Consider the following 71719-nt stretch of genomic DNA (forward strand, 5'->3'; position numbering starts at 1 on the left):
AAGCAAAAGTAGTGGAGAGAATTGGAGGAGAGAATATGAAAATAATAAAATATGATCATGGTGGGTCTACTAGGTGAGAGACATTAATTTAATATTGTAAAAACTTTCCAAATAAGGAAATGAAACGGTGTTTAAAACGGTAGTAAAAGAAAGTAGAGCAAGTATTTAAAAACGGAGGGAGTATAAACCAATTTGAAGTTGGCTCGACTCAAATTCAACTTTGTCTCGACAAATATAACTCAAAATTAACCGAACCGAAATTAATTTGACAATCGAGGCGGGTTAAACGGGAAATCTTAGTCTAAACATATCATAATCAAACAAACTCGATCCATCATAACACGACCAATTGACTAAATTGGTAAATAAAAAAGACCCATAACGACAATTTGGTAAAAAAAAAAGCTAACCATATGCGATAATTTGGTAAAAATAACAAACTCCGTCGATAATTAGACAAAAAAAAAAAAAAACTAATTTTTTTCCAAAAAAACTCTTTTAAAATCCTATTTTTATTTGTTTTTGTATTTTAAAATTTATTTTTCTTATTTACAATTTTAAATTAATATGTCATCCCCTTTATATTTTGCTAGATTCCGATTTCAAATTTGTTTCCAATCCCTTCTTAAAAAAAATTTCATTAATAATGGTATGAAACTTAAATGAAAATTTATAATTATCATTTTTTTTTTCTTGAAATTGTTATTTCCTTCAATTGGTAAAAAAAAAGTGGAAAGCTAAACGTCGCCCTCGAATATCTAACTAACGCCCGCAAAATAAATTAAAATTACAATCTTACCCTTTTTATAAAAAAAAAAAATAACCCTCAAACAAAATTACCCCCCTCCCCCAACAAAACCCTCATTCCTTACTCACTCTCATTCTCTCTCTAAACAAACCACCACCACCACATCCACCTCCACCACCACAACATCCACCTCCGCCACCACTATCACCGCAGATAAAAGCGCCGGAGCAGTGGTTGAGCGCCGATCTACACAGTGATAATGCCGCGGAAGGACAAAGGCAAGTCAATCGCCGGCGGAGAAGAGGTTTGTTTTTTTTTTTTTTTTTTTCTGAAATCCAGGCAAACGCCTGATTTTTTCGCACAACCATGGCTAAAACGCCTAGTTCGTGCGTACAACCGTGTGGTTGTACGAAAAATCTGGGCGGTTGAGGTGAAACGCCCAGTTTTTTCGTACAACCACACGGTTGTACGCACGAACCAGGTGTTTCAGCCATGGTTGTTCGAAAAAACTGGGCGTTTGCCTGGTTTTTTATTTTTTATTTTTTAAATTCATTTTATATTTTTTTTTGGTATTGGGTTTTAATTGCTTGGCTTTCAATTTGTAAATTCGTTGTTGTTATTATTATTAAGAACTGTTTGGAAATTGGAAATTAAATAATCAACTAAAGTTCAAGATTTTTGGGTTTTAATCAACTAAAGTGAAGGACTTCAATTGCTTGGTTTTTAGTTGTTGATTTTGGGATTTGTTAGTGTAGATTTAATTTTTGTAATGCTTTAATTGGGAATTTTGAGAATTTTCGTGATGTTTAGTTTGAAGTTTTGTTGATATTTTGGGTGGTTTGTGTTGATATATAGTTGATGAGGATTAAATATGATTTCGAATTCATCTATATGAAAATACTTGTTGATTATTAGAAATATTTAGTTGTTAATTATTAGAAATATTAGTTGGTTGATTTTGTTAGTATTAATGCCATTTTATTCTTAATTTAGAATGTAGTCGAGGGTTCTGGTCCACGGCATGCTAGATCACGCGGCATTAACGCGTCGATTAGGAGAGATAGGGGGCCGGGGATTAGTATACGGGAAGGTAGTTCTTTACCGGAGCGCGACAGAGAAGTGGGTAGTTCTAGGACTTATTTGGATGAGCGGGAGGGAGCCGGTCCTAATCCTTTGTTGAGGACTACTAGCTCGGTTTCGGGTTCAGGTTCGAGATACGATGATGATGGACCTGAGGACGATGATGTTGATGTTGATGCTGATGCTGATGCTGAGGAGCAGCCGACTGTTGTGACGAGAGGTCCTAATGGGAGATTTACGAGTTCACGACCACCTCGATCTGTAGCGCCTTGGCTTGTTCAGGGGCCGATGGACGGTGGACCCGATGTTGGGACCGTTATTCCTAGTTTTGGGGCCCATGTTGCTCGATATATTTGGGACGGGCATGATCGACGGTTTTTGCGGTGTCATACTAGAGCTAGTGTGTGTAGATTGTTGAGTGAATGGATGGAGGGATTTACGGCAGACACTGCTACGCGGATACGACAGACTGGGTTGTCGCACCTGCCGAGCATTATGCACGACCACCTTGATTTTCCGCTGATTTATGCTTTTGTGGAGAGATGGTAGCCAGATACAAACACCTTCCACCTACCTTTTGGTGAGATGACCATCATGTTGCACGACGTTTACCACATACTTGGTATTCGGGTTGAAGGTGATATGGTTGTCGAGGATCTATCTAGTGACCGGTATAGGACATTTGCAGCTGAGTTGTTACAGTTGACTACAGAGGAGCTACAGGTCAAGACTCAAACTGCCATATATAGGAATGGTGGCGTCCATACTGACCAGATTTTTGATAGGTGTCGTACTGTAGAGACTACAGAGGAGGTTCAGGTCATTGGTTACATGTGGGTCCTTTTGGGTAACACGCTCTTTACTGACAAGAGCGGTTGTCGTACCCACCCTTCTTTTCTCACTGATTTGTTTGTGGACCATAACCTGGAGAGGTTGACGAGATACTCCTGGGGTTCAGCCACACTAGCGTACTTGTATCGTCAGCTCGGGCATGCCACCCGAAATGGATGTGATTCTATCGCGGGTTGTCTAACTCTTCTCCAGTCTTAGATATATGAGTACTTTCCATGTTTTCGGCCTCACCAGGGTGTGTTGACGCGAGACGTTCCATATGCACGTGCAGGGTTATGGGATGTTGGTATGGCGTGGAAGCATCAACAGCGTCTCGTGTCCTTTCGTACTCGACTTGACCAGCTGGGTGACCATGAGGTATAAGTAGATACGTAATACTATTTGTTTTACAATGCTTTAATTTACAGTTGATTTACTCTTGTATTAATTTGTAGGTATGCTGGTTGCCGTACGGAGCTTTTCCTGCATTACAGGTGCCTAGGACTGCGTTTACTGGATGTATTCGATATCGAGGCATCATAGAGCCATATATGCCCGGTCGAGTTGTTCGACAGTTGGGGTTTATACAGGAGGTTCCCGGTGACATGATTAGGCCTGATGATGCTCATAGATCAGTTAGTGTTAAGTCTTATAGGGTCAGTTTTTCAGCTCAGATGACTACTCGCATGTGGAATGGTTTTGTTCCCGGTGCTGCGTTCAGTCTTCTGCTTGGTGGATATACAAGAGTTCCGCCTGGCGGACATACTTGTGCACCTGACTACCTATCATGGTTTAGAAGAGTTAGTCATCCTATCGTCACTCCTAATGTTGAGGATGATCACGGTCTTCCTGAGAGGACCAACGTTGATTACGTAAGTTTTTTATTACTTGTTTTTTTTTTATTTAATTTTTTTTCCTATTATTATTAATACAATTATAATTGTTTATGCAATGGGTAGGACGATTCATGGTTACAGCACAGTGATCACTTAGTGAGTACCCTACACTATCGAGAGACACCAGAGCAATGTTGGAGCAAGTGATTTCTGATTGGAATGCAATAAATGGACTTGCTGATTAGTTGTAATATTTATTTGTAGCTTGGACTTTATTTTTTTATTAGACTATGTTTTGGATGTTGACTATGTTTTGGATGTTGTTAGTGGCCATTTAAGTTTTACACATTTGTTGGAAATAATCAAGTTGACATTTATGTTTGAGTTATTTTTTTTTATTTTTTTTATTTTCTAATAGACTGTGTACTTGCTTCACAAAAGAAATGCTTAAAATAAATTAAAAAAATAACCATGTTTATTAATAAAGTTAAAATAAAGTTGAATCAAAATCCACAACAATACTCAACGGTACTCAAGAGTTGATTAATGTCTGCCACAATTGAAGCCTTCTATCGTACCTTCTCTCCCACCCGTTTACACTTGCCTGTCGAGCGTTAAACCACATTGGTGAAATTGGAGGTAGTGGGTGGTCATGTTCCATATGCAACCGAATGAAATGCGATCCACCAACAGTTCTAATCACAAACTCCCCAGAAGTCCTATCTAAAGGTCCACGATTGTTCAACGGCAAAACAGTAGTAGATGGATAGTAGCTCGACGGTCTATTTCCTACTCCATAACAAATCGCCACCACATTCCATAATGTGGCAATAGCAAAAAAATCCTGTTGTGCTACCATCCAGTGCTCCTCTCCACACGCATCACCATCCCATCTAATCCGGTCTATCTCCCTTTGCAGTCCTGAACCAACCCCTTGGCCCCATATGTCGTAGTAAATCATGCTGTACAGCCAAGGGTGAGAACCAACCTCATTTGCCATTTGATGCCGAACTAATCGCCACTCCTCCTGAGTTCCGCACAATAAATCTGCTACGCAACGAAATCCGCAGTTCCCATCACCAATTACATCCTTAACACCTACGACGTAAGGCCAAATGATGTTGGGAATAGCGTAGCTGTATCTGCATTGGCGCATGTCGAACCCAATACCTACAAAATTAAAAACATAATATGACATATAGTTAAATTAAAATTTAGGATGAATAAACATATTATTTAAATCGATGATCACCTGTATTAGATGGGGGTGGTCTACTTCTAGATCGATTCTCTCGCCCACTACGTTCAACATGCTAAAAAAAATGAAGGATCCCGCCTATTACGATTCTCGGGTGGTCGTCCCCTTACACGGGGGTTGACTCTAGGCTCCTGAAGGTCATCGTAGTTAGGATCCATCTCACCCTCAATAACTCGTGACACGTGCCTAAGCATCACAGGATCACTGGCAATAACCTGATCAACAAGGGTGCGAAAATGAGCTCGATCCTCATCATTTTCATCAACTATATTAGGAATGTCGACACCATCTCCAATGACAAGGGTCTTCCAAAATGGATGAATATTCTTAGAATACAACCCTTTCCCTGCAGCAATCGAGTCATATATTTGGCACGCACAAGGTAAGCCGTGGATAGTACGTAGAGCACACCCACAGCGTCGATGAATATCCGTACTCAAGCCTCGCATTCTGTTTGTCTCACCGAGAAGAATAGACAGACAATAGTGGGATACCTTTCCGTTCAGCTGATGTAAAGGCTTATGCTTGTACTTCTGACCATGACTTGTTCTACATGCCTCCAATCCATTACGAATGGCTATGATCTTGTTCTCAATCGAGCAGTGCACTTGAGCCCAAACCGTGTCCAAAGAGCCTGTTGAACTGTCAATCCAACACTTCAATGCTGAATGTTGGCTCTCAACCCTGCAGTTGTTAACATTGCCAAAGTGTAGTACCTGGTTTGTCCAAAACAATACAAACTTCTCCTTGTGTACGAGCCAAGTGTCCATAACATATTCAATCACTTTCGGCCATCGACTCCACTTGGTTTTCAGCACTGCAAGTTCTCTGTTATATGCCTCTTCAGATGTAGCATTAATCACAAGCCTCCACCTCCCATTTTTGAACTTGGCACCAATCTCCTTTTTTTTTCAAACATGGAAGTAACCTTCGCCTCAACATCTTTGTTAATATGCCACACACACAACATGTGTCTTGTGTTTGGAAACACGCTCTTCAACGCTGCACAAAGGCCAAGCTCCCTATCTGTCAGTAGTACCGATGGCTCTCTATGATGACCGATCAACAACCTCAAGCACTCAAGCACCCACCGATAACTTTCCTGAGACTCTGACCTCATGAATGCGTATGCAATAAGAAAGTTTTGATTAGTCGGTGTAACCCCAACAATCTCAAAGAATGGCATGCCGTATCGATTCGTCTTGTAAGTGGAATCCATACCTATCACGTACGGGTATGTGCGAAGCAAATTTGTCATGATCGGGTGTGCCATGAAAGCATGTTGCAACACATTGTTGGAATCAGTAAAAACCCAAGTGAGGTATTTGCTCTGTCTGGCCAAATGAAGCACCTGGTGAACTACTTCTCTTCCTTCAAATTGCTCCATTCTTATTTTACTTCTGCAGTTGTAGACATGCCTGATGTTAGGATGGTCTCCGGAAAACTTTTCTACAAGAGTTCTCATGATATGTCGAGGTGGCACCTGTGCCTGAGTCATGTCACGCACTACCTGCTTAGCAGCAATACTAAGACCACTAATTTGTCGATGTCCCTCGGGATAAACAACCAAAGAATGATTGTGAGTTCCGTTCAAGCAACTAAGCTTCCAACCATTTACTACTCTGACATACTCAACCTTGAGTTTGAAGGGACAATTGTTTGCCTTGCTTTTGGTGTCTTTGCATATCGCGTTCATCATGTCTCTTATCATGCCCTTTTTTCCACGATCACAACTCACATATCGATACGGTCGACCACTCCGATCGGTCTTGTAAGAAGCCTTCACTAACATAAATCCGACCGGTCGACAAACATTTTGTGCCCATAGAACAGCATCCTCAAAACTCGGAAACACTTCGTTTGTCAAAAAATGTCCACTATAGTCCACACCGTCACCATCCTCGGACTCACAATCCTATATAAATATTAATAAAAGTTAGAACCAAAGAACACGACTAATAATAATAACAACAATAACAATACAACTAATTATAAAAAAAACTTTCAACCATAATAATGACAATAACAATAATAATAACAATAACAATAATAATAATAATAATAATAATAATAATAATATTTACTAATTTTAATAACAATAATAATTTCGAAAGTATAAAATCCAATGACAATCAACCAATACGTGAAATAAAAAAAAAAAGAAAAAAAAAAGAAAAATCGAAACCCAGGAAACGCCTAGGATTTTCGAATGACCTAGGCTGAAACGCCTAGTTTTTTCGAAACATCCTAGGATATTCGAAAAAACTAGGCGTTTCAGCCTAGGTCATTCGAAAATCCTAGGCGTTTCCTGGGTTTCGATTTTTTTAAAAAAATTAACGCAACGTACCGATTCTGATCGGTTCGACGAGCCTTCGGCAAGCGTCAAAGGTTGTGTTTCTGGTATTTCGTTGTTGTCCATAAGATCTAATGAAATTGATTTTGCAAAATTTATAAAATTTGTTTGATTTCACGGTGGTTGGGGTGGTTGTCCAATGAAGGTCGGTGGCCGTTCACCACTAGAGAGAGCGGTAAAAAATTTTGTATCCAGTAAAAGTATGAAATTAAGGTAAAATTAATTATTTTTATAATCGTTATAATAATGTTAAATACGTAATTTAATTTCATTTTGCGGGCGTTAGTTAGAAAATCGAGGGCGATATTTAAAAACCAACAATGAAAAACGAACTATATTAAGCATTGACAACTAATTTTTCGGAAATTTATGTATTTGGTCTTTTTTTGTTTACCTATCTGGTTAATATTATAACACAAAGTCCATCCCATAACCTCAATTGACAAATGCGGTATTAGAGCACCTCTTTCTACCACAAAATAAATCAATAAAATCAGATACATTGAAAGACAGATATAACCCACCACCCCACGGCCAACGGGCCCACACCAATAAAATCTCTTTCAAATCCGCCAGATTTCTCATTTGCAATTCTTATACAGTCAACTCCAACAAAATTGTCATCTGAAAATTCAATTCATAAAATCATCACCAAAAAAATCTCTCTTTTGTTCAATTTGTTTTCAGTTTTCACCCTGAAAATTAGAGAAAATGAGTTGGATGTCAATGATAATGGGGGCAGCCCCATTTATGGTGATGATAATAGTGGAATGTGTTGAAGTTGGATTATCAACTCTTAGTAAAGCAGCAATGGTCAAAGGAATGAGCAACTTTGTTTTCATTGTTTATTACAATGCTCTTGGTACCCTTATTCTTCTACCTGTGTTTCTGTACAACATTTTCAGGTTGGTAATTTTCCTTTGGTTAATTAGTTTCCTGATTTTCTAATTGTATTTTTGTTGTTAATTTCCTATGATAATTGGGTGTGATTGATTTTGTTAATTTATTAATTCATTGGTTTTATGCAGAGGGAAGGGAGTTCGGATCACATTTTCACTCCTTTATAAATTCTTTCTTCTTGGATTAATTGGGTGAGTTCTATAAATTTTTGGGTCTTTATTTGTATGAGTTGTATCTCTTAAGGGGCTGTTTGGTTGCCAAAGAAAAACACGGGAATTTAGAAATCCTAGGAATTGAAATTTTTTGAAGTTGTTTGGTTAACAAATTCATGGGAAGTAGAAATTTCCATGAATTTCCATGTTCCACAAAATGAGGGAAGTTAATTGGTAAGTGGAACTTCCCATGGGAATTCCACTTTCCTTAGTTAACCAAATAATTTTTAGAATTTCTTCCACTTCCATTAGTTAACCAAACAATTTTTAGAATTTCCTTGGAATTCAATTTGGGAAATCAATTTTCCAAGGAATTTGCAATTCCTACCTTCAACCAAACGAGCCTTAATATTAATAAAGTATGCAAATAGTGCAAAATTCAGTAAATAATAAAAAAGGGTAAAAAATTTTCACTGTTAGAATTATTTTAGATGTTTGAAAATTTAATTAGATGTGTTAGAATTATTAACTTTTTTTTTTTGGTTGATAATGGAGTTTTTGATTTTTCTAATATATGGCAGGATTTGTTTGTTGCAGATATGTGCCTACACTGGCATCAGCTATAGTTCTCCAACTCTAGCAGCAGCTATTGGCAATCTTATTCCAGTTTTCACATTCATCTTAGCTGTCATTTTGAGGTAAGGATTGATATAAAATTTTGGATTATTATTGTTGTTACTTTCATATAGATCAACTTGAAGAAAATGATAGGGTACTTGTTGTTAGAGTTAGATTTCATTTGATGAAGAAGTGAGTTCGAATTTTGCTTCTGTTGGTGTTGAATAAGATGTTTCACAAATTAACACTGATATGTGATTCATAAACAAATTTGGGGTCTTGTATCTTTTTGTAAATGATTCTGTTATATTTTCAAAGAGGGCACAATTTTAGCTATCCTTGATTTGTTTTATAAATATAATAAAAATCATGTATTACAGTATTAGGAATACTTGCAAACATGAGGACAACAAATATGGCTAAGTATTAGGAATACTTATTCATGTCATATGTTGAAGGCTGAAGCTTCACAGAAGGAGAATTGACAATGGAAAACCACGTGGGAAGGAAATATTATTGAATGGTGTCTACCCTCAAAACTACCAAATCATCGGTGGTCCTAACCTATAAGTGCTCAAAAACCGCACTACTAAATTTCACAAACTACTATCACTGGATCTTCACAAATTTAATAGTTGTGCTAAATTTGGATGTGGGAGTTCCACGCGATCAAGTAGCCATGAATCATGTTTGGTATAAAAATTTTCAGCTTCAAAGCCAAAATGATAAATTTGCTTGGGGTAGCTTATTCTGATTGGCTTTCGGCTGTTTTGCCAAAATTATCTATTATGCATACATACAAACATCTTTGAGAGCAATTAATGAGTGAACAAACCAATTGAAGCTGCTAATGCTAATAGGAAGTTAAACAAATGTTAAGCAGGCCAAAAAAACATGGAACAACTGCACTGTCTGCATGGTGCTGCTTGATGTAGTGCATGATGACTACAAATCAAAGTATTGTGCAGCCACATTGCTTTGTCTTTGATCTGATATTGTGTCCTAACCATCCCTGAACACTTTGGAGTCCATCTCCCACGCTGAGTTTATTGCTCACGGACGTATTCTCAAGCTCGTTTTTTGGGGACCTTAATTAAGCAGCAAAAACAGCAGCAGCAGCAGTTGTAGTAGTAGAAGGAAAACAGATTGTTATTGTGAAAGAGTGTAGTAAAATTATAGAGAAGACTGGGAATTATAATTTCATCACTTAAATCTGTACTCTTACTTTCTGTTCACCTGTTTAAGCATGCTTCTTGAAGCTAACTTCCATTTTTGGGTTTGATTTTGATAGTTTATCTGCATGAAATTATGCATGTGTTTCTCTTGATGGAGGAGAAAGCTTATAAGTTTAATTACACAACAATTGTGAAGGATGGAGAAGCTTGACTTGAGGAATCTCAGCAGCCAAGCAAAATGCTTAGGCACGATTGTTGCAATATCTGGAGCAATGGTGGTAACTCTCTACAAAGGGCCTCCATTGATAACTCAAACTCCCGATGCATCTAATAAGCTTCTTGCAATGCCAGTAAATTGGACTCTTGGTGGCCTTCTTTTGGCAATTACTTCTTTATTGTCATCAACAGGCAACATTCTTCAGGTCAATATTGTCTTTTCACTATATATATATGTGGCATACTGCTACATGGAACGGGACTTTTACACTGATTTAACTTTATTTATTTATTTTTTTTTTTTCCCAGACAGCTACCGCTAAGGAATGCCCAGATGAGCTGACTCTAGTCTTCTTCTACAGTTTATTTGGGACACTGCAATCTGCTGCTGTTTCTGTCTTTGTGGAGAGTGACCCAAAAAAATGGATATTGCATCATAGGATTGAGATCATTGCTATAATCTATGCAGTAAGAAATTTTTGTAACATAATTTTTATCATTATATTCATAATTTGATTGATTCTTTCCAATCATCAATCTTATAATCATTTGTTGATTGTAGGCAGTAACAACCACTGTTTTTCGCAATACTGTCATTACATGGTGCCTACGTGAAAAGGGGCCTGTCTATGTAGTTTCTTACAAGCCTTTAGCCATTGTCGTTGCAATGATCATGGGGTTGGTGTTTCTAGGGGATAACCTCTATCTTGGAAGGTATGTATAATAACCATTCCCTTTAATTTTCTTATGTTTACATTTCTATTAACAATTGACACAGATGCCTCGGAAAATTTGCGGATCCATTTTCTCTCTTCCTTTGTGATCCTTTTGGTGGGGCAAGGGGATAAAGGAGGGAAATACCTTATGAGGAAGTTCAGCTAGAAATGAAGAAAAAAAAAAAAAAAAACAGAAAAGAAATGAAGGACTATTACTAATTGAATTTTCGTAGATTGATGTTAACTTCAGAATTCAGTATTTGTTGTTAAAACCAAGCTATAAACAAATTCCTTTTGTAAAATTTTAAACAAGACTAAAGCAAATTAAAAATATTATAGTTGGCTGAAATAATTTGTTGCAATGTTATACAAAGGCTTTCAGGCTTATATAGCAATAGTATATGATTATAAAAAAAAGTCTACAACAAAGCTGATTCCTGAGGTGTTATTATGTGGTGTGCAGTGTCATTGGATCAGTTGCAATTACTGCTGGATTTTATTCAGTCATTTGGGGACAAGCCAAAGAAAAGGATGATCTTGCTTCTGGCAATGTCAGTAAGTTAGAGTCAACAGGCGACCTAAATGTCTCTTTGTTAAAAAACACTGATGACAACACTTGTGGAAGTGCTTGATACAGTTGAAATTAAAAAGGTAATGTCATTACGAGCTACATTCCGTAAGTTCTATATGATAAGAAATTAAAAATACAATTTGATTCATAATACAGGTTGCTGGTAGAAATTTTGTTATTGAGCTTGCCTTCCTGTATGCTGCCATCCACTGGATTCATTTGCTATGTCCGTCTATACTACTAGTACCATATTTTCTTAGCAGCTTTTTTCTGTGAATTCTATCAATCTAACCTGTTTTTGAACCAAGCTAATCAAAACCTATCTTTATCAATCATATTCTTATTCTTTACCTCTAGGCCTTCTTTTAATCAATGTCTCGCATTTTGATTTATAATTGTTTCATTTATACTTAGGACGTGTTTGGTATGAATATTGGATATGGAGTGGAAAAGAAACATAGGGGGAAAAATTAATCATTTGACTCTTACCTATTCATTTGTCTGATGTAACCATGAAAAAAACTTAAACCTAACTCCCTTTCTTTTTGTTTGAGGAGGATAAGGGTAATTGTTTCCTTAGAGAGGTAAAAAATAGGTGGAAATCATTACCTTTAGGAAATAGTAATAAGTTACCCAAACCTTCTAACCAAACACTTGGTAACAATAATGGTTTAACTTATTGGATACAAGTGCGTGGAAGTCTAGCTAGCATCTCTTCTTAAGTCCAATTTGAAGTATAGTTATACTCTACTTGACCTTGTATTTGCTATGCCAAGAACACTAAATCCTTTCTCCTTACTTTGTGATTTGTTTCATCGTCCACGCTCTTGTCAGATATATGAAGTGGTATACTTGGGCACTAAAGATAATAGAAGAGTTGATGTATCATAGTTTATACTGAAAACAATCTTCTCCTCTTAATGATTGTAATCTCTCCACACAAAACTTAGACAACACACAACAGTGCTATACTACGTAATATATGATCTTCTCATAGCTGTACCGAGAATAGCACCAAAACTTTCTTATAAATTTGTAAATTCATATAGTATACATTGTAACTTGTTTAAGATCAGGAATAGCTATATGATGAGTAACCCATGTAATTCAACCGAGGCCGTACATTTTGGTGATTATAAACAGGGTCACTATAATCAACAGCTTTTATCACCATTGCTTCACGCCTTCCATCTTGTTCTTGAACTGCTCCAAATACTATCTCACTCTTGTCTGAGCCCTTCTCACCAGCTGCTTTTGTATTAGACTTAATATTCCTCTGTTGCGGCTTCTGCTGCTGTTCCTGCTCCTGCTGCAGCTCTTGTTGTTGAGGAATCATCCCCTGACGCTGATGAAAATCAGTATCTCGTTCTTCATAATAACCCTGTCTTTGTCTTAGTTGCTGTTGGGGGTATGGTTTTCTCATGATAGAAGTCCTAGTTTCTACATTTTCTAGTCCTGGTGGCTCATCTCCATAATTAGTTTGCATAGGCCATGAATGATCTGGATGCCTGTTTAGTTGCTGGAAATGTCTCAGATGATCATGATATCGTGTTTTCCTCTTTCTGAAACCCGAAAATAATAACCCTGCAAACACTTCAGCCACTGAGGAACTGGCATTGATTATAAGCCTTCCAAACGAGAATAATAAGCCTTCGTCCTCTTCACCATATTCATCTTCTGGGGGTATTAGTGGTGGCCTCACTGATTTTGGAGGTCTCTGATACGTTGCTGCGATAGCGTGGCTGTTTATTTGCATTCTTGGATCCTGGTGATAAAATCAGAATATCATAAAAGCATTAGTTAGAATGATTTGATTAGAATAGGTGCCTCAGTAGTTTGTAGTAATGTCTTGAGTTTTTTACTGATCTCTTGGTTGAAAATAAGGCTTGAACTCTCTGCTTGAGCAATGCCAACATGTATCCAAAGAACATAGCTGCAACAAGGACTATTACGCCTGAAATGATGAAGAAAGATTTCATAAATAGTTTGATAGAAGGCGTCGTACTTTCAATTTTTAGCAAGCTATTTCAGTCACAAATGCTCTAAATTTCCTCACAACCGTTTTAATGAAACTATGTTATATCTTGAAGGGAACATTTTTTGTAAAGGTAAAGATGTAATCAAGTTTTTGAGCTGAAAAAGATGGTTATAATGTCGCAGTTTCTAAGCTTTTTTTTATTTTTATTTTTATTTTATTTTTTCTTTTCTTTTTATATTTTTGACGGAAAAAGCTTTTGTTACTACTGTCTTGGCTATACCGAAATATAAGTTTTCCTCAGATTGCTGATGGTGTTGAACTGGTGGCTGCTCATAAGAACAATCAGCCTCATGGAGTTGTATTTCACGAATTGCTTGGTTTCCTCTATCCGTGACTAGGAGTGAGCAGCTACTTCGTACATACACTAGGTCGAAATCATCAGAAAACTTTGCATCTTCACTAGCTCCATCCATATGACTTCCTCCATGGCTCCTTTTTCCTCCTGCTATTGTAGTAATTCCTGAACAAATGAGAAAAAAAGCAAAATCATAGTCTTTATAAAAAGGATTCAATGACCACTGAACGAGGAATTGTGTGAGGTGAAACTTTCAGTAATGGTTATGCAGTGTGCCTGTAAGGGTGTTGTATGACTTGTATTTATCAACTTTGCCAGTATTACCCAAAAAGATCAAGTTTTCCTACCAGGTATACTAAACAGATATTTCTGTAAGTATTATAAAAAATACAAATCGATACCTGCATCAGTGATTTTCCTGATGGCCATATTCATGGTGTCAGCAATGTAGATGTTTCCGCTGTCATCGACTGTTAAACCTTTGGGGCCATACATTCTTGCATCTCTTAGTTTCCCATCTACGTGCCCTGTGTAGCCTTCGGGTGATCCTGCAATAATTTTTGGCCTGCTATCTGAAGAGATTTATGGTTTAAATTGTAAGTCAAGCTAAAGACTCAAAAACATCTACTGCATGTAAAATTATCAAAAGTGATAGAATATAGGATTAATCCTATGTTCTATTAAAAAGACTTGCATCAGTTGCTTGTCAAGAAAATTTAAAGCGATAAGCCCTCATTGATGTATTTAGCTCTAGGAATTAGGATAATTCAGTGATAAGCCCTCGTTGATAATTCAGTGATACTTAAGAACAGGTTCTTTTCACTTGTATTTAGCTCTAGGAATTAGGATAATTCAGATTTACTTTGATCGAGTAACTCATGTAACATCGACTGAATAACCCCATAACACTAATGAAGTAATCCTCATGCGGTGGCCAACCACAAGAATTTTTTTTGGGTTTTTCTATATAGTAACCCTGTTTTTTTTTTCACTTTTCTACGTTGTGGCCCAACATATATAACTTTCTACACTGTAACCCTAATATATTTTTTTTTTTCACATACGGTAACCTTGCCGTTAAAAATTTCTGTTAGTGGGGCCACTCTCCATTATTAATATTTTTTTTATTGATTTGCGCATTGAAAAATACTCCGTCAAAGGTTTCAAGGGTTATTTTGGCCCTTAAGGGTCCAAATTGAGCCCAAATTTGGCAAAAAAATAACGTAAATGCCTCGTTTTGTGTGTTAAAATGTGAACACGTAAATCGAGACATTTCTTAATAAGAAAAACGAGGCATTTACGTTATTTTTTTGTCAAATCTGAGCTCAATTTGGAACCCTAAGGGCCAAAACAGCTCCTAAAACCTTTGATGGAGTATTTTTCAACGCGCAAATCAATAAAAAAATACTAATAATGAAGAGTGGGCCTCACTAACGGAATTTTTTAACAGCAGGATAACAACAAGGTTATCGTATGGAAACAAAAAATATATTGGGGTTACAGTGTAGAAAGTGATATATGTTAGGGCACAACGTAGAAAAGTGAACAAAACAGGGTTAGTATATAGAAAAATCCATTTTTTTATTTTTTTATTTTGATCTAGTCGTATATATGGTTTAGTAAATTTATTTATGAAAATTGCCATTTCAATAAAATGGAGTTTATTTTCTGTTAGAACCATATCAATATTACAAAGAGAAGAAAAATTTGTACTATTTGGTTATGAAAGTAAAAGAATGATAGAAAAAATTCCCAAGATATGTAATTTATTGTACTTTTACAATTTAAAGAAGAGTCTTCTTCCTAACTAAAGTAACCCGACATTATCATCTTAAAAAGTTGGTCTAGACAAAATGCAAGTCCTCTTAAAAACTAATTGCCACAAATAAAGAGAATCTAGGATAAACTACAACACAAGTTTCAACTTTAACCCTTAAACAAGCTAGTAATATACTTCAAACTCTTTACACCAATTATTCTCTGAGCTTGCAAAAAGTTTTGGATTAATAAAATAACTTAGGTTATGGTTAAGGGAAAATATAATTGTTGTGTTATTTAAATAATGCCAACTCTCGAGAAGTTTAATGTCCACTTAAAATACTTAAAATCTCTTTATTTTCTACGCGTCCTTTTAAAATGCTAATTGTACAAGTATTTTGAATTTTAAAGCATGCATGATGTGTATATTAATTAATTTAATTATATTACAGAGCATTACTCATAAACTCTAAAGTCCTTTGAATTAGGAATATGATGTATAATGAAGAAATCACACAATAACTTTAAATTTAACATTTACATGGAATTATGATAATGGTTTTCAATTTACAAATACTGATCTAAAATCAATCAAGACTTACATCGAGACAATGGTATTGAAATCTTGTAAAGATTATTGTTGACAGAATCCAAAATTAGAAGCTCTCCTGTTGGAGATGCCTGAACAGAATAAGGCTCAATCCCAACCTTACTTCCATCAAAAACTGTCTCAACTGTATATCCAGCCTCGAATTTCATCAATGAACGACTTGAAACAGCTGAAATAAACACCCATTCATCAGTCTAATATAATGTAACATGCATTGCTGATGCATTACATCAGAACAGTGCAGGAAACACTTTCTCTGGATTAATAAAAGAACATGCACTGCTGATGCATTACATCAGCTGAAATTGAACTGATTCGAGTCGTCGTATAGTACATTTCTAACCTTTCTCTGGCTTAATGACTGGAGTTCTTAGAGACCAAAGCCATTTAAAGACAGTAGACATCACATTAGTGACGATACCAGCTACTATTCCTGACAACATACAAGAAAAAAGGCAAAAATTTGAAGTAGGCGGAAAATAAAATTAATTTTGTATTAAGGAAATTTTAACTGTAAGAGAGTTAACTTACTCCAAGGAGGAGATGCTGAAACAAATGATATATCATTAAAAAATATCAGAAATATGAAAAGAGAAATAACCCATTTCTTAGACATTTTGTTGGATGTTTCAATGAAGAAATTATTGATTTTAGTTTATGAAAAAGTATTGGAAGTTTATGTAAGTTTTTCCCATAAAATAGGAAAATAAAATATTTCTGTAAAAGGAAAGTTATATGTAGAAGATTGAAATATAAACATAGGAATTTTTCTGCCTTGAAATGAAAGAGGATGAGGGAGAAGGTCGGTTTATAAGAAAACTAAAAAATGTATGCAAGGAAAAAGCAATAGATATGCAACGATGGAATCATATGCTTTACAGCTCGTCTTGTGTGCGGCCGGCCACACCGTGTGACCACTTAAAGTAACCCCTATAACATTGATTAAGTAATCTCTGTAATACCAATCAAGTAACCCTTATAACAGTGACCGAGTAACTCTATAACAATGATGAAGTAACCCCTTTAACACTGATCAAGTAACCCTCATTACACTAGCAAAGTAACCCCTATAGTGGCTGGCCACACGGTGTGGCCAGCCACATATAAGACTATGTGTCTTGTTTATGTCTTTGTATTAATTGTGTCCCATTTAAACGTGTACACATTATTACACTAATTATGTGTATAACAATATACTCCTATAAAATGTAGGTTTTAACTAATCCTTTGGATTAATATATGTGGATTTAACTAATCCTTCAGATTAATTTATCCTTCAAATTTCATGTAATGAAAATTGAGATATCAAGTCATTGTATCACTTATATCGTATTTATAAGGGAACATATACAAAAGGGAGGATACTTGCTTGAGGAACAAGTCAACAAGACTCCTAAATACAATAAACTAGATTAAGGGCCTGTTCACAGTTACTTAATTTCAGTTTAATTCAGTTTAATTAAGCTCCAATCACTTTAGTTCACTTCAATTCAGTTTAGTTTAGCTCCAATCAGTTCAGTTTAGTTCCTAATTTCCCTCTCTCATAAAATATTCAGTTATGTTCAGCTCCAATTAGTTTAGTTTAGTTAAGTTCAATTCAGCTCAGTCCAGTAAATGTGAACAACCCTAAGTGCCGTGTCACGCACGTGTTTTACAAAATATTATAATGGTTATAATGTTAATTCAAAATCTACCAAATAATAATCCTCATATTTTTAAATGAAATTTTAATTTATACTCGGAATTGAGCCTCGAATCCGGATTAGACCAAAGGTAGAAGTAGAAGTAGAAGTGTAGAACACCTTAAAATAAAGTAAAAGATGTAGAATAATATTTTATACAATAAAAATATGAAAAATATGTGAATATTTTTTTAGCAAGTGAATCACAATTATAAAAGTGAATCAGAATTATATAAAGAAATGAATATACTTTTTTTAGGAAGTGAATAAAAAAACAAAGAAAAAATAGTTTTGGAGGGAAAAAAAGTACTTAGAAGTGACACGTATCATTCTTGGTGTTTGTTTTTGTATTATGTTATTGATATACATCTACAAAGAGAAAATATACAAATATGTGATTTTTAGTATAGCGAGAAGAATAAAAAGAATAGATGTTTAAAATATCACTTCTGCACAATCAGCTTTAGTACATTAACTAGATTAAACTCGTGCGTTGCACGATTTAAATAATTTTATTATTATGCATATGAAATAATTTTGTTATCATTATGCATAAAAATTTTAATTTTATCATTTGTTAAAAATGAGTGGCAATTATTTTTTAATAAAAAAATGTATAGTGTAGATTGAAATAATAATTGTTTTAAAAAAATTAAAATAATAATGACGGTTAATGACTTCATCAATAGAAAGGGAGGGAAACTTTTTAATGTGAGAATGACACGTAGGATAATTTAAGGGATGATAATGTTAGCAATGTTTTGTTTTAGTAATAGTTAATAGATTTGGCTCAACAAAGTTCTACCATGCATGCCGTCTTATGCAAATTAGGAGGCTGTGCTATTTTTATAACAATGTTTAGGATTTTATTATATCGGTAATAAAGCAAAGAAAAATGATACAAATATTCAGGTTTTTTAATAGTAAATTTATGCCTTAGTAATATAAAATAATTTCAAATAAATTGTGTGCAAATGACAAAATACGTATATGATAATTTAATTTTTTCTAATTTCTATATAAAAATATTGAAAAATATACATTATACAAAACCAAACTAAAAATGAAAAAGAAAAGAAAAGAAAACTGAGATAAAAAAAATGTTTTCCTTGAGGTTTGAACTTCTACCACCAAGCCATCAAGGTAGTGTATTAAATATTGTACATAATTGATAATTATATTATGCATTTCATTTGGGGGCCTTGAAATTTATTGGGCCATGGACCCGCTTGCACAAAGCCTTAGTCGGCCTTGCTGCCATATCAGCCGAGTTTGTCACTCCACTTGCATTAGTTCTTACAAATACTTCCTCCATTTCTTAATTATATATCTATTTCTTTCATTTATTAGGCATATATAATTAAGGGACGGAAAGAGGATTATTTTTAGTTTTGTTATAATAAGCTATATAAACAACTACAATATTCATTTTAAAGCAATATTATATTTGCAGATCTCTAATGCTCCATTAATGAAACTTTCAAGTTTCAACTAAACCATTTATCTCTTTTTTACTCTTCACTCTATATTTTTTTTATTTAGTAAAAGCTTAAACTAATAACATGGTATTAGAGCGGATCATTTTTTTTTCCTGAAGAATTTTGGAAAGCCTTGAACAACAATTACAACACTTATGGAAGATTTGAAGCATTTTCTAGTAATTGAACTATTCTTCAGTTACGGTTTTTGTTGGGCCCGTATCATTAGGCAACCCAATATACCTAGGGTGTTGCTCAATAATCAGAAGATACACCAAATCAAGCAAAGCGACCTGATTGGAACGAGTATAGCAAGCAGAGATTGAAGTATCAATCATGAAGATACTTGCCAAAAATACACGTACAGAACAGGGAAATAGAATAAATTAAGAAGATCTTCTACACTTTGAATATATTTGATATCTTTGTAACCCTAGGAGTTCCTAGGTATAAATCGACAGAGTCAGACATTGTAACACTCATGTACGCTTACTCACATTTCAATATAAACCGATTATTTTGCTTATGGCTGCGGATCTGTGTCTCTGCTGAACAAGGAAGCCTGTCCTTACTCAGTATTGTGTCTCTAAACTCATCTCCTTGATCTTATTTTCATATCTATTGCTTACTTATTGGTTATTTATTACTTTGTTATTGTTCTTGGTTGCTTTATTCGATATTTGTAGATTGATTGTTATTACCCCTCAAACCCTAGCAAATTCTTGGATGTCCTAACTGAGATTTGCCTAAACAATTTGGCGCCCACCGTGGGGCTGATAATGAATTAACCTACCAATTCGCCAAAAAACCAAGACAATCACCATGATTGGACAACTGGTACCCTTCACCATTGCCGAAATTAATGAGGGAATGAACACATTCCGTCAAACCTTAGACCAACAGAAAAGCCAAATCGAAACACTGTTGGCCCAAAAGGTTCAAACCGAAGCCAAACTCACTAATCTAACCAAACAAAATGAAGCCCTCCGCAGCCAAATACAATCAGTTGCATCCAAAACCGTTAACACTGGGAAAAGCGCTAAAAGTATATCCATGCAACTTGACATGTCCGGAACCTTCAACACCCCTAACGGGGAAAAAGGATCTAACAACAGGGAAATGCCTCTGGACCTAGATTTTCTGGATGCAGGAACTCTTAGGAAGAACAGGTAGGAAGAAACCAAAGAGGGAAAAATAGAGAAGGTGGTTAAAGAATGCCTCAAAGCATTTGAGGCCAAGATCGCCAAAATCCCTGGAGTGCCAAAGCCCATGGAGGAAGAAGCAGCGGATGGCTATATAGAGTCTCCTTTCTTAGAAGAGATCGCCATGGTAGAAGTGCCAAAAAGGTTCAGCACGCCCAACATGGCCATGTATGACGGAACAACGGACCCTGATGAGCACGTGTCCCTCTACTAGCAGAAGATGATGACAAGATCAATCTCTAGAGACATCAAGAAAGCCATCATGTGTAAAGGCTCCAGAGCCACGTTATCAGGTCCAGCCCTAACTTGGTTCATTAATTTAGATAATGGGACAATTCGATCTTTTGCAGGAATGGTGAATTTATACAAGATTCAATTTGCTAGTAGCAGAAAAATCGAGAAGCAGTCCTCAGATCTATTCCGTGTTGTGCAAAGACATGGAGAATCCTTGAGGGACTATCTTAACAGGTTCAACAGGGAGAAGATTGGGATACACAAATGTGATGCTCCTACAACAATCGAAGCATTCAGAAGAGGGCTGCTAGACCATAGTGAGCTCTACAAAGAATTAACCAAGTATCCTTGTACGACCTTCGAGGATGTGCAATTCAGATTTGAAGAGGATGTATATGCGAGAAAGACTCCCGAACCAGATCGCCAATCAAGAAGGAACAACAACTTTTCCAGAAAAGACCATCGATTCAAACTGTATCAGCGTTCCCGCTTTGATTAAGGATCAGTTAATGCTGTCGAGGGAGAATTCTTAGATTGGAGGGAAGATCTTGAACTCCTACCTAAATTGCATGAATATTGTTTCAACGTTAACCCTGCAGGAGTAATTAGGACCCTGAACAAGATGGGAGACACCGTGCAGTGGCCCAGAAAGAGTGATAGACCTGGAGAGAAGAAGGATCCGTCAAGATGGTGTGACTTCCATTCAGATATTGGTCATACAACCGATGAATGCGTTGCGCTCAGGAAAGAAGTTGCTTACCTGTTAAAGAAAGGGTATCTCAAAGAACTCCTACCAGACAGATCCAAAGCTGCAGGAAGGGAAAAAGAATCCAAGCAAGGTGGCCCCCCACCTCCACCTCTAATTGTCAAAACCATATGTTTCATATCAGGAGGATCAGAAGTATGCGGCTTAACATACTCAGCAGCAAAGCGGCATGCAAAAGAAATCAATAAGGATCAACCCGACAGAAGGGAAAGGTAAAAAATGGATATCCCCATCATGTTCGAAGAAAGAGATGCAGTGGAAGGCCATCATGACGACCTAGTAATTTCGCTCCCAGTTGGAAATTGTATGATCAAGCGAATCCTTATTGACAATGGAAGCTCTGCAAACATCATCATGCTTGATACCTTGAAACATATGAACATCGATGAGAAGAACATCATCAACAAGTCAACAATGCTAGTAGGATTTAGTGGGGAAACTAAGAAGACAAGTAGAGAGATTACATTCGCCACTTATACAAAAGGGGTCAACTTACAAGTTAAGTTCCTAGTGATCGACACTCTATCATCGTATAATATGATTCTGGGCAGATCATGGATACATGAGATGAAGACCATCTCTTCCACATACCATCAAGTCATTAAATTCCCTACCATATGGGGTATTTAGGAAATCAAAGGGGATCCTAAAGAAGCCAAGGAATGCTATAAGATTGCACTAAAAGCAACATCTACAGAGAAGAGTTCAGCATAGCAATCAGAGGGTCAGCTAGGCCAAGAGAAACTGAGGATAGCAGAAGAATAAGAAGCTACAGAAGTCCAACTGAACCCTGACCACCCAGATCAGAAGGTCAGAATAGGATCAGAATTGAGTTCGGATCTTCGTCAGCAAATTTATAATTTCCTGGAAGAAGAGAAAGATGCGTTCTCCTGGACTCACGAGGACATGAAAGGAATCTCCCCAGACGTGATCACTCACAAATTGAACATGGACCCAATGCATACGCCAGTAAAGCAGAAGAGAAGAAAATTCGCGCCAGAAAGGAACAAGATCATTAATGAAGAAAATCAAAACTTGCTGAAGACAGGAAAGATTAGAGAGGTAAAGTACCCATAATGGCTTGCCAACATAGTAGTGGTAAAAAAGAAGAACAGAAAATGGAGAATCTGTATTGACTTCACAGATATCAATCAGGCCTGTCCAAAAGACCCTTTCCCGTTACCTCACATTGATGCCATGGTAGACGCAACAGCAGGGCACGAATTGTTATCCTTCATGGACGCATACAGCGGGTACAACCAAATCCTCATGCACAAAGATGACCAGGAAAAGACCGCTTTTATTACCAGTCAAGGAATCTACTGCTACAAGGTAATGCCTTTTGGATTGAAGAACGCAGGAGCGACGTACCAAAGGTTGGTGAACAAGATGTTTGAGGAGCAAATCGGGAACACAATGGAAGTTTACATAGACGACATGGTAGTCAAATCCAAAAAGGCAGCTGATCACGTCAAAGACCTCAGGGAAGCTTTCGTCATCCTGAAGCAGTACGACATGAAGCTAAATCCTACAAAATGCACATTAGGAGTTCAATCAGGGAAATTCCTAGGATACATGGTAACACAAAGAGGAATAGAAGCCAGCCAGACCAAGTCAAAGCCATCCTGGATCTAGAACGACCAAAGTCAAAGAAGGACATATAGAGCTTAACAGGGAAAATTGCAGCACTGAACAGGTTCATCTCAAAGTCCTCCGACAAAAACAGAGCCTTCTATGAAGTCTTGAAGAAAAACAAGGAATTTAAATGGGAACAAGAGCACGACGAAGCATTTCAGAAGTTAAAATAATATTTGGCCAACCCGTTGATACTCTCTAAACCTAGAGAAGGGGAACCACTCCAATTGTACCTTGCAGTATCTGAAGGGCCGATCAGCGCAGTCCTCACCAGAGAAGAAGACAAAGAGCAATTCCCTATCTACTACGTAAGCAAAACCTTACTTAGTGCAGAAACGAGATACACATCCTTAGAGAAAATCGTTTTGGCTTTAGTCATTGCCTCAATAAAGCTACACCCATACTTTGAAAGCTATTCTATACGAGTACGAACCAACTACCCCATCAAGGCCATCATTAGAAAGCCAAAAATGTCAGGAGGGATAGAGAAATGGGCCCTACATCTAAGCAAGTACGATATACAATACGAGCCCAGGACTGCAATCAAGTCACAAACTCTGGCAGACTTCGTAGCAGACTTCAGCCCAGCCCTTGAGGAAGAAGCACATAAAAAGGTATTGGCTCTACAGGAGCCAAAAGCTAGACAGAAGTGGACACTTCATACAGATGGCGCAGCAAACATACGTGGTGTAGGCCTAGGAGTGGTGTTGACATCAGCACAAGGAGACAAAATAGCACAAGCAGTAAGGTGTATACTTCAAGGCAACCAACAATGAGGCCGAATACGAAGCATTAATCACAGGACTAACTGTCGCAAGAGATATGAAGATACAACACCTAGAGGTAATCTCAGATTCCTTACTCATGGTGAATCAACTCAATGGGGAATACGCAGCAAAGGACGCCAGTATGATAGCCTACCTAGAAGTTACAAAGAGGCTCATTAAGGAATTTTAGGAATTCAAGATAGACCAGGTACCCAGAAAGTTAAACACTGAAGCAGACGCCCTGGCAAACTTGGGGTCAAATATTAACCCTAGAATCAACTATTAATGTCTACGAAATCCAAACAGACCCTACAGAGAAAAAAGAAAGTAGTTGGACGAAACCGCTCAAAGACTACCTCCTAGACAAAACAGCACCAGCAGGGAGGGTGGCAGCCCAAGCACTTGCCTTAAAAGCCTTAAAGTATTGCCTAATCAGCAACGTACTCTTCAAAAAGTCCGTAGCAGGTTCCTTCTTATGATGCTTAGAAAAAGAAGAAGCACGACAGGTCCTACAGTCCCTACACAGTGGTGAATGTGGAAACCATTCAGGAGGAAGGAATCTAGACAACAGAGCACTCAGAATGGGGTACTACTGGCCAAGCATGAGAAAGAATGATGCAGAGTTTTCTAAGAAATGCTTAGCATTCCAGAAACACGCACCTTTAACACACAAGCCGTCTGAAGAGTTGCCCCAACATTGACACCTTGGCCATTCATGAAGTGGGGAATGGATATAGTAAAACTACCTCCATCATCAGGACAAAGAGTATACTTCTTAGCAATGACGGATTACTTCTCAAAATGGATGGAAGCAGAAGCATACAAGGATATCAAGGATAAACATGTCATCTCATTTATCAAGAGGAACATCTTAAGAATATTTGGAGTACCAGAAGAGATCATTACAAACAACGGGTCCCAGTTCATCAGCAACAAAACAACAAAGTTCTGCAAAGAATGGAACATCTCCCTCATCACGTCCACACCAAGATACCCACAAGCAAATGGACAAGCAGAATCAAGCAATAAGGTCGTAATAGGTAATGTTTTGGGGGTTTTTGTCCCTTGGGAGAGTTACAACACTAAGACTGGATTCAGCAAAGGAAGCCTGTACCTGCAAAGCAAACGGACCGCCGGATGGTCGATGGTCTGCCTCCGAAGATTAAGTTAGTAAGCGTCCGGTAATAAAACGTGCGGAAGTAAAGTTTATCTGCTCGGATTCCAAGCTCAGGTAAAGTGCTGTGTATTCCTTGAAAACGACAGCTCTATGATAAGTGACGTGTTGTCTCGTATTGCGTGTATATTCTCTGTTTTGTCATAAATGTAAGAATGTCCCTATTTATAGGGTCCTTTTGAAAAGTGTGCCCCTCCTAGGATCTGGTGACCTAGGAATTAGGTCACGCCGTTTTGCGGCGCCTCGGGATTTGGGCCTTTGAAGGCTGCCATCCCAGGGGCAATGCCTGAGTGACACGTGTCACTTAGCCCAAAAGGTTTTTGGGCACCTTTTGGGTGACACGTGTCGCCATCTGGATGGTCCATGCTGGATCATCAGTCTGCGTAGGACAGAGGAGTGTCCGCCCTCCACGTGTCATCATTCCATAGGTCCAAATGGCACCTCTTTGGAGGACATGTGGCACTTTATGATTGGGCCACCTGGCCGGGTAAAAAATACCCAAATCATTTGCCCCTCACAGGGGTCACGTGCATTGCACGTGACACCTGTGACAGGTGTCAGTATCTGAATGGTCAGATTCAAAAAGTTACTGTTGGAGGGAAAATTTTTAGGGTTTTACCCCCCTATAAATAGTGAGGTTTGACCCTCCCCTTGGATTCACACCTTTGCGAATCTTTGGAGAATCGTGGACTTTTTGACTTAAAGAATCTCAAAATTCCCTAAGCGTTTTCACTTTTCAAGCATCCGACACTCGGCCAATTGTCCGACCGCTCTTCAGTCAACCAATCATCTTTCACCCTTCTTCTAAAGGTAACACCTGTTTTTTTTCTTTTACTCTTCATTTTGTCTTTGTTTTCGAAAAAATGGTTACCCAATCGCATGCGGCACGGCATAGGATAGTGATCAGCCGGTCACCGGGGACGGCTGAATCTAGAACTAGAAGTGCCAAATGCTTGGCCAAGGACCCTGCTTTGCAAACTTCTCCGAATCCGACCGTTTCCGTGTCTGTGCAGGACACTATGGCCAGAACCAAAAGAACAGCAAGACAATGTAGCTCCGATTGGATTTTCTACCATTCGGATGGGTCGACTGTTTATTCAGACGACTCAATAAGGGTGCCTCGAAGTGAGCTGTCGGAACATCCTGACAGCCCTTCTTATCTTCCTCCAACCCCCGCCTATTACCATTCGCCCACATCTAGTGGAACTCCTAGTGATGGAATCCTGGGGGAGGCGGATGAAGAATATCAACCCGGGCCTTCTGGACAGGCGCCGGAAGAGAGTCTGGGGGAGGACCCCACTGGCACCAGTCGGCGGTCCCCTAGCTCTGATGAGAGCTCTGATGACGAGTCGGCCTCGTCATCTTCTTTAGAGAACGCCTCCATAACTTCAGAGGAGGCAAGAACAAAAATAGATTCTGCTAGGGAGTCCCTGGCAGTGGATAAGGGGGAAAGCTGGGCCGAGCCGAGCGCTTCCAGGCGCTTGGAGAGAGCCCCCTACTATCATCATGTTCCGCCCAGCAGGCGGAGCTCCATGGCATCCAGCCTTGCCAATTTTAAGCGCAAGGTCGTTCTAGGCTATGACTATACTTTGTCGGTCCCTAATGAGGGCGACACCATTACCTGGCCGAGCCTGGCCAGCTATCAGGACAAAACATTCGGCTGCTATGAAGCGGCCTTCCAAGCTGGCCTCCGCTTCCCTCTCCATCCGGCCGTGGAGAGGATCTTGGATGGATACCAACTGGGTATCTGGAAACTTGTACCCAACTCCTAGATTAATATTTTGGGGTACGTTGCCGCTTGTGAGATGCTGCGGGTGGAGGCGAGCTTTGAAGCGTTCGCCCACATGTACTATCTGAACAGGGCGCCTGCTAGGGGCGGCGAGGGCTGGTACACCTTGACCACTTGCAAGGGGTACATGATGGCTGTTGGCAAAGAGAACAAGTGGAAAGACTAGAGGACTAAGTTTTACATAGTCAAGTCTGCCGACAGCCGCCTGAACCAAAAGTATAACAGGTGGAATAAGAATCCACCTCTCCTAGCAGGCAGGAGTGCATTGCCGCCTCTTCCTAGGCGGGCAAAGGAGGAGATCATGGACCAGGGGTTGTTTACCGTGTCCGTGTGGACGAATGATGAGGGGGACAAGGAGGTCACCCCCCAATGTTATCTCCCTTTGTACAAATGGTTTGAAGAGGGAACTTTCTTAGCCGCCTGTGGGCTAAGCTCTGAAATGCCGAGAGGTAGTCGGCCGTCTGTTTAATATGCAATTTCATTTTGCTTTTCAATACTTGTTTGATGGTGCTAACACTTGTTCATTTTTGCAGACAAGGCAATGGAGAAGCTCTCGGCCACAAGGAAGCCGGCTGTATCTGCTGCTCGATACAGATCGAATGTCCTAAACAGGGCAGAGGCAACCACCCACACCAAAGTGGATGAGCAGAAAACTGGCGGCACCCCCAAGGTGGGAAAGTGTTATACTTATCATTTCTGACCATTGTTAAATTTGTCCGAATGATTTCTAACTTGTTTTATCTTGCGTTGATGTAGGGTGCCCCTACCAAATCTCCCTCAAAACCATCCGACCCTAAGATCCAAAAGACAAGGGCGGGTGATGTGAGCGCATCTGACAAGGGCGGCCGGAAGCACATTGCTCACAAGCCCAAGAAAGGCCCAGACGCCTCTTCTCTCGAAGCTGATAGGGGGATCAGCAAACCGGATGTCCAGAGGACATCAAAGGGTGGCTTCAAGCAACCCACCACTGCTGTCGGCTCAGCAGGAGAGAGGGGGAGTCTGGGGAAAGAGGAGGAACCAAAGGACGATGGTAAAAACCACTCGCCTTTCCTGTTCTTCCATTTAGATATACTTGTGTTATTTTTCTAACTCTCTTTCCTTCTCAGTCCTTGTGCAGAGGCCGACTGTAATCCAGATGGCCAAGTCCATGCTGAGGGCGGTTGATCCTGACAACAAGGCGTCTGTCAGAGGAGTCGGCACTCTGGACTTGGATGGCATATTTGGGAAACCTCTGCGAGGTTTGAGTCTTAACTTAAGCAATTCAATTCTTTTTTTTTTTTTTTTTTTTGCTCAAGTCTTTATCCGCCTGGTTTTAACCATTCGGCTCTTTTTGCAGGCCATGCTGCGCGTCCAAGGGCTCAGGCAACCTCTCAAGAAGAAGTTCAAAGAGGTAACAACCGCTAAAGCTCGGGCCGAGTCCGCCTTGGATCGAGCTCAATTTGATATTGCTCAAAATGAGTTTCTGACGCTTGATATGATGTATTCGCAGGCGGAAGCCAATATGCAGGTGAAGAAGGACCTGGACTCGGCCCGCCTGCGCATAATTTCTCTTAAAAAAGAAATCACATATCTTAAGGAGAAGCTCGAGCCTATTCAGGATGCCAAGGAAGAGGCCGAGAGAGCCAAGCAGAGGGTGGGCCGCCTGGAGCAGCGCCTCACCAACCAGGAGCATCAGCTGAAGACCAAGTTTGAGTCCGTGGCTAAACAAGAGAGAGACTTGTTAAGCAAATGATGAGCGACTATGATGCCATCATGCGGGACACTTGGGCGGCTGTGCAGTCGGACTCGGACTATCAGACTTGGAAATCCAAGTTTGATGAAGCCAACAAAGCATTCGACGCTCGCCTTCTTGAAGAGGCTGAGAATGCGGCTAAGGATGCTGCTGAGGCCGAGGAAAGCTCTGGGTCCGACTCTTCTAGGGAGTCGTCCTCTGGTGGAGAGGAGGAAGATCAGGAGGAGGGACGAGAGAAAAATGATGAAAAGCAGCCGAAGGACAACAGGCCGGCTGCCAATGAAGAGGCTCTCCCTTGATCACTTAAGCTTTTTATCTTTTCTGCGGTCGAATGGCCATGTACTTGCTTTTCCGGCCTGCGTGCCGAGTATTGATGTATCTTTACCGACCGTGGGGTCGGGTACTTTGACAATTTCTCTGGCTATGCCAGAAACAATCTCAACCAGTCGTCTGTTGGCGATTGGTCTTTTTAATTTAAATCATTCGGCCATTTGGTTGAGTTTATTCATACTGCCGTCCGTTGCATTTTTGAATTTTTCATTGCATGTTTTTGGCTAAGTATTACAACCTGTGTACCATGAGAATGTTCTTGCCCCTGGACGGATGTCGAGTGGTTTCGGTTTATTGGATTGATTGACTTAGAAATTATTGATACTTAGAAGAGTATTCATGGTTTCTAAGTCAATCAATCACTATGGTGATTTCCCCAAAACACTCGGCAGACGTCCATCCAGAATTGGCAACTATAAAGTTTTCATTCGGCCATTGGCTCAAACAAAACTCAAATTTCCAACTTAGCAAATTTTGCTAGGGGAAAACTTCCGCCTGTTTTGCCCCGTGAGCTGAAAACAGGCGCATCCGGCCATAGGCCTCTTTGAGATAAGATAAGTTTATAACTTAGCAAATGTTCTTTAAAAAGAATTGTCCGCCTGTCTTGCCCCAAAAGCAAAGAACAGGCGTCATCCGGTCAAAAGCCTCATTAGGTGCTTAAGTTGTTAACTTGTATATTAACAAGAATGTTCCGCCTGCTTTGCCCCTAGGCAAAAACAGGCGCATCCGGCTTAATGCCTCTTTAGCCTCTACTTGTGAAACAATGACCATTTTCGAGCTGTGCTAGAACAGTTAGAAAATTCAGGCCTTTTAGATTTCATTTTCGATTAAAACAAATGACTGCGAATGCTGCCTTAGCATTTGGTAGGGCCGCTTGTTATATTTGTAGAGCAATGTGCCACCTAAATGGGAGATGCTTCTCCTCGACGAATTCGCCCGAATGGACGTCGCCGGTTATCTGACTCATGTTGGAGCAGACGGTCATACTCATGTTGGAGCAGACTGTGACCATTCGGTCTCTTTTTGTTTATTAATATCCGGCCATGGGCCTCATCATGATTTTATCTGGCCTTAGGCCTCTTAAATGGTTGGGTAAATATTAGTTAAGTGTCGATATTAACTTAATGAATTTCGTAGGAACGACTGTTCTAAAGCAATCGGCTCCTTCAGAAGGATTGGGGCGTCTGCTGTTGGGACAGACACTTTCCAAACGCATTGGCCGTCTGTATTTTGTACAGGCGACACTAAGAAACTTAAATAAAAAGACAAGTTGGGAAATGAAGGCATATTCTCATTAACAAAACTTGAGATAACAAATTTGAGGTCTTTACATTCGTACTTAGAAGTAGTACTTTTTCAAGTTGTCTACATTCCAAGTTCTAGGCAGCTGCCTGCCGTCTGGGTCTTCCAGGCAGTAGGTTCCGTCTCTTACCTCCTCATAGATTCGGTAGGGGCCTTCCCAATTTGGGGTTAGCTTTCCCTGCCCATTCGCCCTACCGACTGCCTCCATTTTCCGTAGCACAAAGTCCCCCACTTTGAGAGGACGCTTGTGTACTCTTTTGTTGTAAGCCCGAGTCATTCTCAGACGGTATATCTCATGACGCAAGGCAGCATTGCCCCTGCGCTCTGGAAGTGAGTCCAATTCTAGGCGCATGGCCTCCCAGTTCGCCTCTTCATCATATAGCATGATTCGAAGAGTCGGCTCATAGTGCTCAATGGGCAGAACAACTTCTGCTCCATACACCATAAGGAATGGGGTTTCTCCAGTTGCCCCTTTAGCAGTCGTTCTGATAGACTAGAGGACGTGTGGTAATTCATCCGCCCAGAGACCACCAGCCCGTTCAATTTTCTTTTTAATCCCGTCTGAGATTAACTTGTTGAAGGCTTCGACCTGGCCGTTTGCTTGAGGCCGGCCGACTGATGCAAAGAAGCTTGAGACCCCCTGGTCTCCCAGCCAAGTCTTTAGTTGAGGCGTCTCAAATTGAGGACCATTGTCAAAAACCATAGACATGGGCACTCCGAAACGAGTGATTATGTTCCTCCAGATGAAGGAAATGACGTCTTTAGTCTTGATGTTTTTGACTGCCTCCGCCTCTACCCACTTGGTAAAGTAATCCACAGCTACCAGTATATAGCGCTTGCCGCCTGGTGCAGTTGTATATGGCCCCAGAATGTCCATGCCCCATTTGGCAAAAGGTATTGGGTTGTGGATGGCCGTCAAGTCTGTAGCCGAACGATGGATGAGCTTGCTAAATTTTTGGCACTTGTCACATTTTTTTACCATTTCCATTGCATCCGACTCCAGAGTCGGCCAGAAGTAAAGCCGCCTGGCCTTGGCAGCGAGGGATCTGCCGCCTATATGAGAGGCGCAGAATTCCGAATGCAACTATTCGAGGACTTCCTTACCCTTCTCAGGGGTAACACACTTCAACAGGGGTTTCAAAAAACCAGCCCTGAAGAGTTCTCCTTGTCGCAACTCGAAGTTAGCCGCTCGTTTTTTCAGAACAGCCGTCTCCTGTGGTGAGTCAGGGAGCGTGCCGTCTGGAAGATAGGCCCGGATGCTGTCCATCCAGGTTGAGCTTTGGTTAAGAATTCCAATGGGGTCTTCCTCAGATATACTTCTTCTATCCATGACCTCCCAGAAAACTGACCGAGTCGTTTCACAGGAGGCGGATGATGCCAGCTTCGACAGAGCATCCGCCTGATTGTTTGAAGACCTGGGCACTTGGGTTAGATGGAATTCTTCAAGTGTCCCAACTTCACTCTTGACAGCCTGCAAATATTTTATCATGGACGGATGAGTGGCCTCGTACGTTCCATTAACCTGGAGTACGACCAGTTGAGAATCAAAGGAGGCGGCTGTCTTCTTTGCCCCTGTCGCCTTGCAGTACCGAATGCCGGCCAGCAGGGCCTCATACTCGGCCTCATTGTTAGAGACCTGGAACTTGAACCGTAGTGCGTATTCGTACTTATCTCCTTCAGGAGACTGACAGATAATCCCTGCACCACAGCCGTTCAGAGTGGAGCTCCCATCCACATACACTTTCCAAACCTGGTCTGTATTGTCCGGTGCAACCGGCCTTGTCATTTCGACAATAAAGTCAGCGAATGCTTGTCCCTTTATTGCCTTCCTTGGTTCGTAAGTGATTTCTAGTCCTTGCATTTCAATCGCCCATTTGAGCATTCGTCCAGAAAACTCAAAGGTTGTGAGTGGCCGTTTGATCGGTTGGTCAGTATAGACTTCTACCGCATGTGCCAAGAAGTAGGGTTTAAGCTTCTTGACGGCCATGTAAAGGGCAAGGCCGAATTTCTCAACCATGGGGTACCGAAGCTCCGCGTTTCTCAGAACATGGCTAATGAAATACACCGGGAGCTGGATGTCGTCTCTTTCAGCTAAGAGAACGGCACTGAGGGCATGATCAGAGACGGCTAAGTACATGAAGAGCTTCTCTTTGGGCAAAGGGCTGACAAGCCTCGGCAAAGAGTGCAAATGAGTTTTCAGCTTTTGAAAGGCCGCCTCTGTATCATCCCCCCATTCAAAGTTGGTCTTCTTTTTGATTGCCTGGAAGAAGTAGAGACACTTGTCGCCTGACCGACTGAGGAATCTTCCCAAGGCCGCCAGACAACCTGTTACTTTTTGCACTTCCTTCACAGTACGGGGCGACTGCATGTCGATTACCGCCTGTATTTTCTCAGGGTTGGCCTCTATTCCTCTTTGGTCAATCAAAAATCCGAGAAACTTCCCAAACTCAACACCAAAGACACACTTTTTTGGGTTTAGCATGACCTTGTGCCGCCTGAGGGTGGCAAATGTTTCTTGGAGATCAGCAAGATGATCCGCCTGTTGTTTGGATTTGACTATCATGTCATCAATGTACGCCTCTATATTCCTTCCGATTTGATTAATGAAGACCGTGTTAATCATTCGTTGGAAAGTAGCAGGCGCATTCTTCAAACCAAACGACATCACCGTATAACAGAACAACCCCTGATCAGTGACGAATGCCGTCTTTTCTTGATCTTTTTTCCACAGGGGGATCTGATGGAAACCTGAATAGGCGTCCATAAAACTCATCAAGGCATGTCCGGCTATTGAATCGACCAGACGATCGATCTTAGGCAATGGATAGCTATCCTTTGGACATGCCTTGTTGAGGTCTGTGTAGTCAACACACATCCGCCAAGTTCCATTCGGCTTTTTTTACTAACACAATGTTAGCTACCCACTCAGGGAAATTGCACGGCCGAATGAACTTGGCATCTAACAGCTTTTTTACTTCGGCAGCTGCTGCCTGACTTCTTTCTTCGCCGTGGTTTCTTTTCTTTTGCCGGATGGGCTTCTTTTTAGGATCCACGGCGAGTTTGTGGACAGCTAGATCCGGGCTGATGCCTGGCATCTCCTCCACTTCAAAGGCAAAGATGTCTTTGAATTCCCTCAGCAGCTGGTGAAGGCTTTCACCCAGCTTTGCAAATGCAACCGTCCCCACCTTAACAGTCCGCTCTAGACGGCTGTCGTCCAGAGGGATATCAATGTGTTCACCAGTAGGCTGAGGACGGAGGTCATCCGACCGTTCCCCAGTCAGTGATTGCTATTGTTTTTCTTTTTTGACCACCACCAGCTGATCAGTCTTTCTTTTCTTTCCGGCTGGTGGGGCCGACTGTTCTTCCTCGACGTCGTCGAGGTCGATTGTTTGCTTGCCCCGACCGGATGCTACGACCGCGGGCTTGACGTCCGAGAGGTAACACTCTCGAGCCGTCTTTTGGTCCCCATTAAGGGAGCCGACTGTTCCATCATCCTTCTCATACTTGAGTAGCATGAGAGCAGGGATGATGACGGCCTTACACTCGGTAAGACTGGGATGGCCAAAGATGAGGTTGTAAGCTGTGAGCTCTTCAACCACTAGGAAACGGATGGTCATGTGCCGACCGTCTCCCCTGCTTCCCAGGCGGACAGGTAGGTCAATTCGTCCGACTGGATGCACAAGTCCTCCCCCAAACCCAACAAGGGTGTGGGTGACCTCCATCATGCTATCCGGTTTGTACTTGAGATTGGATAAGCATTTGAGGCTGATGAGGTCAGAGGAGCTTCCCGTGTCAATCAGAATTCGGCCAACCAACTGGTTGGCGACCTTGCACTCAATGACAACAGGGTCATCATGCGGCCGACGGACTTTGCCTCTGTCCTGCTCGGTGATGACAACTTTTGGGAAGGTGGATGTGCCTGCCGCATCCCCTTCCTCAACAGAGTTGACTATCTTTCTCAGATGGTCCTTGGTGCCCCGAATGGTCGGGCCACCTCCGGCAAATCCGCCTGCTATGGTGTATACCGGATCTTCATCAGTTTCGGCACTCACAATAGGCTGGGGAGTCTTTTTCTTGGACTGCCCCAGATTTTTCTTTGAAGTCACCTTGGACTTCACATAGGACTTCAGCTGTCCTTTGTCAGCCAGACGGTCGAGCTCCCGCTTGAGACTAAAGCAGTTGTTCGTGTCATGGCCAACATCCTCATGGAAATAGCAATGCTTGTTTTTGTTCCGATTTTCGGCGGAACCTTTCATAGGAGTCGGCTTTTCAAGAGTCAGCCGATCCTTAATTTCCAAGAGGATGGAGCAGCAGTCCTTGTGGAATTCGTACCTTGGGACGTACGGTTTCCACTCCTTTTTCTTCTTCTGGGCCGGTTGATCAGAGTTATCAATGGCCCAGAATTGCTTTTTCTTTTTGCTCTCTTCTGGCTTAGGAGCCGGCTGAGCAGGCCGACTCTCTTTCTGCCGGTCGGACTTCTTATGGTCCGACTACTTATTGGAGGAGCAGAGTTCGGTCGCCTGTATATAGGCTTTCGCCTCTCGCAAGGCTCCTTGCAGAGTAAAGATTTATTTGCGGACGAGTTCGTACTTAAAAGTAGACCCGTCCTTCAGACCCTTAAAGAAGTATGTGAAAGCGACCTCATCAGACAGCCCATGAATCTAGATTCGGACCAGATTGAACCGCTTGACGTAGGAACGCAAGCCTTCTCTATCCCCCTGCTGTACATTGCCCAAGTCAAGACTTGTCTTTTTGGCAGGGATGTTCATAGAGAAGTTTGAAGCAAACAAGAACGCAAGCGTCTTGAAGCTATTTATGCAACCAGCCGGCAGATTGCCAAACCACTGCTGGGCTATGCCCTTTAGGGTGGCTGGAAAGAAACGACACCATGCAGAATCATCCAACCCCTGTAAATACATGAGGTGGGTGCATGCTAGCAGGTGGTCTTCTGGGTTGGAGGTCCCGTCATAGGCTCCCACCAGAACATTTTTAACTTTAGCCGGTTGTACGGCTTCAGTTATTTCCCTTGAGAAAGCAGAGGGTTGATCTCCAAGGTGTTGCAGCCTAAGCTGCCAGTCCATCGGCTGATAGCCGTATGCCGCCTGTCCTCCAAAGAGGGCAGGTTGCATGTAAGGTAAAACTGGCGCCTGGTACAATGGTTGTGCCATGTACTGGGCCGACTGAATCATATGAGGGCCAGACTGAACCCGTTGGCTGCTTGGTGGAGTCTCATGTACAGACTGGGAACACCTCACAGAGGTATTCCGAAAGCTATCATGATAAGTCGACGTTGAAGCCGACCCTGATTGTTGGGTTCTCCTCTCCTCAATGTATTGCCGAGCGTCAGAGAACGTTTTCTTGCTACCATCCGGCTGTATGTGCCGGATGGGTTTTCTTGCGCCCGTTTATGGGAAACGGAGCCGAGTAAGGTCAAATTGGGGCGGGGCCTTCTCCTTAGGGGCAGGATGAGGAGTTGGATGACGGTCCCTGACCGACTTCTGTTTGTCAGCTTGGGCTAGCTTATTGGCCGACTGCTCCTTTCTAGGAGCAGGCGACTTCTTTGAGGCGAGTTGTTTGATTTCACCCCTGAGGCTGCTCAGGAGTGTCATTAGTTCATCCCGAGTGACGGGAGTTGATCCTGCCGCCTGGGAAGGATCAACCGGCCGCCCCGAGTGCTTCTTTGGCTGACCAGCAGTTTTGCTTGGCCCTGCCTGGTCATGGTGACGCTCCCGCCTCTCCTTACTGTGGATGCGTTTAGAGATGAGGGATCCATTTGGATCCACATAGGTTTCGACATCAGCGTCGTCACCTGAGTCATGATCCGTTTGGACCTCTACGTCTTCTGGAGGCCGATTGGCCTCTGGGTTCGGTACAGGTGCTTGTGAAGCCATTTCAGAGGTACTCTCCCCACAGACGGCGCCAAATCTTTCGGGGGTTTTTGTCCCTTGGGAGAGTTACAACACTGAGACTGTATTCAGCAAAGGACGCCTGTACCTGCAAAGCAAACGGACCGCCGGATGGTCGGTGGTCCGCCTCCGAAGATTAAGTTAGTAAGCGTTCGGTAATAAAACGTGCGGAAGTAAAGTTTATCTGCTCGGATTCCAAGCTCAGGTAAAGTGCTGTGTGTTCCTTGAAAACGACAGCTCTATGATAAGTGATGTGTTGTCTCGTATTACGTGTATATTCTCTGTCTTGTCATAAATGTAAGAATGTCCCTATTTATAGGGTCCTTTTGAAAAGTGTGCCCCTCCTAGGATCTGGTGACCTAGGAATCAGGTCACGCCGTTTTGCGGCGCCTCGGGATTTGGGCCTTTGAAGGCCGCCATCCCAGGGGCAATGCCTGAGTGACACATGTCACTGAGCCCAAAAGGTTTTTGGGCACCTTTTGGGTGACACGTGTCGCCATCTGGATGGTCCGTGCTGGATCATCAGTCTGCGTAGGACAGAGGAGTGTCCGCCCTCCACGTGTCATCATTCCAAAGGTCCAAATGGCACCTCTTTGGAGGACACGTGGCGCTTTCTGATTGGGCCACCTGGCCGGGTAAAAAATACCCAAATCAGGCAACATGAAGAAAAGACTAGAAGGAGCAAAAGGGAAATGGGCAGATGAACTATCCAACATACTATGGGCAGATAGAACAACTCGAAAAGGCGCTACAGGTCATACCCCTTTCTCATTGGTGTACGGATGCGAAGCAGTAATCCCAACAGAAGTAGAAGTCCCCACGGTAAGGTACGGGTTGATGACAGAAGAAAGGAACCAAGCCGAACTAATGCACAACCTAGACACTGTAGAGGAGCTAAGAGAAGACGCAAAAATGAGGATGGTAGCTTACCAGCAAGAAGTAGCAAGGTCTTTCAACAAGAATGTTAGAGCAAAGGTTTTCAAATTAGGAGATTGGGTCCTTAGAAAGGTGTACGAAAATACCAGAGAAGTAAACGCAGGAAAGCTAGCACCCAACTAGGAAGGACCCTACGAAATCATCAAGGTAGTAGGCAACGGAGCCTACGGACTCAAAAGCGCAGAAAGGAAAGAGGTACAAAGAAGCTGGAACGCAGCACACTTAAAGATCTATCATTTCTGAAGAGCAAAGGTATGTAGTTATCATTTCAATTTCGTTTTTTTTTTTTTAAAAAAAAAAAAAACAACCGAAAAACAACAAAAACCCAAAGAAAAAGAAGAAAAGCAAAAAAGCAAAAACCTCCAACAGCCAAGTGCAGTACGAAAGGTACACTTCTTCACTTACACTTAGTCAATTCATCTTATTTTTACTACCAGTACTAACTTTGGCATCGGAGGGCCGTTGGGGAAACCCACGGCCACCCACTCACCCAATTCTGTTTTGCAAGGACAACAACTACGCTGGCATACAAAGCACAAGAAGGAAGAACATTGTAGCAAATGTCCATCCCTGCAGAACAAGCAAACATCAACAAATACATGTAAGCAATACTACATCCATACTACAACTGTAATACAACTGTAATACAATTGCAATACAATGAGAAACGCAAGAAAACATGCATGACATAATAAAGTAGTAAGATTAGTTAGTTGCAAAAGAGCAACAAAACAAGTAAATCATCCAGCTGCAACAAGGCAGCATAAAATAAAAAATAGAATATCTAATTGTACTAGGGCAGTAAAGACAAACATACTTCAAAGAAATTAAAATTGTTCAGAACAAGAAGGTGACACAACACCATTGAAACTAATTCTCCCCCCATGTTATCACCAGGGACCACCTCCTCAGCAAGAGGCTTCAAGTTTCCAGGGACATCCTTAACCTCCTCATTATGAGGAGAGTTAACCTCTTCATCAGCAAAGCTCAACAGCAACAAGCCAGGAGCAACAGTCCCCTCAGGAAACGCTTTCTCAAAAGCAGCCTTCTCAGCATCATAGTCCCAAGCCTCATGCTTTCCTTGCTGATACTCCTCCATCATTTTCAAGCGTGCCTTCCCAAAGTAATACGTCGCTGCATCAATGTAGACACCCATTTGTGTCTCCCCAAAACCAAACCCAGTGATAAGTACCTTTCACGTCGAATCATAATCGAATGAAACGAAAGTGTGGAAAGGTCTAGTGTTGCGGAAAGTTTTTATTTCTTTTCTCTTCTCTCTGTTTTTGAAAACTTATTTTAAGAAAACAGCCAATCCAGATTGGATGGTCCATGATATGGGTCCAATAATAGTGTATTTGTATGGGGCTTGCAAAGACCTTTCCAACGATATATTATAAGCCCAATTCCGATGAATATTGAGGAAGTTATGGCCAATTTACCAAACTGGGCCCGGTTTGAGCTTTATGTACGACCCAATGATCTAGGGGAAGGCCTAATATGATTTATCGTTCCTAATGCAATTAGGAATGGTTTTATTCTTCTAGAATCTTCTAGAAGGTTCTTTTCATTCCTAATTCAATTAGCATTGATAAGTTGACTTTGTTGACTTTTCAGAGTTTTAATCAAAATCAAATAGAATTTTCGAAGAAATTATATTATTTTATCCTCCAGTACGGTAAACTTATCAGATTTTCGAAAACGCGTTAAAATCAAGACTGGCGTCCAACCCCAGGCCTTGGCGCCAGACGCTAGCCATTAGCGCCTGGCGCTAGCTAGCCAGAGTTGGCGCCAACCTCGTTTTGCGTGCGTCAGGCTCTATTTTGTTAAATTATCTTTTTTGGCTGATTTTCTCTATAAATATCGTATCAAAAATTCCGTTTTCATTCACCTACAATCATTCATCATCTACATCTATCATTCACCAATTCTCTTCATTCACAAGTTTAAATTAGCATTCTTTCATACATTCAATTCTTTCAAAACTTTTTTTTTCATACAAAATTCCGCATTCACAAGATCTAGAAACACCTAGCCATATTCGAAGTTGCCTTCGCCATAGACGTGAACGGTTTAATTTATGAGGGTTTGGTCCCAAATCTCTATTTCAACTATTTAATTTAATTGTTTGATTATTATTTTCCTTGAAGTTACTAACGTGTGTATTTTGTAATTAGAAAGAGATACGAGGCATCAAAGTAAGTACTTTATTGATTAATTGATGTTATGATGTAGAAATCATGTTTACATTGTTATTATGATATTCCTAGTATCATGTCTAGGGTAACTTTAATATTAAATATGATTTCTATGATGCTTCCTATGTTCTTCCTAATATTTGTGATTGCTAGTATCATGTTAGGGTTAAAGATTTGATTTTTATTGCTTAGTGACATGCTAGGGTTTGTTATTAATCTTGTTAGTATCATGCCTAGGATCTTGCTATTATTATGCTTTAATATTAACATGATTATGATTGTAATTGTTATAATTTATGATGATTATGAATATTATTATTATAATTATTATTCATGTTTATTCTAATGATTGATTATTATTATGTTGCTTGATATTTATTATTTATTGTTTGATCACACCTTTTATGCATGTTAAAGGGATTTGGTACTTGCAATCATGCTTAATAAGATATTAATAATCTTGTTAGGGTTAATATGATTATAATTCAAGTGATCGCCAATAATAGTTTATGTGTGCATTAATATTCAACCAACATAGATTAAACAGGTTTAGGGTTAATCTAATGATTGCATGTTAATTAAAAAGCTCACATGAATACGATCAGAATAAAGTAGAGGCCTATTATTAGGGCAGATTCAATCTCTTTTAGGTTGGATTTGTACCTTCATCCCCAAACCCTTATTTGGTTCATGACCTTATGGAGTTGACGATCTCTTGGATCGTTAAGGGGTGTAACCTTCACCTCGTGAACGGTTTACAAGTTCCTTAAAAACTTGTTGGCGACTCTTTTGCTCTATCTTCTTCCCTTTTGGACGCCACCGTACTTTAGTGTATGATCACAGTGGGGTTCAAGCTAGTGGGATTTTAAAGGCTTGAAATTTATTCCCTACAGTTTTTGGCGACTCCACTGGGGATGATTTCTATTTTAATTCCTGAATTTGTTTCGGCAATGATTTAGAATGAGTGGATGAGACTCGAAAAGTTCTAAGTATTTCATTTGCGTAATTTTGATTAACATTATTGTCATATGCATAAAAAAGATATCATTGGAAAGACCATCCGTAATGAGTTAAAAACATAGGATTTTACACGTAGGAAATTTGAGGAATGTCTTTCACAACTAGGACTGAAATAACACCGCGCGAAACTGGAAGATTTTATCGAGCACAGAAAGCTGCTGAGGCATGTGGGAAGTAGCGTCAGGGGCCAGAGCTTGGCGCCAGACTTTTAGCCGTAGCGCCAGACGCCAGCATTGGCACCAGGCGCTACAGTTAAAAGCTGGCGCCAGTCTCTGTTTGCTGGCGCCAATTTCCCCCAATACCGAGCCAGAAATATGCGTTCTAATTTCGACCGCTTTTTCGTATTGTTTGCTCGATCCTACTTCCTGATTGAATTTTTTCTCACTTTTCTGAAACCCATATGTGTTCTACATATGGACATAACCCTCTGGGAATTCATACTCCATCTACCTGATTGAACGCTCCGTGCAACAAAGGGTACATCCGAGATGTTGAATTCACCAAACCATGGAAGCGAGTTTTTTCTAAAACTTGCGGTGTCCCATCCACTCGCGCCAACCCTTCACGGTTAGGCTTCCGCGCGGTGCATCCGGACAATTAACCATGGACCCTCTATTGACTAAACCATATCCCGAACTTTAGAGAACTAGAGCCATGGTTAGGTTGCAAACGCATTGCATCATATTGTGCCTACTTGATTAATTGTGCATTATTTGTTATGCATATATATTCTATGTTTCTCTTAACCGTTTGTTGACTTGTGTTGAGATTAAATAAATTAATGACTTAAAGAACTTTGCCTAATTAATTAATTAATTAATTTGAATCAATGAAGTCTAATATCTTAATCGGAATTAACCTAGTACGACTTTAGGCTAACCCCAGTTGACTAATAATACCGAAAACAGTCCCAGACCGAAGCTCCACTATTGGCGCCAAGGTCTGAGCTGTAGCGCCACACTATGGAGTGTAGCGCCTGACGACATCTATGTTGTCTGGCGCTAAGCTCCACAGTGTGACGCTAGTCCTGTCCCTTGGTCGACAGTTCAGATTATTGGTCGAGTCATCACCTAGGGTCTAATTAATCAGTCCTCTGTTTAATTCGGTTAATTTTCGCTGTCAATAACACCTTGTCAAGTCATTAATCGAGTCTTAGTCACATAGTCTAGCCACATGGTCATGACACGAGTCTTAACGTACCATCTACACTCACTAGTCTTAGCACACATGTTGAGTACATCACCATGGCCATGTCTTAGGTCCATGCATGAGTCGGTCTTTCGGTCATTTGAGTTGGGGGAGTACATTCTATTCCTAATTCTTCATATCCCTCCACCTAAATCTTCTTCACATTCTTCCATCTTTCTTCACTTCCTCCATCCATTGCATGTTGAATAAAGTTTGAGTCAAATAATTAACAATCAGTACCCCCAAATTCCTTTTCCACAGTACTTGGTCGAGGAGAGAAGGGCGATTAATCAAGGACAACCTCTTTATTCAAGTCTCGCTTTTTGATAAACCGATTCGTCAAAAGAGGAAGGATAAGAAGATAATGGCAACTCAAGAAGAAGTCAATGATCTTAAGAAACAATTGGCTACTGTGACTGAGACACTGAAACTTCTCGCATTTAAGGTCGATGATCCCGTGAAGCAACAACAGATGAACCTCATGCAAGAGAGTCTAAGCAAGCTATCTAGTGACTATAAATTTCAGGGCATGAGTTCGCAAGGGGTCTCGCTGGACAAGGAACTTCTTCCACATAAGTTCAACGCCACTGACATCCCTAAATTCAAGGAAACAGATAACCCTTACTTTCATATAAGAGCTTTTGAAACCATAATGAGTATTAAGGGTATCGATAAGAAGGTTTTCCCCTCTCTGTTCCCACTGTCTCTTGAAACCGTTTGCCAACAATGGTACTTCTCCCTCGACAAGGAGAAAACCTCTACCTGGGAATTGATAGTAAACGCTTTCGTTGATAGATATAAGTGCAACATCCAAGACGAAACAGACCACAGACAACTTGAGATGTTAAAACAAAAGGAAAACGAAGGGTTCACTTCTTTCTTCAATAAATGGAGGGAAACTTCCGCTAATATGGTCAAGGCTCCTACCGAAAAAGAATCTGTGAGGATGTTTATCAAGAATCTCCAAGGGAAGTATTCAAAACACTTAAAGTACCAACACAAGTTAGATACTTTCAAAGCTGTCTATAATATAGGCATTGACATTGAAGATGACCTTCTGAAAGACAATGGTGCGAGAGGAAAGAAGAACGACCATCCTTCTTCTTCCTCTCCCATTAATGAAGTACATGCCACGAACGCCTCTAAACCACGAATCCAAAGATCAAAAAGGGTGTTCACTCCACTTGGCATGAGTTATGAAACGACTTTCGAAAAGCTACATCACAAAGGACTAGTCATGCCCATAGGGCCCATCAAAGATCCGGTTCCAGAAGCCAGGCCACCTAAGTGGGATCCTAATAAGCATTGTAAATATCACCAAGGAAAGGGTCACGACACGGAGGAGTGTTGGAAACTCAAAGAAGCCATTCAAGATCTGATCGATAACAATGAAACTCCCGAGATTCTAGCCATCGAAGATGACCAAGCATCCTTTGATCCATCACTTCTTATCACCCCTGTAGGAGAGCCTATGATCGAGACAACTTATATGACCTCTCTCGATGAAGTGGCCATAATTGAGGAGGATGAAAGTCTTTTCTTAGATAATACCAAGGAAGACTCGTCAAGTCTAAAAGAGGACATTCGAAAACTGCAAGATGTCATTGCCATGCTCTTGAATGTGGTAGAAGGATTAGCAAATCGGGTGATGGCCATTGAACAAAATTCTCGCCAAGAGTTTAATGAAGAACTCAATGCTCCTAAGCCACAAGCAAAACGGACCATTGAAGAATATACGCCAATAAGAATGACTTACAATGAAGCTTTCGACTACCTTCACGATCAAGGTCTTATCCACCCCATTGGTCCCAGTTAAGACCCTCCACCTGAAAAACGGTTTCCCAATTGGGATCCAAATTCTTATTGTCGATACCATAGAGGTCGTGGTCACACCACCGAAGTATGTCTCGCCCTCAAAGCTCGTGTTCAAGATCTCATTGATTCAAATCTCCTTCATGTTCCTCCACGCGACAAGAAGGCGAAGATTAGTAACAATAGTATCAGTGGCTGTAAAGGGAAGAAGAACGACTATCCTTCTTCCGAAAACACCTACTCCAGTAATAGTGTTGGTACTTTCGACCTTAGTGAGATCCTAGCCATGAGTAATCGAAAGCAACCGAAAAGGGAATTTACCCCTATCGGAATTAGCTACGATGATGCTTTCGATCGACTCCATGCCAAGGGAATCATTACTCCCATTGGACCTATTCAAGATCCCGCACCTGAAAAAAAGATTGCCTAGTTGGAATCCAGATGAACACTGCAAGTACCATCAAGGTAGGGGTCATACTACTGAGAGCTGTTGGAAGCTAAAGGAGGCTATACAACATTTGATTGATAATAACAAGCTTCCCATGCCTCCAGTAAACAAGAAAAGCGAGTGATGATAAAGGAAACAACATAAGACAAGAGGCGAGCTTCAACGACAAGATTTCGTGACCTCTTTTTCTATTTCTTTTTCATTCTTTCCTTTCCCCAATAAGCCTAGCATAGGCACCTTTTCCTTTCCCTTAGATTAATTTTGTAGATTCTTTCTTTTCCCTTTTCTTTTAATAAAAATGAGCATTTATTTCCCTATATATGATCATTTCATTATATTGCATTAAAAGAAAAAAAAAATCCATGTCGGATTGAGCACAAGGTATACCAATGATTTGAGGCACCCTTTGTAGCCACATCATATTACCTTTCACCCTTTAATTATACATCCTTTCTTCATAAACCACTTTGAGCCTCGTCTTACGATAGACCTTTCTTTTTTCAACCTACATCTACCTAACCTTGGGATAGGATGGTGTGCAACTTATGCAATTCTAAAAAGGCTTGAGTGAATTCAAAAGATTAAAATAGAAAAAATAGCAAAAAATAAAATAAAAGTGTACAAAAGGGCAAGTGTTCCAATGTCTTTGATATGAAAGTATCTTCGATAAGAACACGTCTCAGATTGCGTCTCTTATCGAGTGCTCGGTACCGTGACTGAGAAACATGAATGCCAAGTGAGTGAAAGACCGCATGATCGAGATTGCTCACACTTATAAAAATGAAATAAATGCTAAAGCAAAAAAAAGAGCTAAAAAAGAGTAGAAACTCAAGCATAAAAATACAAATATTCAAAAGCAAGGTTGCACACCTTGGGGGCTTATCTAGGGTCTTGAGCCTTTATCCCCTTCTTCTTCAAACCTTTAGCCTAACCACGTTACAACCCAAAAAAAGACCTTTTTGAGGTATACACACTTGTGCGAGGTTCGGCTAGAGCTATGTTCGGCCTGATTCCTAACGGATACGTAGGCAACCTCACATCGAGGTGCGGCCGTAATAAAAATGCATTCATATTCACATTCACACACTTACACCATGATCATATCAAGGGATCTCCAATGCTCATCCCTATTCACTTAGAGCTAGACTTGGGGGCTTGATCCCTACATCATTAGATTACCCTAGCCTAAGAGTCACCACCATTTGACTCTTTTAACAAATAATATTTTTTCACACACTTAGCTCTTGTGGCCTAGCTTTAGTGTCACTATCACACACTGCACAGATACATGACCAAATATACTTCCCTTAGGAACCCTTTGTCATGAAATCTTAATACAACGCTGAAGCATGCCTTATCATATCAACATCACTCATCATTGCATCACGAAGCATGAAGTACTTAGCCTCCGTGCCTAAGTTACCCAAATGCTTTCAGCATTGAGTTAACAGTTGAGATAGCCTAGGATGAATTAATCCTTGAACCTTGAGAGATAGTATCAAATGACATTTGACTAAGCTTATTCAACATGCATCTTCAAACTTCGCTTCCTTTTTTTTTTTTCCGGGAGAAAGTCGGTACCCTCCACAAAAATGACGGAAAATTTTTGCTTTTTTGCATTTTTCGAGTCGCACGATCACATTGCAATGCACACATGGGTCACGAGTCACATGTGTCATGTTACTTCGAGTCGAGTCAACCTCGAGTCAGTCAATCATATCGAGTCAAGTTTATACCTTGCTTTTTTGCATTTTTCGAGTCGCACGATCACATTACAATGCACACACGGGTCACGAGTCACATATGTCATGTTACTTCGAGTCGAGTCAACCTTGAGTCAGTCAATCATATCAAGTCAAGTTTATACCTTGAGTCGTGTCAAGCCGATGAGTCCAGCAACATTAAGCCTTAGGTCAACCCTAAGATATTTAAGCCTTAGGTCACCCCTAAGATGGTTAAAGAAATTGGCAAAGTTCTATAATAAAAAATAAATACAGGTGCAGCAGAATAGGGAAGACCCTACTCCAATTCTTGGCACCAGAGATATTTCAGCAGCAGCAGAGCTCGAAGCCTCTCAGAAAGGTGATTTTTACCTCATACAACAACTTTGGGTTCCTTGGGGCGCCAGTTAGCCCCTATAAGCAATTTGACATGATTAAGTAGTCAGTTTGATTACAATTGCAATAAGTGATCGACCTGATGAAAGATCGTCTCACTTAGCTTAAAGCGCCTAATCACGGAGACACCGACATACTGGTTTTAGCAAAAATAAAATTCAGACAAGCTTTAGAGATCGATAAACGTTGGTCTTCGGAAATTTTTCTTCAGAACATTATCGCAACAAACATTCAAGCACCGAAGCTCTTTTGTTCAGAGACGCGTGGACAATCCTTTTCAAGCTCTTTTGTTCAGAGACGCGTGGACATTTCTTTCAAGCTCTATTGCTCCAGAGACGCGTGGGCATATCAATCGAGCTCTTTTGTTCAGAGACGCGTGGACAATCCTTTTCAAGCTTTTTTGTTCAGAGACACGTGGACATTTCTTTCAAGCTCTATTGCTCCAGAGACGCGTGGGCATATCAATCAAGCTCTTTTGTTCAGAGACGCGTGGACATTTCATTCAAGCTCTTTTGCTCAGAGACGCGTGGGCATATCAATCGAACTCTTCGTTCAGAGACGCGTGTGCATCCTATTATTAAACTCTTTGTTCAGAGACGCGTGAACATATAAAAAAGAAGCTCTTTGTTCAGAGACGAGTGAACATCGAAACAGCAAGGTGGCGTTCCCTGGATTATGGAGAGTTGTCACAAACAAATGAGGATTGTTTCAAGAGAAGCAATCTTTGATAGTATTCCCTTGGACGCGGAATATTATCAATGCGGATGGAGATTGTTTCAAGAGAAGCAATCTTCGATAGTATTCCCTAGGATGTGGAATATTATCATTGCAGAGGAGGATAGTTTTAGGCAAAGCAATCTTCTAATTTGGAAGCAGTTACGGGCATAGCGGTTTTCAAGCGGGATGGCATTCTCTAGCTTGCAGGAGGTCATCAAAACAAATCGGTTACTTTCGGAGACGTGTGCTCGACGGTGCAAGATACGCGTTTCTTAACTCTTTTATCTGTTTAACTAACGCTAGTTTTGCAGGTATCGGCGTTACAAGAGTGATTTAGGATCGCAGAACGTTCTGAATCATTCTCCGTCCCTATCGATACTTTGACATTTGTTTTCGAAACTTGCGTTTCTCCAAACTCAGTCAAAGTGGGGGCTTCGTAGACACCCATTTGTGTCTCCCCAAAACCAAACCCAGTGATGAGTACCTTTCACGTCGAATCATAATCGAATGAAACGAAAGTGTGGAAAGGTCTAGTGTTGCGGAAAGTTTTTATTTCTTTTCTCTTCTCTCTGTTTTTGAAAACTTATTTTAAGAAAACAGCCAATCCAGATTGGTTGGTCCATGATATGGGTCCAATAATAGTGTAGTTGGATGGGGCTTGCAAAGACCTTTCCAACGATATATTATAAGCACAATTCTGATGAATATTGAGGAAGTTATGGCCAATTTACCAAACTGGGCCCGGTTTGAGCTTTATGTACGGCCCAATGATCTAGGGGAGGGCCTAATATGATTTATCGTTCCTAATGCAATTAGGAATGGTTTTAGTTTTCTAGAATTTTCTAGAAGGTTCTTTTCATTCCTAATTCAATTAGCATTAATAAGTTGACTTTGTTGACTTTTCAGAGCCTGAATCAAAATCAAATAGAATTTTCGAAGAAATTATATTATTTTATCCTCCAGTACGGTAAACTTATCAGATTTTTGAAAACGCGTTAAAATCAAGACTGGCGTCCAACCCCAGGCCTTGGCGCCTGGAACCAGCCTTGGCGCCAGACGCTAGCCATTAGCGCCTGGCGCTAGCCATTGGTGCCTGGCGCCAGCTAGCCAGGGTTGGCGCCAACCTCGTTTTGCGTGCGTCAGGCTCTATTTTGTTAAATTATCTTTTTTGACTGATTTTCTCTATAAATATCGTATCAAAAATTCCGTTTTCATTCACCTACAATCATTCATCATCTACATCTATCATTCACCAATTCTCTTCATTCACATGTTTTAATTAGCATTCTTTCATACATTCAATTCTTTCAAAACTTTGTTTTCATACAAAATTCCGCATTCACAAGTTCTAGAAACACCTAGCCATATTCGAAGTTGCCTTCGCCCTAGACGTGAAAGGTTTAATTTCTGAGGGTTTGGTCCCAAATCTCTATTTCAACTATTTAATTTAATTGTTTGATTATTATTTTCCTTGAAGTTACTAACGTGTGTATTTTGTAATTAGAAAGAGATACGAGGCATCAAAGTAAGTACTTTATTGATTAATTGATGTTATGATGTAGAAATCATGTTTACATTGTTATTATGATATTCCTAGTATCATGTCTAGGGTAACTTTAATATTAAATATGATTTCTATGATGCTTCCTATGTTCTTCCTAATATTTGTGATTGCTAGTATCATGTTAGGGTTAAAGATTTGATTTTTATTGCTTAGTGACATGCTAGGGTTTGTTATTAATCTTGTTAGTATCATGCCTAGGATCTTGCTATTATTATGCTTTAATGTTAACATGATTATGATTATGATTGTAATTGTTATAATTTATGATGATTATGAATATTATTATTATAATTATTATTCATGTTTATTCTAATGATTGATTATTATTATGTTGCTTGATATTTATTATTTATTGCTTGATCACACCTTTTATGCATGTTAAAGGGATTTGGTACTTGCAATCATGCTTAATAAAATATTAATAATCTTGTTAGGGTTAATATGATTATAATTCAAGTGATCGCCAATAATAGTTTATGTGTGCATTAATATTTAACCAACATAGATTAAACAGGTTTAGGGTTAATCTAATGATTGCATGTTAATTAAAAAGCGCACATGAATACGATCAGAATAAAGTAGAGGCCTATTATTAGGGCAGATTCAATCTCTTTTAGTTTGGATTTGTACCTTCATCCCCGAACCCTTATTTGGTTCATGACCTTATGGAGTTGACGATCTCTTGGATCGTTAAGGGGTGTAACCTTCACCTTGTGAACGGTTTACAAGTTCCTTAAAAACTTGTTGGCGACTCTTTTGCTCTATCTTCTTCCCTTTTGGACGCCACCGTACTTTAGTGTATGATCACAGTGGGGTTCAAGCTAGTGGGATTTTAAAGGCTTGAAATTTATTCCCTACAATCAACAACCTCGTTCCCAGCCTCCTTCAAGGTACTCTTCAGTCCATCGCGTTCAGCAATGCATTCCTTATGCTTTACCCGTTCAGCCTTCAAAGCGTCAGTAGCGGCCTTGTACTTTTCAGAAAGAGGGTCATGCTCCTTCTTCACAGCATCATACACCCGAGTGAATTCCGACACCTTTCCTAGTAAACCTAGGCAAGATTGAAGACTCTATGGAAATACACCATTGGGTAAGAATAGTTTAGCCAGATAATTTTATTTTGTAATTTTTTTTTAGGGAGTATACCATACCCGGAAAGACTGCACAGCAGCCTCTTGAGAAAGGTTAGCAAAAGTCTGCGAGGATTGGTGTTCCTTGAAAGATGGAAAGAGCAAAGTATCCACATGAGGAGCCAAGGACTCAAAGGAGAAGGTAGCAGCATCCACATCAATAGGCATCTCCAGCTTCCTTTTGAGATTAGTACGAGGTGGAAGTGGAGGAGGGGCATTCCTTGGAACAACCATCTTGAGTGGAGCATCCCCAGAAGTTTGAGGAGAGACACGCGACTTAAGGCGACCTAGGATAGAGGATGAGCTGAGAAGATCATGAGACCTTAACGATCTTGAGGTATCTATAAGGAACGCAACAAACTCAGCAAGGAACATAACAAGGAACACAATAGGGAATACAACAATTCCAACAAAGAACATAACAGAATTCATAAGGAATATAGCAGGGTCTACAAAGAATGGAATAAACTCCATGGAAACAACAACAAATTCAACAAAGTACGCAGCAAAAACCAAAAGAGAAAGCGAACAGAAAGTTATTAAAGCATAACAGCACATAAACAACAAAACAAAAAACACGGCAACATTACCACAAAAAGATCTCCAACAGGAACAACAGAGCAACAATGCTATAATTCATTACGTTCCAAAGAAAAAAAAACCTTGAGACATAGTAAGGGTAACTTTATTCTCAGAATCAGAATCATCTAGAGACTCAATATGGACAACAACCTCAGGTTACGTTAACTTGATGAAAGATCTCTCGTCCACACTCAACTAGTACAACTTGTCAATCAAAGATGGAGATTGAAAGTGTTTTTTCAATTTACTAGCTGCAACCATCAAGCAAATAAGCCCAAATCAACAAAGAAGGAAAGAAGGACAAAGAAAAACAAGAAAATAGAATACCTTCAGCCTCAACAGTGTCAATAAAAAAATCACAATTGTCACCCAACGAATCAAACCTCACAAAGAAAAACTTGTGGTACTACTTCTTGTCAAACGTTTTCTCCATATCTGTCACCAAAGGGCCAATACCATCCTTCAAACGAAGACCAACCCGACCCTTACTGCTGGTCCTAATGGTGTAAGGATAACATAAATCCCTTACATCAAGTTTAATACCCAATTCCGCACTCATCAAATCAAGAATCCTTAACACCCACCAAGTTTGGGGCAACAACTGACAAGGTGAAACCCTAACCTTAGACGGAAATTGACGAACAGGAAGAGAGAAAGGGAAAGTATGCCCAATTACAAAGGGGTACTCGAAGAAGCACACCCAACTAGGGGCAGTCCAATCTGCCCTCTCCTTAGAGGATGTGATCTTCACCACCACTTCATCAGGAAATCGCGCAACAGTGGCGATTTTTTGAACCTCCTCCTTCATCACTGTTGAAGGATAGACATCCTTAGCAGGGAAGACGTTCTGCGCAACAAAGTTTGGCTTCATTACACCCTCATCAACACTAGCAAACACCACTTTTACAGCATCACCCATCACAAAACACTAGAGAAATAAAAAAAACAAAGAAATTGGGGCAAAGAAGTGAAGTGATTTGATGCAAGCCTGCACATCCAATAAATACATCAAGTGAAATAAACCGCCTTTCACAGTTATCAAGACACTTGCCTTAAAACCGTCACCACAAACCGTATTTTTGTTAACCGTTGAGATAATTCCCAAAATTCGAATATCTTTCCAACGGCTCCCTTTAGGTAATTTTCACCTTCAAAGCTTGAATATAAAAATTAGGGGCAATTGTTGGGCCCGTATCATTAGGCAACCCAATATACCTAGGGCATTGCTCAATAATCAGAAGATACACCAAATCAAGCAAAGCGGCCTGATTAGAACGAGTATAGCAAGCAGAGATTGAAGTATCAATTATGAAGATACTTGCCAAAAATACACCTACAGAACAGGGAAATAGAATAAATTAAGAAGATCTTCTACACTTTGAATATATTTGATATCTTTGTAACCCTAGGAGTTCCTAGGTATAAATAGGCAAATTCAGACATTGTAACATTCATGTACGCTTACTCACATTTCAATATAAACCGATTATTTTGCTTATGGCTGCGGATCTGTGTCTCTGCTGAACAAGGAAACTTGTCCTTACTCAGTATTGTGTCTCTAAACTCATCTCCTTCATCTTATTTGCATATCTATTGCTTACTTATTGGTTAATTATTGCTTTGTTATTGTTCTTGGTTTCTTTGTTTGATATTTGTAGATTGATTGTTATTACCCCTCAAACCTTAGAAAATTCTTGGATGTCCTAACTGATATTTGCCTAAACAGTATTTAAAGCAGTATTTGAGCATTTTTTGCGAGTTCCTAAGTGGATTAGCTCAAATCGATTGTTTTCAAAAGTTGATTGTCTGTTACATTCTTAGTTCGTTTTCTTTGTGCTTCATTTCCTATGTAAGTTTGTTGAAAATGGTGAACGAGAACATGGAAAGAGTTCTAGATCCAATCAAGGCCCAACTAGTCCCTATTACATGCATCCATTATGATTTTACCAGAAGGATTTTTTTTAATATATAAAGGAAAGAAACAAGAAGTTAGGCTAGTCTTCTCTCAAAACTGTAACCCAACTTATCTGAAGCAATTAAAAAAAAAAAATTACTATCTAAAAAAGGATCAATATCCTGGTGTGTTTGCATAAAATGAACTAAAGAAGCAACATAATCTACTGCTCTATTGCCCTCTCTATAGGTGTGCCTAAATTCGACGGAAGAGAAAAGACGAAGGAGCTCCCTTATATCTTCCAGCAATAACTGAATCTTCCACGGGCACTAAGCTTTACCCTACAAAATATTAATTATAAGTAAGTTATACCCTTCAATAAAAATATGGGAAAAACTGTGGGACCATGCAAGTAGAAGGCCATTGCGAAGAGCAGTAGTTTTAGCAATAAGAGGCGTACTTGTGCCAATATTAAAAGACCGACTACAAATATGATCACCTAAGTGGTCTCTAATAGCTACACCTGCAGCACCTGACGTACCGTGTACAAACCCATCAAAATTTATATTAACAACACCATAATGAGGAGGAGACCAAGAAATCTGAATGGTCCGAGAATTAGCTTTAGAAGTAGAAGGAACTAACTGATTATCCATAGAATCCAAACAAGAGCGCAACTTCAATTCACGAAATATGTTTTGGGCACGGGATAAGATAGCCGCCATAGAAGAGAAATTCATGTTTTGAAAGACAATTGAGTTTCTAGTTTTCCAAATGTTCCACATAGAAGTAATAATCTTAATTAGAGAAAAAGTAAAATTCCCACGTAAAATTCTGAAAAGCTGATAAAAATTATTATGAAGAGGAACATGACCTAGCCGATTAGTAGTAGGGTTAGCAAACGAAAAACAGTCCGTAAACATACATGAAAGGAATAAATGATCTTGTCTTTCAACATGAAAATTACATAAAGGACATGTGCTGGGAATGTCCAACTGACGATGAGCAAGATTTGCTCTAGTAGGAAGAGCAATATGAAGAAGTTGCCAAACAAATTAAAATTTTCAATTTTGGAGAGATATCTACTTCCAAATCCAAGTAAATTCCCACTTAGTGTGGGAAGATATGTTATGGGCTAACCAAGTAGCAGATTTTATAGTAAAATCACCATTGTTAGACAAATCCCAACAAGGTTCGTCTTAAATAGACGAGGAAGGAAGAGAGGATACCTTGAATAATTTGGACTAAATTAATAGGAACAAGAAGAGAGAGGGTCGTAACATCCCACTCATTAGAATCCGTAATAAAATTATCCACAGTGAGATCTAGATTATGGATATTGTTTCTAGTATCTTTGATGGGATTAGGTATGGAAATTTGTTGAAGCTTAAAGGTTTTGATGATGATGAACTTAAACTAATTAAGCAAACTTCAACTAATAAAGGTTTTTTTGTAAGTGTTATAATTACAATAGGTGAAATAGACTTTGGAAGTGGAAGTGTAGTCTAATCTAAGAAGACATGGAGAGATTCCAAGGAAAGGTTAAACAAGATAGAAGAAGAGTTTTCTAACAAGAATTATCTGAGTTCCCTAACAGGAACTTGAAGGCAGCAAGTTAAAGTGTTGACTTGGTCTGCGTTGAAGACAACAAGTTCTATGGGAACTTGGCTTGCGAAGTTCTAGTTCGAAAATAGAGTGCAAGTGACAGCGAGAACTTGGTCCTGGGCTACGTGAAGCCCAAGTATCCTAGTTTACAGAATATTGGCAAAGAAAATTAGTTTTGTTAAGATTTTATCTTTTAGATTTGCTGTAAATATGATTGTTAGGGTTACGTGTGAGACTTATTAGAAACGTGACAAATAAGCTTGGCAAGATTTTAAAACAGGAAAGTTTAAAAAGATAAGTTTTTAAGAAAAGATTTTCTAAAATGATTTACTTCTTAAAAAAAGAATTATAAAAAGATATAATTCTTTTGATAATTTATCTTTGATAAATTTTCTAAAAAGATTTTCTTTAAAATAGATTTACTTAAAATTGTTTTTTGGGATTTTGGTAAAATAACATACTTATCTTTTGAAAACCCTACTTTCTATACGAGCCGGTCTTGTAAAAATTGTAGAAATCCCATTTCATTATTTTCTGTGAGTTTATGCGTGAAGAAATCGAAGTGTGCTTAATTGTGTAAGTTTGCCAAATTCATAATTTTGTCATATTAGTTTCGAGTTTCATGCGTAGCTTGCCTCTCATATACTAAGAGTCAATAATTTGTATTGTTTGGGTTCTTGGGTGTGTGTAACTTATTTTGGCATACAGTTGTGTAGGCTTCTAGGTTGAAGCCGAGTGAGAGAGTACTCAGGGAGTAGGAGTGAATCTAAGTCATGGACTTAGGTTGGGTAGGATAGGGTCCTACTGTGTAGCAAGTTCAGTCCGAACTTGTGAGTAAAGGTCCGAGTATAATAGGTTGTAACTTGTGTGTTTGCCTTATTATAATGATTGGTTTTGGAAATCCCTTAGAAGGGTCGAGGTTTTACTTCCAGTCGGACCTTGGAAGGTTTCCTTGTAAAATTCCGTGTGCATTGCAAGTTCCTTTACATTCTATTTTATATCCCGCAAAAGTAGTCACTAGGAACTCACATACAATTCAACCCCTCTTGTATTGTTCGTCTCAACTAACAATTGGTATCAGAGCACGTTTCACACGTGCAAGCATATAGCTTTTCTAAGTAAGTTCCTGAGGAGAGATGAATTACAAAGAGAAATTTGAAGAAGGGTCTTCTTCTCAACGTCCACCTATGTTCAATGGTAAGTTTTACACCTACTGGAAGAACAGGATGGAAATATTCATCAAGGCTGAAAATTACTTGGGCGTGTAATTGAATTTGTTGATTTTGAGGTAGCCGCAACCAATGAGAAAAAAGAGGTAGTTCCTAAAATTATTTATGATTTTGATAAAGAAGATTATCAGAAACTTGAGTTAAATGCTTTAGCTATCAAATATTTGCACTGTGGTCTTGGACCCCATGAACATAACCGAATCATGGGGTGCAAGACTGCTAAACAGATTTAGGATCTACTAGAAGTTACTCATGAAGGTACAAAAAAGGTAAAACATTTTCTTCAGTAGCTAGGATAGAGGATATTAGCTTACTTATTGCTTTTGTTGCTTATTTGGAATTTAGGTTGTACCAAATGGACGTAAAATGTGCATTTCTAAATGGTTTATTGAAAGAAGACGTCTATGTGGAACAACCTCTTGGGTTTGAAAATCCATAGTTTCCAAACCATGTTTACAAGCTTGACAAGGCCCCTTATGGACTTAAGCAAGCTCCCAGAGCACGATATGAAAGACTATCTAAGTTCCTTTTGGAAAATGGTTTTAAACGTGCTAAAATTGATAAAATATTATTTTAAAAATAAAATGGAACTGATATGTTAGTTGTACAAATTTTTGTTGATGATATAATTTTTGGTGCAACTAACAAATCTCTATGCAAGTATTTGGCTGACCTTATGAGTGGAGAATTTGAGATGAGCATGATGGGAGTATTAAACTTCTTTCTTGGTTTGCAAATTAAGCAAACTGAGGAAGGCATTATGATACATCAACAGAAGTAGATTAAGGAACTGGTTAAAAAATACAAGCTTGATAATTTAATGCAAAACAAAATAGAACTCCTATGGGTATAGCTACAAGATTGGATGAAGATCCATATGGAACTTCCATAGATCAAACTATGTATCGAGGTATGATTAGATCTCTACTTTACTTAACAGCTAGTAGACCTGACATATCTTTTAGTGTAGGTTTATGTGCCAGGTTCCAAGCTAATCCAAAGGAGTCTCACCTAAAAGCAATAAAGAGAATCCTGCGTTACTTAAAAGGAACTGATGATTTGGGTCTCTTCTATCCTAGAAGTGACTCATTTGATTTAAATGGTTTTACTAATGCTGACTATTCAGGTGATTTGGTTAATAGAAAAAGCACAATCAGCTGAAGAGAATGTTCATAGATCACTTTGTCACCCTGGTAGATCGTACAAAAATGACCACTAAGCCGATGTTGCTTGTGCAAGGAAAAGATGAGCCTCTAAAAGAGTTCATCACCAGATTCAACAAGGAAGCAACAACCATCACGAACTTGAGCCAGGAGGTAACGCTGCTAGCAATGCATAGCGGAATGCTGCCGAGCTCACCGTTCAGAGCGTATATGGGACGAAAGAGCCTTAAAACATTGGCTGAAGCATTAGGAAAAGCCCACGAGTTCATAAAAGCAGATGAGACCGATAGGGAAATGCTGAGCAGAAAAACGCCGAGTAACCTAATAAAGCGAGCTGAAGTCACCCGGGTAGAGAGCACAGCCAGGGTGGATCAGCCTAGCAGAGCTGAAAAAGGTCGCAAGGATGAAGAAAGTATTGTTGTTGGAGTGAGAAGATCAGACCAGAAACGAGGAGGCAGACATGGGAGGTTTGACTAGTACACCCCGCTCACTCATTTGAGGTCTCATATCTTCAGCGTGAACAAGGCTGACGATAAGTGGCACAGACCACCTAGAATGGGGAATATAAATCGTGATCTAAGCAAGTGGTGTGAATTCCACAAGGACCATGGACACACCAATCATAAATGTACGCACCTGAATGACAACACAGAGGACTTAGTTTGAATAGGATACTTGAACCAGTTCAGGCAACATTCTTACTCTTCCAGGAGAAGAGGAGAGGACAGGTCCAACCATGATCGCAAGGGTGGTCACAGAGGCTCGGTCGAGGGCAGAGATTGAGACAGCAAACTAGAGGTCAGGATGTATGTAATCAATGGTGGATCGGTGCATGGTGGAACTGTGAACAGAGCACGGGCTGACTTGCGAGCAATGATCCACTAGATAAATTACAATGAGAAGCGCAGGTGGCCGCCACTTCCTCTGCAGCCACGAGCTACGTTTGATGAGTATGACCAGGATGGCATAATTTACCCTCATGACAATCCTTTGGTGGTGACAATGAGAATTGCAAACTGGGAGGTAGACAAAATACTAATAGATGGTGGCAGCTCAGCCAACATCATATACATTAGTGCATTCAATGAGCTAAAACTGGATAGAAATGACCTAAAACGGGTGAGTTATGAAGTCACTAGGTTTAATGGGTCCAGACTGATTTTTGAGGGAATAATTGAGCTCTTAGTTTGAGTGGGAGAGGTTAAGGCGACGTGATGTTCGAGCAAAATTCTTGGTAATAGACTCCCCATCACCATACAATGTGATTACGAGAAGATCGCTCATTCACAAAATAGACGGGGTGGTATCCACCTGTCACCTTGCTATGGCATACACAACCAATAATGGGCGGTCTACGAAGCTCAGGGGAAGCCAAAAAATAGCCTAGTAGTGCTATATCATAGTCTGAAGTAGCCTGCTAGGACTAGGAAGCAGCCAGTGTATTACCCCATATTTTTAATGTATTTTTTATATATTATTTATTTAATTATAATATAAATGCATTTTTATATAGTATTCATTTAATCATAAAATATATTTTGGGTCAAAATATTTTAAGCATTGGATTATAAAGAAAACAAGTATTAATATTTGGGACAATAATCATTTAATCCAAATATAGCCCATCTTCATAATAAATCCAATCATTCCATTTGTTTTGTATTTTGGGCTACCTATTTTATTATTCAAGTCCACAAATTATGAGGCCCAAAACCTACCCTACCTTACTCTACACTATAAATACTCCATTTGTCCCCAAAATTTTCCCCACACAAAAGGTTATTCTTATTTTCTTTCTCTTTTATTTTATTTTTCTTTTCTTTTTCCTTTATTTTCCTTTTCCTTTCTTTTCTTTTCTTTTCTTCTCTTTCTTTCCCTTTTCTCCTTTCATACGTAAGCATGGCTCACTAATTCCTCCAGCTGTCGCCACTCACCCCACCGGAATCAAGCCACCATCGCCACCTTCGGCCGTCGGCGACCCACCACCGACCCAGCAGCTGGCCCACGTGGCCCTTACTTCTTCTTCCTTCTTTTATTTTTATTATTTTGTGTAATTTTATATGTAATTGTTGAGTTTTGATTTTATAGTATAAAGAATATATTTTTAGTATCAAATTCATGTTTTTAATAGCTTAAATTTATATTTTCAGATTATAATTGTGTTATAATTTTCAAATTTTATAATTTTAAAACTTAGGGTTCCAATTTATTTAAATTGGGATTTTAAGGTTCTTATGACTAGTTACATTGGAGCTTTTGTTCCTACTGCATTTCTATTGATTAATTAAGCATAAAAGTGATGTTTTGATGATTAAAGATTGTAAACTTTAAATAATAAAGTGTGTAATTTTCAGGTTTTATAAAGTATTAAAAGTTAGGGTTTTAATTTATTAAAGTGTTGATTTTTAGGGTTCTTTTATCAATTAATTTAGGGGTTTTGAATACCCATTGATTTTGATTAATTAACCAAGTATAAAGATATGATTTTGATGAGTTTTAAAGGAGTTTTTAACAAAGAAATGTTGCTAGAATTTTATTTAAAGTAGTAAAATAATGATTTTATTTAAAGGTTTTAATTACCCATTAAAGAAAAGTTTAATTAGGGGTTTTAAAATAATTTTCAGATTATTTTTAAGTAGCCTAAAGTGAATTTAAGTTGTTGGAAATTGTTTATACAAGGGTAATTAAGATAGTATTATTGTCCCTTTATGTAGGAGACTTGATTCAGGAATTGTTGTAGGGTAATCGGCTATTTTAATAGCTTAATTGAGGTACGTTCGCGTACTTAGCATAATTATATTGATGTAGTAGCATGCTAAATGTTTTTGATTGATTACAAGGTATAATGCTAGGTTTGGAATGGAAATTATGATTTGGATACTATTGGTGATTGGATTATGAAGCATGATTTATTTGCGATGAATTATTGAATGGAAAATAATAGTTTGGAATATCATTTATGAACCACATATTTATTTATGGCATGTTAGAGAGCATGTTTAATTAAACTAAATGTTTAATTTGGTTTGGAATATTGAAAAGGAATTTTATTATGGTTCATATAATTTTTATTGATGTTATAAGCACGAGGAAAGAGCTATATAAGTGTCTATGTACATGAGGGATAAATTGTATGTTGGTGCCTTAGTGCACTTAAGGTGTTTTTAACACCTAGGGATAGGATTTGTGGCACTTGTGCGTTTAAGGTGTCATTGGCACCGAGGTAGAATTATAAAGGATTCAACATTAAATATTATGTGGTCACTAATTATTCATGAATTAAATTGGTATATTTGGTTGTTTGAATAATTATTGTTGATTGAATGATTATGGTTTGTGAGTTATCACCAAGTTTAATAATATGTAAATAACGTAAAGTGAAAAATATTACGCACCAAAACTATTGGAACGTATATACCTTGAGTATGAACATATGGGGGGAGTTATGGGGTTTTATATTTAACCATAATTTCTACTAGAGTATAGGACGATGTACATTCCTTTTATTATTATTATTATTATGTGCAAGAATTCCGCCACCTATGAGTGGTTTTTAATGCTGGTTAGGTTAGCTCCCATGTTAGTAACCTCATTTATTGGGGGAGGTTGAGTAGGAAACCCGTTCGATGCTTAATCAATGCTAAATAAATTATGTAGCTGTCTAGGTGAGAAGTTTTGTGGAATGTTGTATGCTTGAAAAACGTATGCAACAAGGTAAGTTGTGTGTTGATGGGTAAATGCATATTAATTAGACTTATGTACTCAACTTTGCTGATTGTGTGTTTTGGGTATTTGTTGGCCTTGTCTTTATTTTGGCCCTATGATGACCCATTTTTAATGGAGAGTAGTGGAAACAAGTTGAGAGAAGCTTTTCAGGTGATGAAGCATATTCATGAATGGGCATGAGTGAAGAGCGAATCATGCTAGTTTCTATAATTATATGATGTGTTTACGGCTTTAATTATTTATGATATTATTATGCATGACTAACGAAGAGGTTTTAATTTGGTTTGGGTTTTAATAAGGGCCTATGATGGTTCCAACTTGCAGGTTGATTTTATTTTACTTCGTTTGACTTGGGTTTGACTTTAGTTTCGTTTGGTTCAATTTTTAAGTTCATATGTTTTGAATGTTTTTAAAGGTAGTCTTCCGCTGTGTGTCTTTGATAGTTGCCTTAGCCGTTTTCACAGTGGCGGTAATGTCTTAGATATTCCTATTTAAAGTTTTAAATAGCGCAAAACAGGTATTTTTAAAGAAAGAAATTTCTAGGGTGTTAAAGTCAAGCTCCGATCCAAGGTCTAGCAAGCATGTCGAAAGGAAATCAAGAAAAAGGAAGCGGGAGAAGTATCTCATAGAAAAAGATAAGCAAAAGTTAGTAATGGAAAAAATATAGCCCGCAAAAGAAGAGGCAGCCAAGCCGCTGCGCAGCGGGGAGCACATAACTGTTAGTAATGGAAAACTCTTGGACGGTATATTTTGGGAAAGATATTGACCTTGGTGTGGTAGTCCATCTCATAGAGCTGCCGAGGGAGAATAAGGACATTTTTGCATTTTCAGCAGACGAGATGCCAGGAATTGACCTCGCAGTTATGGTTCACATGCTAAATGTGAAAGAGGAAAGCAAGCCATTTAGGCAGAAAAAGCAAAGCTTCTCCACGGAGAAAAATCAGGCAATCCAGGAGGAGGTAGACAAGCTCATAGAGGCTTGATTCATAGAGCCTTGTGATTATCCAGAGTGGTTGACCAACGTAATCATGGTAAAGAAGGCGAATGGCAAATGGAGGATGTGCGTTAATTTCATAGATCTCAACAAAGCATGTCCAAAAGATTGCTAACCACTGCCACAGATTGACAAGCTGGTAGACTCAACCAGCGGCCATACCTTTCTAAGCTTCATGGATGACTTATCAAGGTATCATCAGATCAGCATGCACAAGCCAGACAGGCAGATAACCGCGTTCATCACCGAAGGGGGAGTGTACAATTACATAGCTATGCCTTTCGGGCTGAAGAATACCAGGGATACTTTTTAGAAAATAATGGATAGAGTATTCATGCACTAAAAAGGAAGAAATGTTGAAGTATACGTTGACGATTCAATTGTCAAGAGTGCCACGCAAGACCAAGAGGAAACATTTGTCACACTGAAAGAGAGAAATCGACGCCAAACCGGAGAAATTTGAGGCAATCTTAAGCCTCCACGAGCCAAAGTGCTCTAATGACATCATGCGGCTGACAGGAAGAATGTCAACACTGACTCGATTCATCAGCAAGTCACCTGAAAAAGCTGTGTCTTACAAGGTACGTGGTGATGAATGGGAAGTGACGTACGGAAAATGTAGGTCGTTATCTAGTCTTCCCTAGCGCCAAACAAATTTATATTCGCTCAACAAACCTAATACGGGTATAGGGGTAAGTTAAAGGTCGAACCACGAGGAATGAGGGGAAGGTTGTTATAGTCTACGCTAAGCCATTTCGAAGACAGAATGGTGGCTTGAAGTATGTCTAAAATCAACTAATCAATGAAAAAAATCAAAATGCTAAACACTAGGGATTAAGGTTCCACATCCAAGCTCAATGATTATGTTAATCGATAGATAATCAATTGATTCACGCTTTAAAAAGGACAAACAATAGTTGCAAACAATAAAATTCAATTAAGAGCTACCTCCTATAAGTCAAACTAGGGTTCACTATGAATGACTAACAAGGAAGATCACAATCAAATTTAACCAATTAAAGCCATTCTCAAATCAAGGGTTCATGTGAAATTTTCTATGCAATCTAGATTAATTATCTAGGTTGATTAGTCCTAATCAAATTAAGCACATGCACAACTATATCAACCAATTTAATTGTAACAATCCGATCAATTAAGAATCATCAAATAGCAAAAATCATAAATCAAGCATGCTTCCCCTTCTCCCTAGCTACTAATCTACTCACAAATCATAATGGAATTCAAAAGCAAAACACATTGAATCACAAACATCATCATTTCAAACTTATTTAAAGAGAAAATCAAACTCAACAAATTCTCAAACCAAAAGATCAACAATCAAAATAAAACATTCCAAAATTAAAGGAAACATCAAGCAAAAGTAAATTCAAAGGAATAAGTTCTCACAAATATCATTGATTGAAGAAGAAATCCAAACTTGATTGAATAAATGTTGTAATACAAATCCAAATCAAAGAACTTCTATCTCTACTTTCTCTTTAACTTCTCTCTAGCTTCTTTTTCTAAAAACTATGTAAATGAAAGTGTTTTTTTAAAAGGAAATACAAGAGTATTTATAGACAAAGAGGAAAATCAAGTCAGCCGCGCCCTCTCCTTTAAATCCTGCGGGCGCGGAAAAATGGGTACGGAACCCATAAAAAACTCTGCGGGCATTCTGGGAAATGGCCGCACCCACGGGTACTGTAGCCCGTTGCATCAGCCACCGAGTCCACGGTTTGGGCGCGGCAATTGCCCTACTCCTCAAGGCTCTTCAAGGGTCCGCGACCTTTCCAAGATGTTGCGGCCTCTTCAAATCAGCCGTGACCGCGGGAAGTTACTGCCCAAAAATCACCAAATTTTGCACTTAACCCGCGTCCGCGACCCTTGAAACCAGCGCTCGCGGCTATGTACTGATGGAGTGCGCCATGTCCAAGCCCTCTCCAAGGAGCTTTCTTCTCCCTTTGCTTTGTCCTTGTAGCTCATCTCGAACCCTATTCAAGGCCAACTCCTTAGATACCTACAAAAGTAAATGGAGAAAGAAAATATAAGAGAAAAAGAGCCAAAGAAAAAGAAAAACAAGAAGAAATCCAAATAAAGGAAAGTAAAAGACGAAGAGAGAAGGAAAAGGAGAATCTAAAGGAGAAAATACCAAAATGATAAAAGAAAGCTATGAAAACAGGGTAAAAACATCCTAAAAGACTACCCTATGAGTGCCATAAATGACACTCATAAAATTCCCCCAAGATAAACTTTTTCTAGTCCCGATCAAAACAAAGTCAAGACCAAGGGAAAAATGATGACATAATTTAAGCTAAGAAAGAAACGAGAAAACTAAAGAATAAGAGAATGTACACTGACTCACTTTCTTAAGAATCACAGTCATTTTTAGCAACAAAAGACAAGCCATTTAAACCCCTGGATCGCTCTAGAGGACGAGTAATGCTCTCGTAAGGGTTTCCTAAGAGAATAACCCATAACTCTTAAGTAAAATGAGGCAAAGCAAAAAATAGGAAAAAAGAAAAAGTTAAAACCAAAAGGAAAAAGAATGCTCTTACAATGGACTTTTGCATGTAGACAAAACAGAAGTATATACCAAGCTTCCTAAACAAAAAATGGTAGACACGTATCGAGATGTCAATGGTTGATTGAAACATAACATATGCTAAGCATAGAGAACTAGTTAGGACTCAATCCACCCTAACCCCAACCAATTAGGCCGTGTTCTCTCCACTAGCTTTAAATCGACCCTTAAGCTAGCTTCTCATGATTCCTCGAAGGAACCAAAAAAAGTTAAAGAAATGAAAAGCTTTGAGAAAGGTAATCTCGACGTCTCAACTATGCATTTGAAGTCTATCTCCCTCCACCATTGTTTGACCTAACCCACTAGAGTCTAAGGGTCTTTTCATGGGTTGTAACGTAAGGGGAAAGGTTAAGGCGGGGTAAAAATTTGAAAATTTGGTAATATTTCCTAAGTGAAGCAAAAGTGTGGCCAACACTCAAAAAAAAAAAAAACTCAAGAAGGCACTATACATCAAACAAAAATACCAATAATGCCTCCCCCCAAGCTTATTCAACACACAATATATACAAAGATGAAGGAATGCTCCCTCAAAGCTTGAATGAAGCATTGTCCTCAATGCTTAAACTAGGGAAGAAATCAAAACAACCTAAAATATATATATAATTTGATGTCCTCGCCTTTTTTTTAAGTTTGGACAACCTTTTCATGAAATTTCATTTGATTTTCTTGAATTGCATCTTTCTTTTGAAACATATTGTTGAAGCATAAAGGTTTTGATGATGAGGAACTTAAACTAAAGCAAACTCAACTAATAAAGGTTTTCAAGTGTTTGATTAGTTTAGGTGAAGTTGATCGTGGTGATGGAAGAAGTAGCTGGAACTAAGAAGACATGAAAAGATCTTTATTGAAGGAGTTAAACAAATCAGAAGAAGAGTTCTCTAACAAGAACTAGTTCTCTAACAAGAACTGAGTTCCCTAACAGGAACGATCCCTAACAGGAACTTGAAGACAACAAGCTTAAGTTCTTTGGTGGGACTTAATAAGCTTGGAGCCCAAGTAATCTACCTGATTAAAAGCGCGGCGCAACAATTATATTTAGTTAAGATTTTCTTCTTCTAGATTATTGTTAATATGATAAGTAGGTTATTGCGCGAAATTTATTAGAAGCGTGACAAGTTGGCTTGGTAAATAAAATAATATGGAAAATTATAAAAGATAGATTTTAGGAAAATATTTTCTAAAAAGATTGTTTTCTTTAAATCAGTTTGTTAAAAAGATAAATCTTTTTAACTAATATCTTTTTAATCTTATTTTCCGGAAAAGATTTTATTCCACTTGATTTACATAAAACCGTGTTTAAAGATAAGTTAAGTTAACTTATTTATCTTTTAGAAAACCTACTTTCTATACGAGTGATACTTGTATAAATACTAGAGAGCATAATGGTTTTAGGTTTTTGTGAGTTGTTGCGTGGAGAAATCACAGTGCCATAATTGAGTAAGTTTACCAAGCTTCTAACTTGTCATATTAGTTTCGGATTTCGTGCATTGCTTGCCTATCATACTAGGTGTCGTTCACTTGTATTGGGTTGGGTTATTTGGGTGAGTTTATTGTTTGATTTACATATAGTTTTGTAAGCTTCGAGGTGAGGCTGAGAGTTCTGTACTTAGGTGGTGCAAGTAGTTTGTACTTTGGCAGTACGTGTAGCACTTTGGTGGTACGAGTGAATCTAAATGTGGTACTTAGATTGGGTAGGATAGGGTCCTATCAAGTAGCAAGTCCAGTGAGGATCTTATGAAAATAAAGGTCTGTGTCTAATAGGTTGTAACTTGGTGTTTGCCCTATTATAGATGAGTTTGTGTGTTTGAAATCCCTAAGGCACGGTCGAGGTTTTACTTCCAGTTGGGCCCTGGAAGGTTTCCTCGTAAAATTTGTGTGTTCTAGCAAGTTCCTATATGCATTGTTTATTATTCCGCAAAAAGTAGTCATTAGGAACTCAATACAATTCACCCCCCCTCTTGTATTAATCATCTCAACTAACAATTGGTATCAGAGCAAGGTTCTCACGTGTAAGCAAATAACTTTGCTGAGTAAGTTCTTGGAGAGATGAATTACAAGGAGAAACTTGAAGAAGGGTATTCCACCCAACGTTCACCCATGTTCAATGGTAATTTTTACACTTACTGGAAGAACAGGATGAAGATCTTTATCAAGGCTGAAAATTACCAGGTTTGGCGTGTTATTGAAACTGGTGATTTTGAAATAACTGCAACTAATGATAAGAACGAGGTAGTTCCTAAACTTATTTCTGATTATGATAAGGAAGATTATCAGAAACTTGAATTGAATGCTTTAGCTATAAAGTATTTGCACTATGGACTTGGACCTTATGAACATAATCGTATCATGGGATGCAAGTCTGCTAAACATATTTGGGATCTACTAGAGGTAACTCATGAAGGTACTAATAAGGTAAAATGTTCTAAGATTGATTTGTTAATGTCTAGATATGAAAGGTTTGAAATGCAATCAAAGGAATCTATAGAGGAAATGTTTACTAGGTTCAATGATATTATTAATTAATTGAATTCCCTTGGCAGACACATTCCTATTGATGAACAGGCAAGAAAGGTCTTAAGGAGCCTACCACAAGATGAGCGATGGAGATCCAAGGTTACTGCGATGTAAGAAGCCAAGGACTTCACGAAGTTTAACATGGAACAAATAGCTGGATCATTGATGACTCATGAACTTCACTTGAGTTCCAATACTGAAAGTTCCAAGAACAAGAGTCTTGCTCTTAAGGCTCAAGACTCAGAGGAATCGGAAGCTGATGAGGAAGAAATGGCAATGCTAGTTAGAAAGTTCAAAAGGATGATGAACTACAAGAAGTTTGATAGGAACAAGAAGTATGCAAGTTCCAGAAACACAACTTGTTTCAAATGTGGGTCTAAAGATCACTTCATCAAAGATTGTCCATTACCAGATGGTGAGAAAGGAAAGACAAAGGGCAAGGAGCAATCCAAAGAATCAAGAGTCTATAAGCCTTACTTCACCAAGGACAATGTGAAGAAAGCCATGCTGGCTGCTTGGGGAGATTCGGATTCAGAAGAAGAGGAAGATCAACCGTCAGAGGAAACTGCGCATCTATGCTTGATGGCAAAAACTGATGAAAAAGCAAAACTGAAGGAACTAGAATCTGAGGTATGGTTCTCTCAAAAAGAACTTAGACATTTCTCTAAAGAAAACTTAATATTTGCTGTTTTAGAAATTCAAGAAGAATTGAAAGAATTGCATAGAGCTAAACAGCAAAGTGATGAAGCTTTGGTAACTTTTAAAGAAAACAGTGAGTGGGTTGATAATATGAAATTTGATATTCAATATAGATTCTTTAGTCTGTTTGATGATAATAATTATTTGAAAGAAACTATAGAAAGGTTGAAACATAATAACATAATGTTAAATGTGGAACTATCCTTGATGAAACTCTATCTTGATACTCCTGATTCTGAAGTTCCTCCACTTGCTCAATATCCGAATTTTGAAAACTAAAATCTGATTTGGAAGATATAAAAGCGGATAAGGCAATACTTGAGGGGGAACTTGAGAAAGCCAGGAAAGGTAAACAACCTGTAGGATACAGAGTTCCAGATTGGATCACCAAAGCTCAAACTAAAAGAACATAAGGTTTGGGTTTCAAAAGGAAGTTCCAAAAGGAAAAGAAGTATGTTGACCTGCCTAGTAGTATTGTTTGTTATTTCTATGGCAATACTAGACACAAACAGGTTAAGTGTTCTAAGAAAGAAAAGAGTACTCAGAAAAATGAAAAACATGTAGAACAGATTTGGATCAAGAAGAATGTGATCCGTGCCATTTATGGCACCTTTAGGCTATGTTTTCTTTATATTTCTATGCTCCTTTGTAGTCGTTTATGTCGTGTTTTTCGAGAATAATGCTCGATTCGCGTGTTTTTGTGTTTGTTTAGAGAAATGCATGCTTTTAATGGCTTTCTTATCATTTTATTCATTTCTCGGCTATTTCTCTTGCTTCTCCGTTTCTTTGTCTTGTTTTGTAGGTACGTCGCGGTCTATATCCATGGGAATTGAAAATAGCACCCACTAGGATCAATATGCACTTTTCGGAATTGAATTTGAGTTTGAAACAAAGGAAAACGAAGGATTGCAAAGTATCAAATAGGACCTTTGTGCAATGTTTTAGTCATATCTAAAGTTATACAGATTGGATTAGGGTGATTTAAGTTGGGTTGGAAACTAGACTTGAAGAGCTTTCCAATGATAGGTCGCACGCTTTCATACAATTCTTAGATCGGAAGTTACAGCCTTCTGAAGTTGGCCCTGGAAAACTGCCGCGGGCGCGGGCTACAGTACCCGCGGGCGCGGGGTTGCTGCAGCTCCAAAACTGCCGTATTTGGGCAGTAAGCACCTGCGGTTGTCCCGAGGGCTCCTCGAGGGCACGGGCTTGGGCCGCGGGCGCGGCTATCGGGGTGTCCGTTCCCCTCCGCGGGCGCGGCTGATTTTTCCGCGGGCGCGGGTTTTTGGGTCTGTTACGATTTTAAGCTTCTTTTCTCCTTTTGTTTATATAGTTTTTGGTTTCCTTTATTCTTCATTCATGTATTTCTTTAGTTTTAGAATAGTTTTCTCTCTCTTAGGTTGAGAGCTTCTCTCTCTAGATTAGGCTAGATTAGGAGTAGTTTTAGAGAGAGAAAGTGAGGAATTTCAATGGTGATTGAGAGATTGAAGATGCAAGTGTGACAATTGTATTCAAGATCTTCTCTATTATCAATGAGCATTCTTAACTCTATCTCACCTTATTTCTTTGTTTAATTTCATGTTTGTTTGGTTTAATTTTGATGTTTGATGCTTGATTAGTGTAATTGTTCTTGGTATTTTGTTGATTCTTGATTTCCATAGTTCTTAGTTGATAGATGATGATTCTTGAATAGTTGTTTGGCTAGGAATTGGGTGAAACTTGTATGATTGATTAATTGTGATTAATTTGGGGATTGTGTTGATTGATTGTTGAGATTAAAGTGATTAGTGAAGGTTTGCATGTGTGTAATTCAATTTGGCCTTGAGAATTATGCTAGATTGCATTGTAATTGCTAATGACATGAACAATTGATTTAGGAATTGCAATTATCAATTGGTTTTGATTGTGATTCTCTTAGTTTGTTATTCATAGTGAACCCTAGCTTAACAATTAGTAGATAGCTCTTTGATTCCTATGCTTATCATTAGTCCTCACAACCTTTGATTGGCATGCTCTTCCCATGTTGTTGCAATTGACATGATTACTTGTTGATACCCGTTCCTAGTATTTTATTTCCTTGGTTTCTTGTTTTGTTAGTTGTTAGTATTCTCTCTTACCTTCGTCTTCGACCTAGCTTAGGCGCATAATTGAAAGTGCTTGAACATTACCGTTCCTTTGGGTTCGACCCTTGACTTGCCTCTATACTCGTATTTAGGTTTGTGAAGTGTTTATAAATTTAGTTTGACCGAGGGAAGATTAGATAACGACCTAGTTTTCCACTCGTCAAAATGGCGCCGTTGCCGGGGAACGGTGTCTATGTTTGAGCGTTTTTGATTGCTTGAGTCTAGGTCTTTGTGTATACTTTTCTTTTATTTCTTTTTGTTTGCATTGTAAAAAAATGGCATGTCTCTCATTTCCTCAATTTGACAATGAGCCTTTTTGTGAATATTTTAATAGACTAGAGGGATTTCATGACTATAATTGTTGTAGTCTTTGGGAGGCTTGTGAGATTTGTTATTTTGGTTTGAATGAGCAAACTAGGGATGAAGTTGAATGCGTGCATAATGGTGAATTTAGAGCATTGTCAATTGATGATGCTTGGGATTTCTATGTTTGGTTTGCTAGGGATGTTTATAATAGGGATAATCATGTTCATAATATTGATGTGCAATGCCTTGATTCTTCCAATGTTAGCATGATTTCCCATGATTTGTCACATGATCCCATTAGTGAACCTAGAACACATGATTTCAACTCCATTTCCCCTTTTGTTCATGACGATGAAGTACATGCTCAAGTTTATGCTAATGGTGTGTTTCAGTATTCTTCATTATTTACCATGCCTTCTTGTGATGTGCTTCATTCCCTTGATGATGAATCTCATGCCCTTGATTGTGCTCCTACTCCCCATTGTGATGAATATGCTCATGATCTTAATGTTAATTCTTCCAATCTTGGTTGTATTTCTTCTCCTCTTGTTGAGCCTCAACCTTATACATCTTTTGAATCTCTTGTTGATATATTTGAGTCTCAAATTAGGCACATTGAGCTTAATGATGATCTTGGGACTAGTAAGGAGATGATTCTTCAATCTATGAGAGGTCAATTAGAGATAATGAAAAAGAATGAGGAGCGTCTTGAGGAGGGAAAGAGAAGAAAAAATGAGTTAGAAAGCCAATTGTCATCCTTGATGCTTGTTTGTGAAAAATCTCAATTTAATGTGTGTGTTGAGGATGATGATGATGATCATTTTGAACAACCAAGAGTGTGTGAGGACCTATTGTTGAGCAAAGGAGTGAAGGAAAGGGAGTTGAGAGTGATGATGATTATGATGATTTTGTGAATCTAAACTCCTCTTCCTTGGTTGATTATGATGAGTCTCAAGTGTATGAATGCGGCTCTTCTATCCATGAGTGTTTGGACTTGTTTGAGGTTATGTCCAATGTGTTTATTGAGATTCAAATGAAAACCCGTAGCCTTCTAAGTGAGTTCATTGATGATGCTTCATGGGAGAGAGATGATTTTGAGCAATATTTGCATCCATTCATGCACGGTTTTGAGGACTTGGGTTTTGAGTTTGTGGAAGGAAAGGTTGTTTATTGTGGTGCAAAGAAGGATGAGATTGATTCCTTTAGAGTTTTTGAGCTTGAGGGAGATGTCGATTGTGAGAGGACTTCATTTGAGGACTCTATGATTGATTTTCATGCCCTCATTGGCGATGTGAGACCTTGTGTTGAGGGAGTCGCGAACCCTTTGCCTATTTCTCATACCCCTTTTTCTCAAAGAATTGACCACATCCCCTATTGCCCTATTTTTCTCCCTTCCTTTGTTGATAAGCCTATTGGGGACTCCCTTGTCTATGATGATCATAATGTCCCTCATTCGTCTATTGTTGAGGAAAAGGGTGATGTTGCCACCCAAAAATATTTTAGTGAGGAGGATTTGCCTTTTTCTTTTTCTTTCCATTCTTGTATTCCCCCTTCTTCTTCTTCTTATTTTCTTGTTTTTCCTTTTGATCCCTCTTCTTCTTTCTTTTGGCATCTCCCTTCTCACTTGTGTGCAACGATCTTGTTGCACGTTCTTATCCCGTCATTTGCCTACCTTCTATCATATGAAATGTGTAGTAGTGCATTTGACAAGCTCTTGCGCGCGTTGAATTATTATTTTCTAGAGCGGTCAAGCTTGGACCTTAAGCAAGCCTTTCTCGGGAAGTAACCCGTGTTTTATTGCTTTCATTTTCTTTTCTTTTTAGAATAGATTTTCTCTCATGGAAATATTTGTGTTCCTTTTGCTAGGTACATGACTTGATATACTTTGGTGTTTCGATTTGGATCAAGAATCGAGGAAGCTTGACACCTATTTTTGCTAGCATATGGAAACAAGGTTCAATTCTTGAGAATTTAGCTTTGAAAGGTCTAATTGGGTCATTTGTGGGTATTTACACCCACCTAAAATCCGGTAATATCCTTCCTTGCTCTTTCTCTAATGGTTGATGCCATGTTGGACATATGTTGGTTGGTTGGATTGATCTCCTTGTTTTCCCCTCCCATGGATTATTTGATTTATGTTTGAGTGTATAGTCTCATTCAAGCTTGGGGGAGGGTATTCTATCATGTTTGATGGGGATGTTGATTCATATATGCTATGCACCTTTGTATATGCTTTTCCATGTTCTTATATTTTGAAAAACTCAAAAAATATTTTTGTTTCTATCAAGGCAAATTTGCAATGTGTTTTGTTTTGTTCTTGCTTTGGACATAATAACATTTGGACTTGTATAATTGAATGCTTTTCTTCCTAAATGGTAGTGGTGTGCACGGTTTGAGATTACGTTTGGTTGATTCAAGGATAAAGCATGCTAAGGTAGTTGTCTAGAACTAGGGGGATCATGAAGCCGGATTCTACTTGTTTGTGGCATGTTTGGTAGTTTCTCCCTATCTTCGATTTGACAACCTTAGTGAGTTTTTGCTACAACCATGTGAGATTTATATTTGTTCAAGCTTTCATCATATTCTTGCATGAGCGGCATGGGGTCCTTGACTTTGCAAGCCTAATCTATAAAGCTTGATGTATGATTCTTAAACCCGAGACCGAGCTATCTAGGGAGGACAAAGGCACCTTTTTCGGGGTGGTATTTTTCATTTTTAGGTTAGTTTGATTCATATTTGTTTTTGGGTTTCCATTTGCCTTCTTGCAACCATTTGAGCCTTATACCTTCTTTTCAAGCCACATCTTTAGTTCTTTGGCCTTTTGTTTCATTTTCTTTCTATTCTTGGTTTTTTGTGAAGCAAATTGATCACGTATGATGGAGTTTGTGGTGGATAAGTTTGAAATTTGGTTTTTTTGAGTGCTAGTTTGTGATTAAGTCTTCTTTGTGAATAATGGCAAGTGTTTGAGTAAAAGTCGTCCTTAATCATAAAAGGCATGGACTAATAAATTTCATTATAGAAAAAGCCG

At 39.2% G+C, this 71719-nt stretch overlaps 4 protein-coding genes across 5 annotated transcripts; 2 read left to right on the forward strand and 2 right to left on the reverse strand.

Moving 5' to 3' along the window:
- Nucleotides 1-4027: 4027 nt before the first annotated feature.
- LOC145643031 (PKS-NRPS hybrid synthetase cheA-like) lies at nt 4028-7172 on the reverse strand. The gene is made up of 4 exons (XM_081694194.1): nt 7101-7172; nt 5745-6668; nt 4839-5655; nt 4028-4665 (listed from the first exon to the last, which is right to left on the reverse strand). The coding sequence occupies exons 1-4, from the start codon at nt 7170-7172 to the stop codon at nt 4028-4030; spliced, it is 2451 nt and encodes an 816-aa protein (XP_081550320.1).
- A 399-nt stretch (nt 7173-7571) lies between these two features.
- LOC145641855 (WAT1-related protein At5g40240-like) lies at nt 7572-14110 on the forward strand. Of its 2 annotated transcripts, none has more exons than XM_081692850.1 (8): nt 7572-8011; nt 8135-8197; nt 8740-8856; nt 10148-10373; nt 10477-10635; nt 10730-10881; nt 11347-11534; nt 13734-14110. In XM_081692850.1, the coding sequence occupies exons 1-7, from the start codon at nt 7818-7820 to the stop codon at nt 11513-11515; spliced, it is 1080 nt and encodes a 359-aa protein (XP_081548976.1). In that variant the 5' UTR covers nt 7572-7817; the 3' UTR covers nt 11516-11534; nt 13734-14110. The 2 variants fall into 2 exon arrangements, with proteins under 2 accessions (XP_081548976.1, XP_081548975.1); XM_081692849.1 differs by lacking the exon at nt 13734-14110 and adding an exon at nt 11611-11804 and having other exon boundaries at nt 7574-8011.
- LOC145641854 (uncharacterized) lies at nt 11943-16900 on the reverse strand. Its single transcript, XM_081692848.1, has 7 exons — nt 16687-16900; nt 16499-16588; nt 16148-16324; nt 14189-14359; nt 13713-13952; nt 13317-13408; nt 11943-13219 (listed from the first exon to the last, which is right to left on the reverse strand). Exons 1-7 carry the CDS (start codon nt 16769-16771, stop codon nt 12527-12529), a joined length of 1548 nt encoding a protein of 515 aa, XP_081548974.1. The 5' UTR covers nt 16772-16900; the 3' UTR covers nt 11943-12526.
- Nucleotides 16901-24700: 7800 nt separating this feature from the next.
- On the forward strand, nt 24701-37211 carry LOC145643032 (uncharacterized). The gene is made up of 2 exons (XM_081694195.1): nt 24701-24959; nt 36880-37211. The coding sequence occupies exons 1-2, from the start codon at nt 24701-24703 to the stop codon at nt 37209-37211; spliced, it is 591 nt and encodes a 196-aa protein (XP_081550321.1).
- The last annotated feature ends 34508 nt before the right edge of the window (nt 37212-71719 follow it).

This window comes from Chenopodium album, chromosome 8 (assembly GCF_948465745.1).
Source record: "Chenopodium album chromosome 8, dcCheAlbu1.1, whole genome shotgun sequence".
Lineage (NCBI taxonomy): Eukaryota > Viridiplantae > Streptophyta > Magnoliopsida > Caryophyllales > Amaranthaceae > Chenopodium > Chenopodium album.

Excerpts from the sequence above, each read along its gene's own strand:
- LOC145643031 (XM_081694194.1), bottom strand. The coding sequence starts at position 7,172 with ATGGACAACAACGAAATACCAGAAACACAACCTTTGACGCTTGCCGAA. Across the intron at positions 5,656-5,744 it reads TTTGTGCAGCGTTGAAGAGC|GAGATTGGTGCCAAGTTCAA; the intron begins GTGTTTCCAAAC and ends TGAAAAAAAAAG. Across the intron at positions 4,666-4,838 it reads GGGACGACCACCCGAGAATC|GTATTGGGTTCGACATGCGC; the intron begins GTAATAGGCGGG and ends TTAATTTTGTAG.
- LOC145641855 (XM_081692850.1), top strand. The coding sequence starts at position 7,818 with ATGAGTTGGATGTCAATGATAATGGGGGCAGCCCCATTTATGGTGATG. Across the intron at positions 8,012-8,134 it reads TTTCTGTACAACATTTTCAG|AGGGAAGGGAGTTCGGATCA; the intron begins GTTGGTAATTTT and ends GGTTTTATGCAG. Across the intron at positions 8,198-8,739 it reads TTTCTTCTTGGATTAATTGG|GATTTGTTTGTTGCAGATAT; the intron begins GTGAGTTCTATA and ends AATATATGGCAG.
- LOC145641854 (XM_081692848.1), bottom strand. The coding sequence starts at position 16,771 with ATGTCTAAGAAATGGGTTATTTCTCTTTTCATATTTCTGATATTTTTT. Across the intron at positions 14,360-16,147 it reads TTCAATACCATTGTCTCGAT|ATAGCAGGCCAAAAATTATT; the intron begins GTAAGTCTTGAT and ends AAATCTCTTCAG. Across the intron at positions 13,220-13,316 it reads TATTTTCAACCAAGAGATCA|GATCCAAGAATGCAAATAAA; the intron begins GTAAAAAACTCA and ends TTTTATCACCAG.
- LOC145643032 (XM_081694195.1), top strand. The coding sequence starts at position 24,701 with ATGACGGATTACTTCTCAAAATGGATGGAAGCAGAAGCATACAAGGAT. Across the intron at positions 24,960-36,879 it reads AAGCAATAAGGTCGTAATAG|ATAGAACAACTCGAAAAGGC; the intron begins GTAATGTTTTGG and ends TACTATGGGCAG.